General features: G+C 38.4%; 1 long non-coding RNA gene across 3 annotated transcripts; it reads left to right on the forward strand.

Moving 5' to 3' along the window:
* The first annotated feature begins 21,010 nt into the window (after positions 1 to 21,010).
* On the forward strand, positions 21,011 to 31,954 carry LOC309652375. Of its 3 annotated transcripts, none has more exons than XR_014258690.1 (3): positions 21,011 to 22,141; positions 23,032 to 23,261; positions 29,668 to 31,954. It is a non-coding gene; the product is annotated as an uncharacterized lncRNA (long non-coding RNA). The 3 variants fall into 3 exon arrangements; XR_014258691.1 differs by having other exon boundaries at positions 29,686 to 31,954; XR_014258692.1 differs by having other exon boundaries at positions 30,997 to 31,954.
* Positions 31,955 to 72,089: the final 40,135 nt, after the last annotated feature.

Consider the following 72,089-nt stretch of genomic DNA (forward strand, 5'->3'; position numbering starts at 1 on the left):
ACAATTAAGAAAATGGCAATAAGTACATACCTATCAATAGCTACTTTAAATGTAAATGGACTAAATGCAACAATCAAAAGACAGAGGGTGCCTGAATGGATACAAAAGCAAGACCCATCTATATGCCTACGAGAGACTCACTTCAGTTCTGTTAAAAAAAAAAAAAGTGGAGGGATATAAAATGATATTCCATGCAATTGGAAAGAAAAAGAAAGCTGGTGTAGCAGTACTTATTTCAGACAAAATAGACTTTAAAACAGAGACTGTAACAAGAGAAAAGGGGCATTACATAATGTTAAAGGGATGATAAAATACTGAGGAATAAAATTAACCAAGAAAGTGAAAGACCTGTGTTCTGAAAATTATAAGACACTGATGAAAGAAATTGAAGATGACACAAATTAATGGGAAGCTATACTGTGCTCATGGATTGGAAGAATTAATACTGTTAAAATGTCCATACTACCCAAAGAAATCTACAGATTCAGTGCAATCACTGTCAAAATACCAATGACATTTTTTACAGAAGTGGAACAAATAATCCTAAAGTTTGTATGGAACCACAAAAGAGCTCAAATAGCCAGAGCAATCTTAAGAAAGAAGAGCAAAGCTGGAGGTATCATACTCCCTGATTTCAAAGTGTACCCGGACTTCAAACTGTACTACAAAGCTATAGTAATCAAAACTGTATGGTAGTGGAACAAAAACAGACACATAGATCAAGGGACCAGAATAGAGAGCCCAGAAATAAACCCACACTCATACTGTGAATCTATGACAAAGGAGGCAAGAATATACAATGGGGGAAATGATAGCCTCTTCAATAGATGGTGTTGGGAAAACTGGACTGCTACATATAAAAGAATGAAACTGGACCACTTTCTTACACCATATACAAAAATAAACTCAAAATGGATTGAAAACTTAAATGTAGGACCTGAAACCATAAAACTCCGAGAAGAAAACGTAGTCAGTAGCTTCTTTGACATCAGTCTTAGCAATATTTTTTTGGGTATGTCTCCTCAGGCAAGGGCAAGAAAAGCAAAAATAAATGGGACTACATCAAACTAAAAAGCTTTAGTAATACAACATTGTAAATCAACTATACCCCAATAAAAATTAAAAAAAAAAAACTAAAAAGCTTTTGCACAGCAAAGGAAACCACCAACAAAACAAAAAGGCAACCTACTGAATGGGAGAAGATAATTTGCAAATGATATATTCAATGAGGGGTTAATATCCCAAATATTTAAGGAACACACACAACTCAATATCAAAAAAGGAACAGTCTTAAAAAAACTGGGCAGAGGACCCAAATAGACATTTTTCCAAGGAAGACATACAGATGGCCAATAATCACATGAAAAGATGCTCAACATCACTAATCATCAGAGAAATGCAAATCAAAACCTCAATGAGATATTACCTCACACCTGTCAGAATGGCTATCATCAAAAAGATAAGAAACAACAAGTGTTGGTGAGGATGTGGAGAAAAGGGAATCCTTGTGCACTGTTGGTGGGAATGGAAATTGGCGCAGCCACTGTGGAAAATAGTATGGAGATTCCTCAAAAAATTAAAAATAGAACTACCATTTGATCCAGCTATTCCACTCATGGGTATTTATCTGAAGAAAATGAAAACACTAGTTCAAAAAGATATATGCACCCCTATGTTCATTGCAGCATTATTTACAATAGCCCAGATATGGGAGCAACCTAAGTGTCCATCAATAATGAATGGGTAAAGAAGATGTGGTATATATATACATAAATACACACACACACACACACACACACACACACACACACAATGGACTATTACTCAGCCATAAAAAAGAATGAAATCTTGCCATTTGTAAGAACATGGATGGACATAAAGGGTATTATCCTTAGTGAAATAAGTCAGTGAAAGATAAATACCATGTGATTTCAAATTTTAATGTGGAATCTAAAAAACAAGTGAACAAACAGAACAGAAACAGGCTCATAAATACAGAAAATAAACTGGCGGTTGCCAGAGGGGAGTAGGGTTGGGTGCTTGGGCAAAATAGACGAAGAGGATTAAGAAGTACAAACTTCCAGTTGTAAAATAAATAAGTCATGGGATGTAATGTACAGCATAGGAAATGTAGTCAATAGTGTGTAATAACTTTGTATGTGACAGATGGTTAGTAGACTTATCACGGTGATCAATTCATAATGTATATAAATGTTGCATCACTATGTTGTAGGCCTGAAACTAGTAATATTGTATGTCAAGTATACTAGTATTAAAAAAAGAAAAGAAAAAAGTAATTCACAGGCGCTTTACAGAAGAAACACAAATGGCAAATAAAATCTGAAACCGCAAACTTGTCATTGCTGTACACGGGACAGCAAATTGGTTGAAAAATAATTTGCCATTATCTCAAAAAATTGAAGGTGCTCATCCCCTATGACCCAGCAAGACCTCTGACATTATTATCCCAGTCTCTTGTGCTGGTGAACAAGCAGTTGTATATAAGAATTTTCATAATTTCATTGTTTCTAATTGCAAAAACCTGGAAACAGTCCAAGACTTCTGTCAATAGAAGAATGAATAAATATATTCTGGTATAGTCACAAAATAAAATGTTAAATGGTAATGAAAACAATAAATTATAGCCACAAAACTACATGGTTGCATATCAGGAAGATAACTATGAGTTAAGAAAAGACAGAAAAAAAAGAACACATTCAGTGTGTGTCTCTATAAAACATTCACAAACAGACAAACAATATAATGTTAGGGATACAAATACATAAAATAAAACTATATGAAGAAAAGTAAGGGGCTGATAAGTGCATCTACTACCTAGTTAGGAAAAGTAACCCAAAAGGAAAAAAAAAGAATATATAGCAGTCAAAGATGAGTGCTAGCATCATCACTAGGGGATGCCAGAATGGGATGATTTTCCTCTTGGACTCCTCAGAGAGTACAGGGAATTGGTGGCCTGCGTATTTGAGACAACCCAGGATTGGATGTGCAGACAAGTGACTGGCAGGGGGAAGGGGAATTTTGCGCAGGAGGGGGCTCTGCAAGCTGATGCTCAGAAAGTCCAAAGACCCAAGAAAGCAGCATTTTACTTATGAGCTCACTTTTTGGCATAAAATCTGTCCCTCAAACAAAAGTCAGTGAAGCGTATTTAAATGTTAGCAAAGGCTATATTGAAGTGAGGATCGGGAACTGATGACAAAGGTTGAAAGAAATAAATAAGAAATAAATTTTTCTTAAAAATGATTTAATGATTGAAAAAGCCCTGTAAATCACATTATGTGTCCATGACCAACTTCCTCAGCACATTTTTATTTTTAGCTAAGGAGGAAAAGAACTTTGACTAAATGGATATTGTTACTGACTGCTAGTACTCACGCTAAGCTTGCTGCCCCAAATCCAGTGAGAAGAAACTGGATAACAGCCTGTTCACCAGTTAATGGCTGGGTTAGTGAAATCTTGATCTAGAATATTTCTAAGGTCCTTTATCATTCTGAGCCCCTGTATCTCTCTGTTTAACAGCAGTTAGTAGGAAACGGTCACTTTTACGCCAGTCTTGGCTTAGGAGAGATGCTCCTTCTGCAATCGAGTCAGGAAGGATCACGATTGATTTCTGTAAGGCCATCTGGAGAATCTCGGCTCTGAAATGACAAAAAGACACGTATGTCAGAGTTAAGATGTTAATCCTTCTCCATCCTATACCATGCCTGACATGACACTGACACTGCAACTACAGAGTTGGGCCTCTGAGATTTGGCCCAGAGAGAGGTCAGAATTATTACACCTTTTAGATGACATCTTCAAACCATCAAACCTTAAGTGTTTTCTGATTGTTACTCCATTGATCTGGTTGTCAGGAGATATGCCTTCTAGTCCTGCCTCTCACTTTAGCATACTATGTGCGTTTGGGCACGTTATTTTCAGGACCTCAGTTTCTCCATTGATAACATGAAAGATTTGGACCAGGTTATCTCTAAAGCCTTCTCAGAAGCCAGACATGCTAAACTCCTGTGATTCCAGCTGATTTCATCTACTCTTATGGTACCTTTCTGAGATATGTTGGTGAAGGACCCATTCTCCAGACAATTGAATGAATAAATAAAACAAAACAAAAACAAAAAATATGGCATATCAAAGCTGTGGCTTTCAAAAGCCCAAGCGAAAGCAAATAATACAGATGTATAGATGATCCTACCTCTCTATTGTCATTTGTTTTTCCATTTTTACCAGTAGTTTAGGATAAATATTTTAGAGTGAAATCTGGAAGAGTTGAATGAACACATTGTGATGTTACAGTTTAAGAGTATTGATAGTAATAATTCTGTAACTGGTAAAATTAAGCTGCAGAGCAAGATTTCTAGCATGGGATTTTAAAAAAAAACAAACTGTATTGTTCTTCTGCCCCCTTGTGGAAAGTTTCGTGTACTACAGCAATGTGTCATGCATCCCATGCAAAACAGGTACCCCCAGCCCTGAAGAGGTTAAAGTTTTCTCTGTAAGAGCCCAAAGCCCACTCTATATTGCAGAATATTTTGTTATAATTTTTAATTTTATTACTCTATTTAAAACAAGTGTTTTTTTCTGCACAACTTCGACTCAGGATTCTTCAGGGTTTTCTAAAATTTTTTCTGAGAGAGATCCAGTCTGAAAGATTGCTGTAAAATCTAAAATGTTTATAGTCTCCAACCCTGCCAATGCTTATTTAGACTGTGTATAATTTAAAAATCACTAGTTGAAAAACTATCCATTATCATGTTTTTGAGGAAATCAGTGTGTTCTGACTCTGAAATACAGGTTGATTAAAGAAAAAAAAATTAAATATAGAAAGGTACAAAGAAAAATCACCAATATTTCCAACAACCACTATTGAATCTTTCAGTTCTTTTATTACAAGTTATTTTTCTAAACATATTTACCATTGTTGTACAAAGTAAGCAATTAGTAAACAGTGCTGAATATATAGGAATATATATATAAGCATTTCCTCTTTGCATGAAATGTCCCTTGTAAATATAATTTTAGCCTCTTAAAATATTTATTCAAATTAATGTGTAGTTAAACATGTCTCATTATGTTTTTATGGTACATGATAAATCTTCTTAAGATAGCTTCCAGAAAGTTTATACTCTTTTATATCCCTACTAGTAGGATATAAAGTTATACATCTCACTGAACCCTCACCAAAACTGAATAATATTGTTTATGTTTTTACTAAATTGAAGGATGGAAATGTATTTCATTTAAATTTCCATCCTTTCAGTCATTCACATATGTGTTTATATATACATACACATATATGCATGTGACCTGCATACACACATATATAGGAAGGTGATGTGATTGGCATTTTAGTTTTGTTTATATTCTGCTCAAGTTTTAAGTTTTTTGTATAAGCAAACATCCATATTTTCATTTGTAATTTCTTCCATTGCTTTGAAGCTTTAAAAGTATCACCATCAGTAATTTGATAATCACTTGTATTTTTTTATGGTTTGATTTTTTAAAAAATCACTCATATAATATGAGCCATACTAGAAACTTCACATGAAGCATTCTTTAGGTATACAGTAAATATTCATTTAAATTTAACATGTTTCAGGGGAAACCCAATTTCTTCAGAGGGTCAAGTATTACCACAGCATATTTGAAAAATCAGGTTATTAAAAATATTTTTTTTTCTTAGAAAATATCAAGGTGCATAGGCTAATCATTTCAAAGTCCTACAACCCGATTAGCATTTCTTAAACATAGCTGGTACTATCTGGACTCTTCCTAAACTGGCACAAAATATGAAACTAAAAAAAGAACTTGAAACCTGCAGCCATTCAATTTTGGTGACTAAGAAACCAACAAGTTAGCCTCGAGAAACTTTTAAGACTATTCATTCATCTCCAGCTCTTTTAAAGTGTATGAGAATGTAGATAATGAATTGCAAATAAAATATTGCTCATAAAGGAAATTACTTGAGAGATTTCAAAATGACCAGCTAACTTGGTTGATAACTCCATAAATGCAGGGAAACATGATAGATTACCTGTTTCTGTGGAATTCAGTGTTTTTTAGGTGAGGTGTAAGGCCCAGTATTTCACAGATTTTTTCACATTGAATCTTGCTTTCATTAGACTGAAAGATAGATTCTAACAGATAAATTAATCAACAAGGAGAAAGTGCCTAAGGTATATTTTGCTGGGCATAGACGAGATAAAAGAGGATTATAAGATTTGCTCAAGCAGAATGCAATAACGCTGAGTGCTTATTATGTGCCAGGTTCTGTGGTAAATTTATATGTCAGCTTTTAATCCTCCTATAGCAACTGTACGAAATAGTTACTATTATTATCCATTTAACAGCTGGGGAAAATGATGCTTAAAGTTGTTAATTAACATGTCCAAGTTCATGCAGTTGATAAAAGCCAGAGCCAGTGTTCAAACCAAGGTCTCTGTGATGCCACCAGTTTTAAGCCTTTACTATCTGTGCTATATTTCTGGGGGGTAAACATCTGTGAGCCAGATTAAATCTATAGAAGAGAGGAAGTTTTCATTAAAGGTCTTGAAGGTAGAACTTGAATAGATAAAAAGAAGAGAGGACAGTATTTTTTTTTTTTTTTTTAGGGGGAACAGTGAGACCAAACGCAGGGAGGTATGAACGAACACATAAGGGAAGTAAAAAAAAAAGGCAAAGAACTTTTTTTTTAACTGTATGCCAAATATTTTACTGTTTTTAAGAAATCCTGTGCTTTTAAAACAATTTTTAAAACATACGAAAGCACAAAAGGAAATTAAAATCATCTATAACCCCACTTCTCAGAAATATATAAACATGGATTTTAATAGTATCATATTGCATATAGAAGTTTATAATGTGTTTTTATTTTAATATGTCACTCATGTTTTATATCCCTACTGTATTAATTATATACTTATTTTTGTTAGTAATCTAATTGACCTCTTATAGATATATAATGAAAACATACACCAGATTTGGTTTATTTTCATTTTTCCTTGCAATATTAACAAATGGTTAGTTACTCAGCATGGATTTTTGCCTTTTATCAACACAATGAGTCCCTGAAAGACTCTGAGTCACTGAAAGTGTTTTCCTTTGCATATGGTATTACATCTGGTATTCCTTTGTCAATTCTCTTTCAATCATTTGGATTAATTTTGTTTTAGGTAGGTTTTTCCATTAGCTCACTCTATTATTTTTCTTTTAATAGGTAGGTTTCGCCCATTTTCATACTGTCTTGCTTCTATTATCTTGTTTTAAGCTTGCTAATTTTAATGTTTCTTACAGTTTCTTTTCTATTCTAATTCTTTTTGTTGTCCTGATTGTTTTCTCCTCCTCACCCTCTTATTCTGCAGGTTCTTCCTCCTTCAGTGCTAAGTAACCAGTAATCCAAATAAAGTTCATCATAAAATTAAACAACAATAATTTTTAAGACAAACTTACAGCAACAAAATTTGCAGCGTGTGTTTAAGTCTATAAAAAGCCTAAGGCAATAGATCTGTTTTCAGAAATTGTTTTATTTTTTCATAAAGTCCAAATCAATGCAGTATTAGTCAAATCAAATTAATTGGTGGGAACAGATTCCAAATCTGTGAAAAATTATTTTACATGTATAAAAATGGCAAAAATTATCACCTTGAATATTTTCCAAATGTAAAATCAGAATTATTTACAAGTTCTACAGAGTTCGTAAGTATGTAAGTTAATTTTTAAAAAATTCTATAAGGATTTACACCCCACTGATAAATTGGGATGGGGAGGTCAAGAAATATGTTATCTCTTTTGTATGACATTTTTATAATTATGTCATAATGTACTGTGAAACTTAAAGATTGTGAAATAAGAGTGCACAAGGTTATACCTAACCTATTTCAAAGAAGCTTTATCATTTTCAGTGACTAAGTCATGGAAAAATCCAACAATAATTTTTCATGAGAAAAACAGAGGTCTCAAAGCATTTGGGAGTAGGCATTAATTAGGCTGGGTTCTAATCCTCTGATTTTCTCCAGGAAGCAGTATGATATCATCCACTATGCACTTAACCATCACGTGCCCAGTGAGAAGTACAGGCAGAGCAAGGTAACACTTCCAGTTTTTAGGATGGAAACAGTGAGGAGTCTTAAAATGACTTCCCTAGAATCATCATAGTATTTACTGGAAGTGATTATGTAACTGAATCCTAGGACACTTGACTCCTTAACCCTTATACATACAGAATGTGTTAGTTTAACCAAAGGAAAATGTGTCCATTCTTTTCTCCATAACACTGAGGTATTATTTTTATTGCTTAGATATTAAAGCTACAAACAGTTGAACGTAAGTTTTTTGAATGAAGTTATAAAAAAGTCTTTATATATATTGAATTCCCTCAGGTCTCTACAGAAAAGGCAATGTTTTATGTGCTCCAGTTTTTTTTTTTAATTTGAAATAGAAACCATTTAATTACAAAGAAAATGAGAATTTTCGAAAGCTAAGATGATCTCAGGCAGTGACAGCATGACAATACAAATCCTTTGAAAGATGTGTTTAAGAATGCAACCTGACAAGTCCTTGTACTCCTTTCTTACTGTTCTATTTCCCAAAAAGGGACTATTGCTAAGAAATAATTCACTGGGTTCTCCAGAAAACATTTCAAATACTCTACATTGGCTCTATCATCATTAGACCCAATACGCTTATGCAAACTAAGTAAATACCAATGTGAACCTCAGACTTCTGTGAATTGTCACTTTAACTTTAGGGTTTGACATGCTAAAGCATATATTTTCTTATTCTGGGATCCTAGCCTTGTATTTAGGACATTTTTGATACGGAAGCTGTTGGCAGGTCCTTTCTGTCATCATGTTTCCTACAAAGTAACTTGGAAAACTAGGCATCATGAAAAATTCTAAACAACAGTAGGAAGTCCTTCCATTTTGTGGGAGGACTTCTGTGCCTCTTGCCGCTTCAAAGGTCTTGGGAGACCCCACCTGGCTCTGGGCACCTGAAGCCATCAGAGGAGGTAGATGCCCGGCTTGCTGGGTTTGAGGCTTGTGTTTCCTTCTGCCTGAGAATATTTTCACATTTTTCCCTGGTTGATAGACTGTTATTGGAATCGCGTATTTATTTAACCTTGGGTTCTGCAAACTTTTTCCATAAAAGGCCAGGTAGCAAATATTTTAGACCTTGTGGGCCACACAGTCTGAGTCTGTTGCAGCCCCAGGCAGTAAGTGAATGGGTGTAGCTGTGTTCCAATAAATATTTATTTACATAAACCGGCAAATTAGAAAAGAACCATCGAGGGTGGAATTAAAGCATCTGTGATGTCTCCTTTTCCTATTCTTAATCTTCAATGGGTTGAGATCAAGCCAAAAAAACCCAAAAAACAAAAAGGTAAAGAAAATAGATTTTAGAAGGAATGAGAAGGGAAGTCTGGGATTTGTAAATAGGCCACACTCATTGCTCTTTGCAGGACTCTGTTTACTAGTGTGATACTCTGTGATCCAAATGCTGAATACCAAGTCCTAGTCTCCTATAACTCACCTTCATAAACACTGCTGATACAATTTTGTCTGCAGGTGTCACCTCCCTTCGGTCTATGTATTTATGTTCCTGTTAAAATATATAGTAAACAGGGGAATATTTCTCCATTAAGGAGTCTGTGTCATTTTTGTCTCCGCCACATGACTTTTCACTTACTTATCTGGCTTTTCTGCCAAACGCTAATAGCATTTGGACACATGACCACTGCCACATTAAAATGAGAGACAAACTAATGCTTTTTGCCTGTTTATTGCTTCTGTTTGCCTACAATTTCCTGTCCACCACAGTACATAAATAATAAGGTATATTTCCCCTTTAATGGCCCATAAATTTGATGACCATTTGCCTTGTTCTTTGCTTTTATGAAAGTGTTCTCATTTTCAAAATGTTTTGAATAATTTAAAAATTGTTTCAAAAGTGTAACATTTTTCCAAGTGGCATCTAAAAAATTTGGGTTGGTTTTATAACTTTTACTACTTATAAGTCTAGTGCCTTAATCAACCTCCATATTTTGAGTATTTACTGTGGCCAAGGCATTATATTAAGCACTGTACCAAACTAATATCTGCCATCCAACTGGAACTAGTAGATAGAAATTTGAGACAAATATGAAAGGTACATTTTTAACCTACCAACAAAATCAGTTAGACATAGGATATTGTCCACAGTTATCTGCATACCACGCTCTATTCTCTGCTTTACTTTGCAAATGGAGATTTAGATTTGATGTTCTCAGTAGCAGATATACTGGTATATTCTGAGAAAAACATCATCCAAACTAGTTATTTGTGTAGTGAAAATAGGAATACGAGCTTCTTTGGTACAGCATGAAGCATTCAGAACCTAATATTTCCTTAGCTCAGGATTGTGCCTAAGTGGAAAATTATTTATGTAGTTGAGACTACAGAGACTACATAATCTTATGCTCTTGATTGGTTTTACTTTAACCCTATAAAATTAGTATTTCTCATCTGATTATAAAATGATTTTGAATCATCTTTTTAATCACTGCTGGATATCTCAATGATAAATGAGATACCATTCCCCTTTTTTCAAAGTTTGGGTGTGTCTGTTTTTTAAAGACAATGTTTTTAGAGCAGTTATAGGTTCACAGAAAAATGAGAGGAAGGTAGAGAGATTTCATGTATACTCCCTGCCCCCACACAGCATAGCCTCGCCTGCTATCAATATCCCCCACAAGAGTGGTACACTTAATGAACCTGCATTGACACATCATTACCACCCGAAGTCTATAGTTTACATTAGAGTTCACTGTTGATGTTGTACATTCTATGCGTTTGGGCAAACGTATGATGACACATATTCATTATTACAGTATCATATAGAGTATTTTCACTGCCCTCAAAATCCTCTGTGCTCTACTTGGCAACCACTGATCTTTTTATTATCGCCATAGTTTTGCCTTGGCCAGAATGTCTTATAGGTGGAATCGTACAGTATTATATATCTATTTTTCACTGTGTACATTATGATACAATAAAATATTTACCCATATCAAGATTTTCCTACACTCAGGATTATTTTCTTAGGCTAGATTCATATTCATGCTGGAGGAAAGGGACATCACTAGTTATTTCATTTTAAAAATTGACTATTTTAGTCGGTAGAACGTAGAACCATATATTGTTACTTTGATGAGAAAAATGTGACTTTATTTTTAACATTTTTATTTCTTTGATTTCTACTAATGTTGAACCTTTTTTTTCTTCAAAATTATTAGCAATTTGATTTTCATAATTGTGCATTATTTGTTATATCAATTGCTCAATTTTATACAAAGGGTTTTAACATTTTTCTTAAACATTTATATTGAGCTTTTAAAATAAGTTGCCATCTTTATTACATTTCTAAATTTATTGTTTGCCTTTTAACTTTGCTAGTTATATTTTGAAATTCAGAAATTTTGTGATTTATTCCAGTCATTTATATCAACATTATTTAATTATTTTCTTCTGCTTTGAAACTTAGGAAGCCCCCCTCCCCATACTTGAAAAATTATTCATCTCTTTGTTCCTCTAAGAACTGAATTCTAGAATCAACCCTTTATCTAAGGAGTCCTGGGTCCTTTCATTGGAAAATGGTTTTAGAAATCAAGATCTGGGCACTAGGTGTGCTCATTGTTATGGAGATGTTAGGTTAAGTTGTACATAATTTCCTAGAAGCCGAATAGCTTTCTACTTTCTCTTCTTGTCAGGTGAGAGTTTCTTGATGTCGTATCTTCTTTTTTCCTAATCCATGATCTTTGATGCAACTCTTCCCTTATCTAGGTAATAAGCCTCATGGCCTAGGCCTAGTGACTTCAGGGTAGCAGAAGAAGGATTGATATTAACAAGCTCTACTTACCCTCATGCATACATATGTGTCTCATCCTTGTTTGCCATTTTTCCAATCATATAAGAGGGATTTTTCTGAATGCCAGCAACTATGTTATTTAACCTCCCTTCTCAACAGATAGGCACCAAAAGCTATTTTATTATTTGCAATTTTATAACCTATACCATAATACAGATCTCTTAGAAACCAATTTTGAAAATACCATACTAATTTGTTCAACTTGCCTATTTTCCTTTTAGAAATACATTTTAACTCAGCAGTCCCCAACCTTTTTGGCACCAGGGACCAGTTTTGTGGAAGACAATTTTTTCCATGAACCGGCTGGGGGGATGGTTTCGGGATGATACAAGGGCATTACATTTATTGTACACTTTATTTCTATTATTATTACATTGTAATATATAATGAAAAAATTATACAACTCACCATAATGCAGAATCAGTGGGAGCCCTGAACTTGTTTTCACTTGCCACTCACTGGTAGGGTTTTGATATAAGTCTGCAAGCAGTTGATTTATTATGGTCTCTGTGCAGTCAGACCTCTCTGCTAATGATAATCTGAAATTGCAGCCACTCCCCAGCACTAGTATCACCGTCTCAGCTCCACATCAGATCATCAAGCATTAGATTCTCATAAGGAGCACGGAACCTAGATCGCTCCCACGTGCAGTTCACAGTAGGTTCGCGCTCCTATGAGAATCTAACGCCGCCCCTGAACTGACAGGAGGCGGAGCTCAGGCCTTAATGCAAGTGATAGGGAGTGGATGTAAATACAGATGAAGCTTCGCTCCCTCGCCCAACACTCACCGCCAGTCCTGAGGCCCAGTTCCTAACAGGCCATGGGCCAGTGCTGGGCTGTGGCCTGGGCATTGGGGACCATGTTTTAACTGACCATCAGGCATAGTGGATTTCCTATAGATTCAGAATAACTCCTCTCTGCACTGTTGGTGAGAATGTAAATTGGTGCAGCCATTATGGAAAATACTATGGAGGTTCCTTAAAAAACTAAAAATAAAACTGCCTTATGAGCCAGCAATTTCACTCCTGGGTATATATCTGGAAAAAATAAAAGCATTAAGCAAAAAGATACATGTACCCCAATGACCATAGCAACATTATTTTCAATAGCCAATACATAGAAGCACCCAAATATCCATCAACATATGAATGGATAGAGAAGTTGTGGTGTATATATATATATATATATATATATATATATATATATATATACACAGAAGGTGATAAAGGAGAAGGGGCACCTAGTGTGCAATCATGATCTAATAGTGTGCTTTACTGAAATGATAAATTCAGGGAAAGAACTTTACTGCGTAAATAAAAAATGATAAGCATCAACTCTGAGAAAATAGTGTTATAAGGACAAACATACCCCATTCAAACGTTTTCAACATGACTAGTGTCAGGGAAATCATTTAAAAGCACAATCGAGGACCCAAAAACAGCAAAGGAATAATTAAAGCAAAATGTCCAACAAAAAATACATATCCAAGATGGAAGAAACTAAAGTTACTAATCTGACTGGTTCAGATTAATCTTAGGTGGTTTCTAAACCCAAGAGTGAATTCTCCTGTTTTTTTTTTTTTTTAAATAATTATTTACTTATTTATTTATTTTTGGCTGTGTTGGGTCTTCGTTTCTGTGCGAGGGCTTTCTCTAGTTGCGGCAAGCGGGGGCCACTCTTCATCGCGGTGCGCGGGCCTCTCACTATCGCGGCCTCTCTTGTTGCGGAGCACAGGCTCCAGACGCACAGGCTCAGCAGTTGTGGCTCACGGGCCCAGCTGCTCCGCGGCATGTGGGATCTTCCCAGACCAGGGCTCGAACCCGTGTCCCCTGCATTGGCAGGCAGATTCTCAACCACTGCGCCACCAGGGAAGCCCAATTCTCCTGTTTTTGAAAACAGAAACTTTCTTGACATGTACCTTGGCATCTTGGGGGGGGGATGCTGGAAGCATCCAATCAGAGCAGCCGAAGCACCACTCTGGATCGGCTCAGCCAATGAAAAGCCTGCAACTCCTGAGGCATGGCCATCAACTCAAAGTGTGAAGAGTTGTCCTGGGCTTGAAGCAAAAAGAGTCTTCCCGGCACGTGCAGCTTTTGACATTGAGGGGGGAAAGGGATGTGATTAATTGACAATGGGCCAAAATATTAAACTGTGACACAGTGTAAACCAATAAGGGCCTTCTTGGGAGATGCGGCCTTTAGAGATTATGGAGTATATTAGAACGTTTCATTCACTGTGGTTCCTTTGCTGGCTGATGTTTAATCACGGTGATTTAATGATATGCTTTCAGAGACTGTACCGGATATGTTTTTGGCCCTTGCATCAAAAATATGGCAAGAAATTCATTACGAGTATTTCAAGTAAGATTTTTTTATACCCTCATTTGTAAAATGAACTCTTCTGAAATTTGAAATAGTAAGATATTTTCACTGGTTGTATCATTCCATTCCATTTTCTAGTAATAAATATTAGCTTTTTCCCCTTCATGATGGACGCCATTTTCTTAGCGGTAGGATTAGCTGTCCCTTAAAAGTCCAAGAGGAAACACTATTGGAAGCCTAGTCATTTGGGGAGGAAACCGCACTGATGACCCACATTTCTTCAATTCTTCTCAAGTCCCTTTTTGGTTCAATTTCTGTAACTTATTTCTCCATGAATACATTTAAATACACTTTTGATTGTATTATCTTAGGCTCTTGAAAGTAATTTGATCTTAATTTTTAAGTATTTCCAATTTATTGATTCCTTGTCTCTCCTCTGGTGGTTTCTTAAAGAACAGGGACATTGTTGAGTGTTTTTTTTTTTTTTTCCCCAACCAACCTCTCTTATATTTATCCTCCATGCGAGGTATTTTAGGAAACCAAATAATGTTAAGAAAAAAGAATTTTAAATGTGTTAACGATGAATTATTTTTAATCATTTTATGAGTAACCGTTTTTCATTTGTGTTCTCGGTGTGAGGACTGTGATATTGCCATTTCTTCCACCTGTATATAGCAGTATCATCCAGAGATTCTTATGTGGGATATAGTAGCCGATAAAATGCAGTAACAGATATAAAAACCACACCTACCCGTTTATTCTCCCTCAACATATCTCAAATCCTAATTCAGTTAAATACATAAAATAGGACCCCAGAGCAGTGTAAACTGAGAGAAAACTAATTTTCTAGAGTCAAGCACCATAATTTGCGAAATTTCTTTGTACCTAATTCAGATTTCTCTGAATCTTTTTCTTGCATTTTTACTTTTTGCAGTCTTTCCCTTTTCGGTTTTCATCCAAAAATCTTGACTGAACTGCAGTTGTGCACGGATGAAGGGATCATCCACTGACAGCAGGTGTAAGCAGCATCTCCAGAGCAGCAGCCCACGAGGGGCTGACAGCCCGCGAGCCAAAGCAGTTGGCCCAGAGTGTGGTGGGGTGTCCAGAGCTGAACTAATAACAGCCTTCCTGTGATACTCAGCCCGGAGATCAAGTTGGAAAGAGGTGTGATAGCTCACTTGTTGTTTTTCCCTTCACGTAGTTGCTGGGACATGTCTCTATCTCCTTGCATGAAAATAACAGGAGGGTATTCAGCCATTAAGATAACTAAGATGACTCCTTCCTCTACCTCAAGTAATTTGAATGTTAATGCTTCTAATAATATTTATGGAATTTAATATCCATTGTGTTTTCTTCTTGGTGCATTGACTTTTCTTCTTTTCTTTTTCTATAAACATGTTGCTGAATTTCCAAGGATTTGTTGATTTTCCTATTCCTTTTCTCAAAAAATGTATTTCTGGCTTCCCACAACGCTGGAGAGAGAGAAGGCACTCCATGATTGCAATCCTTTGTAACGTACTATGGTTTTCATTAGAGATTAATATTTCACATATTTAAAATTATTCATTTGGCATTTTAAAATAAGCAACAAGGATATGCTGTACAGCAGAGGGAAATATAGCAGTTCTTTAATAATCACTTTAAAAAGAGTATAATATATAAAACTTTTGAATCACTTGTTATAAACCTGAACTGATATAATATTGTAACTCCCCTATACTTTGAGAAAAAATTGAAAAATGAAAAAGAAATTCTCAGTGCCCCTGGAGTAGGATGTACCAACCTGTGAAGGCTGTCACTCTCAGCCACACAAAGAGAGAAAAGCTAGATAAACTACAATATTCCAACCTTTTCTTGAACCCAGTTTCAGTGCTTTCTCTATGTCGGGCTTTATAGAGTTTTATGAGGTCTAAGTTATTTTCCTATGAATTTCATTTCCCAATTTATTCCTATCCTCCCGTGAGCATATTATGGAATTTTTCAGAAGTATTTTATGTGTGACATGCAATAGAAAATGTGGAGGAGCAGTTATATGCATCAACTACCCCTATTATACAGTTTCAACATATCCCAGTGTAAGCATACGTCTAAATATATAAATGGGGACGGATAATAGCTTACAGAAGTGGCAAAACAAAATTTTCACAAACATTTCACTTTTCTGATTACCTGGTTTTTGAAACTGTTGAAAGAATTCCCACAGATGCATCTAATCAATTCTTCCCTAGCAGAGAATCTTTCCATCTTTAAAAGGAAAACTTTCATGACCTGCAATTTTACAGCCTTTGGAGAATGTCCAGGGAGAGCAGCTCGTGCTCCGGTCTCCACTGGGGGTCTGGCAGCCTGTGAGCTACAGCCATTGGCTCGAAATGGTGTCCAGTGACCAGGGCTGAACAGATAATAGCTTTTGTGTGATCATCCACCTGGAGATTAAGGGGAAAGGAACTGTGATAATTTACCTTATTTTATTTATTTTTTGGTTCCTTACTTATGTTTAATCATGGGGATTTAAGGAGTTAAATCCAGAGGAAGTCATTTCTTCAGCCCTTTGCATCCATTTAGAGGAGGTTTATCAGCAATAGAAGACCTATTATATCTGCTTTTACCTCAAGTGGTTTGAATGTTAAGGTTCATATCTGTTCTTTTCCCTTGTTTTATCTTCGTGGCCCAGGAGGCTTTTTATCTGTGTCATTTTTCTCTAAGTGTATTGCCAAATTACAAAGAGGTTACCGATTTACTATTTTTTTTAAACAGATTTCTAGCTTCCTACGACTGTTGAGAGAGGACGATCTGTGGGATTTCAGTCTTGTGCAATATATTCCGATTTGCTTTAAAGCCCAATACTTTATCATGATTGTGCAGTGTTTCATTTGAACATGTAAAGTAAGTTGTAAATAACCCTTTTGACTAGGATGTAGAAGCTGGTAAAGGATGTCTCTCTCAGGCAAACAATGAGACAAAAGGCATATCAACTACAAAATTCAAAAAAAATTTGGAGTCATTCTGTGGAGAGACCAGAAACCAAATATTCCAGCTAGGACAGAGCACCACTTGCTGAAGAGTTAAATGGGGGGCAGGACAGGACACTAGAGAGAGTTCACGCACAATTGCAAGTAAGAAGGGGGCCCATCTTGCCTCCAGCGATCTCTTTGAGATCTCTAGAAATAGGATTTAGGCAAATAAGCCCCCTCATGAAGTTCATTACTTACTATTATTCGGGAAAGGTGAAACTTAAATTTAAGGTTTGACAAAAGGAGCGCTTGCTGCACAACTTGCCATTAAAATCTACCATGAAATCAAGTGCATACCTTCCTCTGTGTAGGAACTACAAATTGTTGTACACACTGGGAAAAAAAAAAATTCAGAACTCAAAACTCTTGGTAGGGCCAGGTGCCTTTTCTGAGAAACAAGTGTGGACCACTTTGAAAAGAGCTGACTACAGAAAATCCCTTAATGTCTATCATGTTAATGGTTGCTGCATCAAAATGCCAGTTTCTCTCCATATGAAACAGAGATGCATTACCTAGGTTATTTTAGCGTGCTGGTCTCAAGGCTATGGTCTCTGTAAAAACATTCTAAGAGATCTAGTACACCAGGACACTGCTATTGTGCTTTGTGTGTTTTGCATCTGTGGATTCAGAAATGAAATAGGATCATTTTTGTAGCATATTACAAATTCAGCACAATAGAGCTGGAGCGTGAAGACTGGGCGTGCAAGGGTGAGCAACACGTGGGAAATCGAGAAAGAAACAAAGATAATGGGAATTTAGTTATTTATGCCGTTGAATTTGGGAAGGGGGAGTGAGCGATTGTGATTATCCACTTCAGTGGGTGCTTGAGGAAAGAAGGGCACCTAGATTGCTCAATCGCGATCTAACGGTGTGATTTACTGTAAAGACAAACTGAGGGAGAGCCTTCACGGCCTAATCAACTTATGAGAACTGTCACCGCGTGGATAATAGTATTGCTAGGACAATTATATCGCATTCAAACAATTTTCTCCACTACCCGTATTATGGAATTCATTTAAAGTGTGGATCCAAACATGGTAAACGAATAACTAAATGTGAAAGTTCCAGGAGAAAAATCGATCGCAGAGTCTAATCTACCGAGAAAAAATTTAATGTTGGAACTGAAGGGTCTGCTCGAACTTGTTCCGGTAATCTGCTTCTATCCTTTTCAGTCTTTACTCTTTTCCAAAACCACCTTGTGGGGCTTCCCTGGTGGCGCAGTGGTTGAGAATCTGCCTGCCAATGCAGGGGACACGGGTTCGAGCCCTGGTCTGGGAGGATCCCACATGCCGCAGAGCGACTAGGCCCATGAGCCACAATTGCTGAGCCTGTGTGTCTGGAGCCTGTGCTCCGCAACAAGAGAGACCGCGACAGTGAGAGGCCCGCGCACCGCGATGAAGAGTGGCCCCCACTTGCCGCAACTAGAGAAAGCCCTCGCACAGAAACGAAGACCCAACACAGCCATAAATAAATAAATAAATAAATAAATAAATAAATAAAATTTAAAAAACAAAACAAAACAAACCACCTTGTTGCTACAGGCCTCGGAGGATGGGAGATCCAATCAGAGAAGCTGAAGCACCACTCGCCTCTGAGTCAGCCAATGAGAGGCCAGCAACGGTGAGCCACAACCGTGGGTCCAAAGTTCAAGCTGGATTTGTGGGCTGAAGGGGTAAGTGCCTTCGTGGATGTTCAGCCTTGGTAACAAAGAGGGTATCAGGTGTGATTATTTGCTTGCTCTTTGCTTGCTTCATTGTATGTTTCTAATCGTGCTGGTTACCTGGGGCTGATGTACAAAATGCCAGAGATTGGTTTCCTTGAAGGACACGTACATAATGTCTCACACTTCTGGAGGTCAGAAGTCGATATCAGGATGTCAGCGGGTTTGGTTCCTTCAGACTGGTGTGAAGGAAGCCTGTGTTCCAGGCCTCTCTCCTTGGCTTGTGGAGATGGCAGAGACACCCCTCCGTCTGTTCCCAGTTTTCTCCCTCTATGAGGGTGTCTACGCCCATATTTCCCCTTTGAATATGGATACAGGTCATTTTGTATTCGGGGTCATCCTAATGAAGGCAGTTTAAGTTGATTTGTTCTGTAGAGATCCTATCTCTGTATAGAATCACTTGTTAGGTGCAGCGGTTTAGGACATCAACATAGGAGCTTTAGGGAGAAAGAATTCAACCCACAAAGACATGAATTTTGAGATATAGGTGGGCATATCTCCTGACTCTTCTATTAAGAGAACACTGGTTCTGTTCACACATAAACACTGGTTTGATGCTTACGAGGTGGTATAGTAACAGATTTGAGTTCTTCCAACACATGTAAGCATAGAATACTGATGGAAAGTCTTACTTAAGCAGATGTGTTTGGTGAATTAATGCATTCAATCCCTGAGCTATCTGGAAAATATTGAATTTTTTCATAATAGTGCATCATTTACCAATTTCTGCATTGTAAATGACTTCAAGCTTAGTGGGCTAAAGCAGCAATTATTTATTATTTCTCATGTATCTACGGGCCAGCTGAATGCTTCTGCCGTTATGGGTGGTACTTGTCAGGATTCTCGTGTAGCCCTCCTTTCTTTTTTCATCATCCCTGGTACAGTTCATATCCCATTGCTTCAAATTTAATAGTGTATAGAAAGGACTTTTGTCTGTGTGCTAAAATTGATGTTTGATTGTAAGCAATGTTTTGTCGATACTCCTATAACCATAATAATAAAAAAGAGAACACTGCTGACTGTGTATGGGAAAATAAGGTGACACATTCCATGTAATTTTCCTCAAGAATTTGAAGAGTGAATAGTTTTTATCACTCTTACAAAGTTTCTGACTTTCCACCACTGTGAAGAGGGAAGATATTCTATCATTTCAGTCCTTATAAGTGCTTTAAGATGTGAATTGTGATTTGTTTTAGACACCAATGTTTCTTCAGTTACGTTTGGCCTTCGTTTTGTACTCTGAAAATAATTTGTAAAATTCCCTGTTGATTAGGATGTGAAAACATGAAAAGTACGTCACACACCCAGTGAGACATATTATGGACAACCTACTGAAATCAGGCCCTGAGAAAAGGGACAGCACCGTCGTGGGAGACAAAACAGAAAATGTTTTCTTAATGTTTTCAGAAACCCACAAACTCAGGAGAAAGAATTTGACAGGGCAGGATACTAGAGAGAGCGTGACCACTCTGAGGTGTGTGGCTATGCAGGGGGCCATTGCCTGATCGAGGAGAGCTCTAAAATTCTTTTTTCTCTGGTCCAGTGGAGAACTCTGTCGGACCATTAGCCCTGAGAAACTGTTCTTGGGGCCATCAGACGAAGGATTTATGATAAATGAGCCACCGGTATGGGAATGTTATGTATTTAGATTGTTGAATATGATAAGAATCGTAGGAAAATATTTCAAAGACAAAAAAGGATTAGACACCCAAGGAGACCAGAACAAACTACCACCAAAGGACCTTCAGGTAAATCCCTCTCTCCGGTATCTCAGGATGATCTCACACACCGGAAACAAAATTTTGGATGAGAAGAGCTCTAGGAGAAGCTCAAGGACGACTGACACACAGGAAATGGAAGAAAGAGAGGAATACAGTGGTATGATGTTGAAGAGGGTAAGACCAAAGAAGTACGTGTGATTACTGATTTCAAAAGGTGATTAAGGAGACAGGGCACCCCGTGAGTAAACATGATCTAACAGTGCGGTTTACTCAAATGATAAACTAAGGGAAAGAGCTTTACTGCTTAAACAACTAATGATAAGGACAAACATAACCCATTCAAAGTTTTTCAACATGACCAGTGTCAGGGAAATCATTTAAAAGCAGAATCGAGGACCCAAACACAGCACGGAAATAATGAAAGCAAAATGTCCAAGAAAAAGATACCTATCCAAGGTGGAAGAAACTGAAGTTACTAATCTGACTGGTTCAGGTTAATCTTAGGTGGTCCCCCCCCCCCAAGAGTGCATTTTCCTGTTTTTGAAAACAGAAACCTTTTTGACATGCACAGTGGCATCCTGGGGAGGATGCTGGAAGCATCCAATCAGAGAAGCTCAAGGGCCACTCAGGATCGGCTCAGCCAATGAAAGTCCTGCAGCTCCTGAGGCCTAGCCATGGACTCAAAGTGTGAAGAGTTGTCCTGGGCTTGAAGCAAAAAAGAGTCTTCCCGGCACGTGCAGCTTTTGAGATTGAGGGGAGAAAGGGATGTGATTCCTTGCCATTGGGCCAAAATATTAGACTGTGGCACAGCGTAAAGCAATAAGAGCCTTCTTGGGAAATTCGGCCTTTAGAGATTATAGAGTATACCGGAACGTTTCGTTCACTGTGGTTTCTTTGCTGGTTGGCTGTTAATCACGGTGATTTAATGATATGAATTCAGAGACTGTACCGGACCTGTCTTTTGTCCCGTGCATCAAATTGTGGCAAGAGCGCCCTCTAGCGGCGCCGGGCGGTGCGGACGGCCTCTCCTGCCGCCTGCACGCGCGCGCACGCACGCCCGCGGCGGCACCGCGCACTCCGCCGCTTCGCCCGTCGCGCCGCGCAGGCGGTCGCTCGCCGAGCCCGCGGCCGGGACCCTGGCGTGCAGCGCGGGCCTCGGCGGGGCCCAACGCCCCGGCCCGGAAGGATGCGGCCCTGGGCGGCCCGGGAGCTGAGCAGGGCCCCCGCGCCGACCCCCGCGGGCCCCGGCCTCCGGAGCCGCAGCTGCCGCCCGGCCCCCGAGAGACATGACTTGCAAGCCGCGTTCCGACTGGATTCCCTACAGTGTCTTAGATGATGAGGGCAGCAACCTGAGGCAGCAGAAGCTTGACCGGCAGCGGGCCCAATTTTAAAGAAAAGGAAGACAAACCAAAAAACAGCAATATGGCAAGAAGTTAATGACGAGTATTTCAAGTAAGATTTTTTTATAAACTCATTTGTAAAAAGAACTCTTCGGAAATTTGGTGTAGTAAGCTATTTTCACTGGTTGTATCATTCCATTCCATTTTCTAGTAATAAAAATTAGCTTTTTCCCCTTCATGATTGACGCCATTTTCTTAGCGGTAGGATTAGCTGTCCCTTAAAAGTCCAAGAGGAAACACTATTGGAAGCCTAGTCATTTGGGGAGGAAACCGCACTGATGACCCACATTTCTTCAATTCTTCTCAAGTCCCTTTTTGGTTCAACTTCTGTAACTTATTTCTCCATGCATACATTTACATACGCTTTTGATTGTATTATCTTAGGCTCTTGAAAGTAATTTGATCTTAATTTTTAAGTATTTCCAATTGATTCCTTTTCTCTCCTCTGGTGGTTTCTTAAAGAACAGGGACATTGTTGAGTGTTTTTTTTTTTTTTTCCCCAACCAACCTCTCTTATATTTATCCTCCATGCGAGGTATTTTAGGAAACCAAATCATGCTAAATAAAAGAAATTTAAATTTGTTAACGATGAATTATTTTTAATCATTTTATGAGTAACCATTTTTCATTTGTGTTCTCGGTGTGAGGACTGTGATATTGCCATTTCTTCCACCTGTATATAGCAGTATCATCCAGAGATTCTTATGTGGGATATAGTAGCCGATAAAATGCAGTAACAGATATAAAAACCACACCTACCCGTTTATTCTCCTTCAACATATCTCAAATCCTAATTCAGTTAAATACATAAAATAGGACCCCAGAGCAGTGTAAACTGAGGAAAACTAATTTTCTAGAGTCAAGCACCATAACTTGTGAAATTTCTTTGTACCTAATTCATATTTCTCCAAATCTTTTTTTTTTTATTTTTACTTTTTGCAGTCTTTCCCTTTTCGGTTTTCATCCAAAAATCTCGACTGAACTGCAGTTGTGCACGGATGAAGGGATCATCCACTGACAGCAGGTGTAAGCAGCATCTCCAGAGCAGCAGCCCACGAGGGGCTGGCAGCCCGCGAGCCAAAGCAGTTGGCTCAGAGTGTGGTGCGGCGTCCAGAGCTGAACTAATAACAGCCTTCCTGTGATACTCAGCCCGGAGATCAAGTTGGAAAGAGGTGTGATAGCTCACTTGTTGTTTTTCCCTTCACGTAGTTTTAGATTCTACATATAGATGATATCATATTATATTTGTCTTTGTCTGACTTATGTCACTTAGTATGATAATCTCTAGGTCTATCCATATTGTTGCAAAAGGCATTATTTCATTCTTTTTATGGCTGAGTCATATTCCATTGTATATATGTACCACATCTTCTTTATCCATTCATCTGTTGATGGACATTTAGGTTGATTCCATGTCTTGGCCACTGTAAATAGTGCTGCTATGAACATTGGTGTGCATGTATCTTTTTGAATTAGAGTTTTCTCTGGATATATGCTCAGGTGTGGGTTTGCTGGATCATATGATAGATCTATTTTTAGTTTTTTAGGAATCTCCATACTGTTCTCCACAATGTATGTACAAACTTACATTCCCACCAACAGTGCAGGAGAGTTCCGTATTCTCCTTTTAAAATTTCTTTTTCTTTTTGGCCACGCCACGTGGCCTGTGGGATCTTAGTTCCCCTACCAGGCATTGAACCCACATCCTCAGCAGTGAAAGCACAGAGTCCTAATCACTGGACTGCCAGGGAATTTCCAGGTTCCCTCTTCTCCACAACCTCTCCAGCATTTATTGTGTGTAGACTTTTTGATGATGGCCATTCTCACCCGTGTGAGGTGGTACCTCACTGTAGTTTTGATTTGCATTTTCTAATAATTAGCAATGTTGAGCGTCTTTTCATGTGCCTATTGACCATCTGTATTTCTTCTTTGGAGAAATGTCTATTTAAGTCTTCTGCCCATTGTTTGATTTGTGTTTTTGGTGGTGGTGTTGATTTGTATGAGCTGTTTGTATATTTTGGAAATTAAGCCCTTGTAGGTCATTTGCAAAAATTTCTCCCATTCCATAAGTTGTCTTTTCATGTTGTTTATGGTTTCCTTTGCTGTGCAAAAGCTTGTAGGTTTCATTAGGTCCCATTTGTTTATTTTTTATTTAATTTCTATTGCCTAGGGAGACTGACCTAAGAAAACATTTGTATGATTTATGTCAGAGAACGTTTTGCCTATGATCTCTTGTAGAAATTTTATGGTGTCATGTCTTCTGTTTAAGTCTTTAAGCCATTTTGAGTTTATTTTTCTGTATGGTGTGAGCGTGTGTTCTAACTTCATTGATTTACATGCAGCTGTCCAACTTTCCCAACACCACTTGCAGAAGAGCCTGTCTTTTTCCCATTGTATACTTTTGCCTCGTTTGTTGAAGTTTAATTGACTGTAGGTGTGTGGGTTTATTTCTGGGCTCTCTATTCTCTTCCATTGATCCATATATGTTTTTTTGTGCCAAAACCATGCCATTTTGATTACTGTAGCTTTGTAGTATTGTCTGAGGTCTGGGAGGGTTGTGCCACCTGCTTTGTTCTTTTTCTTCAGGATTTCTTTGGCAGTTCTGGGTCTTTTATGGTTCCATATAAATTTTAGGTTTATTTGTTCTAGTACTGTGAAATATGTCATGGGTAATTTGATTGGGATCACATTAAATCTGTAGATTGCTTTGGGTAGTATGGCCATTTTTACAATATTGATTCTTCCACTCCAAGAGCATGGGATATCTTTTCATATTTTTAATTATTTTCAATTTCCTTTATTAATGTTTTATAGTTCTCAGTGTATAAGTCTTTCACCTCCTTGCTCAGGTTTATTCCTGAGTATTTTATTTTTGGGGGTGCAATTTTAAAAGGTATTTTTTTTTTTACATTCCCTTTCTGATATTTCATTGTTAGTGTAAAGAAATGCAGTCAATTTCTGTATGTTAATCTTGCATCCTGCTACCTTGCTGACTTCGTTTATCAGCTCTAGTAGTTTTTGTGTGGAGTCTTTAGGGTTTTCTCTATATAGTATCATGTCGTCTGCATATAATGACAATTTTACTTCTTCACTTCCAATTTGGATACTTTTTATTTCTTTTTCTTCTCTGATTGCTGTGGCTAGGACTTCCAATACTATGCTGAATAGAAGAGGTGAGAGTGGGCATCCTTGCCTTGTTCCAGATTTTAGCTGGAAGGCTTTCAGCTTTTCACTGTTGAGTGTTATATTGGCTGTGGGTTTGTCATAAACGAATGGCTTTTATTATGTTGAGATATGATCCCTTTATACCCACTTTGGTAAGAGTTTTTTTCATGAATGGATGTTGAATTTTTCAAATGCTTTTTCTGCATCTATTTAGATGATCATGTGGTATTTGTCTTTTCTTTTGTTGATGTGGTGTATCACATTGATTGATTTGTGTATGTTGAACCATCCTTGTGAACTTGGGATGAATCCCACTAGGCTGTGGTGTATGATCTTTTGTGTGTGTGTTGTTGGATTCAGTTTGTTAATATTTTGTTGATAATTTTTTCATCTATATTCATCAAAGATATTGACCTGTAATTTTCTTTTTTGGTGATGTCTTTGTCTGGTTTTGGTATCAGGGTGATTTGTTTTTTTTTTTTTTTTACAGATTCTATTCCACTTCTAGTGATCAGTCTGTTCAAATCATCTGTTTCTTAGTAATTCAGTTTTGGTGGGCTGTATGTTTCTAGAAACTTGTCCATTTCTTCTAGGTTGTCAAATTTGTTGGCATATAATTGTTCATAGTATTCCCTTATGTTTTTTGTATTTCTGTGGTATCAGTTGTTATGTCTCCTTTTTCATTTCTTATTTTGTTTGTTTGGGTTCTCTCTCTTTTCTTCTTGGTGAGCCTGGCCAGAGGTTTGTCAATTTTGTTTACCTTTTCCAAGAACGAGCTCTTGGTGTTATTGTTTTTTTCCCTATTTTTTTAATACCTGTTTTATTTATTTCCTCTGTGATCTTTATTATTTCCTTCCTTCTGCTGACTTTAGGTTTTATTTATTCTTCTTTTTCTAATTTTTTAAAGTGCTTAGTTAAGTTGTCTATTTGAGATTTTTCTTGTTTTCTGAGGAAGGCCTGTATCGCTATGAAATTCCCTCTCAGACCTGCTTTTGCTGCATCCCATAGATTTTGTATGGTTGTGTTTTCATTGTCATTTGTCTCAAGGTATTTTTTAATTCCTTTAATTCCTTCTTTGATTTCCTTGTTGACCCACAGTTTTTTAGTAGCATGTTGTTTAGGCTCCGTGTAGTCGTTTTTTTCCTCATTTCTTTTCCCGTGTTTGATTTCTAGTTTCCTGTCCTTGTGGTCAGAGAAGATGCTTGAAATAATTTCTATACTCTTAAATTTTTGAGGTTTTGATTTGTGCCCTAGCATGTGGTCAGTCCTAGAGAATGTTCCATGTGCACTTGACAAGAATGTTCATTCTGGTTTTTTTAATGTAATGTCCTGAAAATATCAATTAAGTTTAACTGTTCTATTGTATCATTTAGGATCTCTCTTGCCTTATGGATTTTCTGTATAGAAGATATCTCCATTGCTGTGAGAAGGGTGTTAAATTCTCCTTCTCTTATTGTATTCCTGTTGATTTCTCCCTTTATGTCTGTTAGTAGTTGTTTTCTGTATTCAGGTGTTCCTATATTCGGTGCATATATGTTGACGAGTGTAAAATCCTCCTCATGTATTGATCCTTTCACCATTATATAGTGTCCCTCTTTATCTTTCTTTATGGCCTTTGTTTTAAAGTCTATTTTGTCTGACATGACTATGCAACCCCCACTTTCTTGTCATTTCCATTTGCATGAAATATCTTTCTCGATCCCCTCACTTTCAATCTATGTGTGTCCTTTACCCTGAAGTGGGTCTCTTGTAGGCAGTATGTTATAGGCTCTTGTTTGTTTTGTTTTTTTTTAATCCAGTCTGCCACTCTATGTCTTTTGACTGGAGCATTTAGTCCATTGACATTTAAGGTAATTATTGATATATATATATATATATATATATATATATATATATATATATATATATATATATATGAATTTATTGCTATTTTAAACCTTGTTTTCCAGTTGATTCTGTGCTTCTTCTCTGTTCCTTTCTTTGTCTTTTTGTAGTGTGATAATTTCCTTTTATTTTATGCTTGTGTTTTTTTCTTTTTGGTTTTAGTGAATCTATTGGATGGTTTTGATTTGTGGTTACCCTGTTTTTCGAGTCTAACCCCCTTCCTATATCTACTTGCTTTAGAGTGAGAGTCATATAGGCTCAAACACATTCTAATAAAAGAAAAAACTCTACATTTTCTTACTCTTCTCCCCAACCTTTTATGATTTTGATGTCCTCTTTTGCATCTTCTTGTTTATCCTTTTGTTGTTCATTGTGGTTATCATCCTTTTCCCAAAAGTGTTTTGATTTTTAAAAATCTGTGTATGGGCTTATTTAAGTGGTTTATTTTCCAATTGTGATTTTCTCTTTCCTATAGATTCTTGCTTCTTTTCTGTGTAGAGAAGACCTTTTAATATTTCTTTTAGAATAGATTTAGGATTGCTGTATTCTTTGAGATTTTGCTTGTCTGAGAAATCTTTCCTTCTATTCTATATGATTATCCTGATGGGTAGAGTATCCTAGGTTGCAGATTTTTCCCTTTTAGGATTTTGAATATATCTTGCCACTCCCTTCTGGCCTGCAACTTTTCTGTAGAGAAATCAACTTATAGCCTTATGGGGGTACCCTTGTAATTAAGTCTTTGTTTTTTTCTTGCTGCTTTTAGAATCCTCTCTTTACCTTTAGATTTTGCCATTTAATTATAATATGTCTTGGTGTAGGTCTGTTTGAGTTCATCTTGTTTGGAACCCTCTGTGCTTCCTGTACCTGGATTTCTGTTTCCTTCTTTAGTTTTGGGAAGTTTTCAGCCATAATATCTTGAAATACGTTTTCGATCCCCTTTTCTCTTTCGTTGCCATGTGGAATCCCTATTATGTGTAGATTGGCACGCTTTATGTGAGCCCATAGATCTCTGATATTGCTTTCATTTCTTTTTTCATTTGGCTTTCTGTCTGCTCTTCTGATTTTGTGATTTCCATTCTTCTGTCTTCCAGATGACTTATTTGTTCCTCTGCATTATTCATTCTGCTATTCATTGCCTTTAGCTCAGCTTTCATCTCAGCTAATGAGTTTTCAAATTTTTCTTGGCTCCGCCTTATAGTTTCTAGCTCCTTTTGATAGTACTCTGCATTTCTGTCAATAGCCTTTCTTAATTCCTTTAGTATTTTCATTATCTCCTATTTGAAATCTGTATCTATTAAACTGAGGAGGTCTGTTGCATTGTTTGTTCTTTCAGGAAAATTCTCTTGGTCTTTTAACTGGGAGTGGTTCTGCTTCTTCATTTTACTTATATTTCTCTTATCCTATGAGTTTAGGGGAAACAGTTTTCTTCTGTGTTCTTGGAGGGCTATTTATATGTGGGAGCATCCCTGTGTAGCTGGTGTGGGTTTGATATTTTTGTTGCGAGGGCTGTTTTTAGCATGGATGCCTGCTGCCTCTTTCCTCAGCACGTGCTGGCCATTATCCCCTTGATACGGGGTGGGCAGATACGGCAGCTGGTGCCAGATCCTGGGGCTCTTGGCAGTGGTGGCTGCTCATGTGTGCCCCCGGAGCCTGCAATGGTAGAGGAGGCGGCTCACAACTGCTCCTGGAGCTTCTGTAGGTGGTGTTCTGTCACCTGAGAGCACACGCAGGGGAAAAGGCTGCAAAGGTGGGTCCTTTCCCTCTCCTCGCACACCCCCAGACAATGGTGCCTGGCCTCTAAGGTGAGCCCAGGTTTCCTCCAGGTACATGCTCAGCAGCGGTTGCAGCAGACTCCAGCCCCTTCAGACTGTTTCTGCACAGCCAACCCCAGTTGTCTCCCCGGGTCTGATCTCCAAAGCCCAAGTTTCTGCACCCAGCTCCTGCCCACACTGGTGGATGCACATCTCAGGCAGGCAAGTGCAGGGTTGTGGCATTGACCATCTGTGCAGTTCTCTCTCTGTTCTGGCTGCCACAAACCAGTTGCTGTGCTCTGCTCCGAACCTCCAAGCTTCCTATTAGTCCCAGCCGATCTCCCCGCTGGTGAGGGGACTTCCCATGGTATAGGAACCTTTCCTCTTTCACAGGTCCCTCCCGGGGCACAGGTCCCGTCCTGATTCCTTTCTTTTTTTCTTTTGTCCTACCCATTTATGTAGAGATTTTCTTGAACTTTCAGAAGCTTGAGGTCTTCTGCCAGTGTTCAGTAGATATTCTGTGAGAGTCATTCCACAAGTAGATGTATTTTTGGTGTACTTGTGGGAGGAGTGACTTTCACATCCTACTACTCCACCATCTTGATCACTCTCTCCTGTCTTCACTTTCTTTCATCAGTGTCTTATACTTTTCCGAGTATATGTCTTTTACCTCCTTAGATAGGTTTATTCCTGGGTATTTCAGTGTTTTTTGCTGCAGTCGTAAATGGGATTATTTCCTTATTTCTTAATTCATACAATTTATTCTTTCCCAATCCAGAATTTTTTTGATTTTTAGAACACAGACCTTCAGGACCTGCAATTTTGCATCACTGGATGATGAGAGTATCCAGTGAGAGCAGCTCAGGCCCCACCCTTATGCAGCCACTGAGGTACTGGCAGCCAGTGAGCCACAGCTATTGGTCCAAAGAGTGGTGGAGTGACCAGGCCTGAACCAATCACAGCCGTCCTGTGATATTCAGCCAGAAAATTGAGGCTGAAAGTGTAGGATTCTCTGTCAGCTGGTCTTGTTACTTTACTTGTTTTTCATCTTGGTGATTTAAGGATATAAACCCAGAGCACATAGTGCCCCGTGTCTCTGGACAATTGCATCGAATAAGAAGATGATGGTCAGCAAATAAAGATTTTTCTTTTTCTTCTAGAATTTGAATGGTAATATTCAAGTGAATGTTAATATATTAATATTATCATTGTGTTTTTCTTGGCACAGTGCCTCTTTACTTGTATAATTTTTCTAAAAATATATTGCTGATTTTTGACAAAGTTGATGATTTTCTAATTGTTTCTTTTAAAAACATTGATTTCTAGCTTCATACTTTGTGAAGCAGGAACATATTGTGGGATTCAGTCCTTTGAAATGTTTTATAATTTGCTTTAAAGTTCAGTATTTTATCATCAGTGTTAAGAGTTTTATTTGAACATATATGATAGGTTAAAATAACAATTGATTTGGATGTAAAAACCTTGGAAGGATATCACCCTTAGCCAAACAATGAGTCTAAAGCTGAATAAACTACAAAAATTTCATGGACTCATCAAAAGAGAGATAAGACTCTCACAGAAGAGACCCCACATGTAGAATTCTGCATTTGACAGAGAACCACTTGCTGTAGAGAAAGATGAGGGCAGGTCAGGAAACTAGAACGAGCTTCATTGAGAATTGCACGCATGCCAGGGTCAGTTTTACTTCCAGAGCTCTCTTTGATAGCAATAGATCAGGAATTAGGACAAATAATCCTCCTTATCAAGATTTTAGCTTATTATTAGTATGGAATATTTTTAAAAGCTTATACAGCATTTAGGAAAACTGAGTTAGCTGCGCAGTAAATCTAGAAAAGTTATCATATGATGAAACCAAATTTATATTTTAAAGCAGGACAAGAAAATTTCAAGACAAAATTCTCTCACTGTGTCCATCTGGGCCTCCACCTTCCCTCCCTAATGTGTAGTGTACATATGCATTTCACATTTACTAGATCTCCTTAAAGATGGGAATGTCTGCTCAACCATAAAAATTGTTTTGTTACCTTTCTTCTGACACTAGCAATGTAACTTCTTAAAAGCATGGCGTTCTTTCCCATCTCTGTAGGTGGTCATCATGACTGGCTGTGTGTTCTCTCTTGACTGATGGAGGAAACTGGAGGTCAATTCAAAGAAAAAGAATTGGAACATTATTAACTATCTTGAAATTCAGCAATATACCTATAGAAAAACCAAATCTAAAAAAGTCAATGCACCAAGAAGAGAACACAACAGATGTTAAATGAAATAAATATTATCATAAGCATTAACACTCAAATGACTTGAGGTAGGAGAAGGAGTCATCTTACTTCTCTTCACTGCTGAACATCCTCCTCTTATTTTGATGCAAGGAGATGGAGACATGTCCCACTACCAAATCTGGATGCCTGTACTTAAATCACCATGGTGCAAAGCAAGTACTTGAACAGAGAAACAACAGGGAAGCTATCACACCTCCTTCCTACTCTCTCTCGGGGTTGAGTATCACAGGAAGGCTGTTATTGGTTCAGGCCTGGTCACTCCACCACTCTTTGGACCAATAGCTGTGGCTCACGGGCTGCCAGTCCCTCCTCGGCTGCATCAGTGGAGGGTGGGGCCTGAGCTCCTCTCACTGGACACTCTCATCATCCAGTGATGCAAAATTGCAGGTCCTGAAGGTCTGAAGGTTCCTGCAAGGTCCTGAAGGTTCTGAAAATCAAAAAATTCTCGATTGGGAAACAATAAATTGTATGAATCTGAACGAATTCCAGTAGTAATTTCAGAAACCAGTGACTTAAAAAAGTGAATTGTTTCTTGGAAGTTTCAGGTAGCTATTTTGTAATATGTTTGAGCACTCATGTGTGCATTTAAATGACTTAATATTATGGGACATGTCGAAAAAGGTTGAAGAGGGATGTATTGGTGGGCTTATTTGCTTCCTCACTTTATCTCTGGCTATATCACACATAAAGTATCTCTAGTAAATTCCACAACATCCTCCCAGGGAATGAGAATTAAAATGCAAAATAAAATTAATACAAAAATAATTTAGACCTTAAGGAACTCTATAAAGGCTGACCTAGAACTAAAATGACTGTTCAAGTAAGTTATGAAATGCAGTATGGTTAAGGAATAGTCACAATTTTTGTTGGAACAAACTGCACTACAGACATATATTCAAGTAGAACTGATAATGTTTGATGTTTACTTCAACTTCAAAATGTTTTAGTGATGGGCAGTAGTATGGCACAGGTCGAAAAACTAGAGTCAATCTGACTCTTCAGTGCTACAGGTCTTTTCCTGACAAGTGAGTGGCTCTGAATAGACCCTTTGGTTTGCGAGGCTCAGGTGGTTCTGAAGCAGCTCATTTGAGGATGGTGTACCTGATGACTGCCTTGGTGGCCTAGGACATGGCGTGCTTGCCAATCTCCCTGGGCAGCAGCAGGGGCACGGAGGTCTGGATCTCTCTGAAGGTGATGGTGGAGCGCTTGGTGGAGCTGGCCAGGGGTGCAGCCTCCTCGGCGATGGGCTCGAAGATGTCCAGGCCCTCGTGAAAACCTGCTTCAGCACCCTGGGGAAACAGGTGATGAAACTGTCTGGGCAGCAGTGGCGACAACGCCTTGGCATCTTCTGCTTTGGGCTCTTTGGTTCGGCCTCTGTGGGCTCTTTGGTGCCCAGGCTTTCCTCAGAAGAAGTCTCACGGCAAGGCTCGGCCATGTCGGAGCCACCTTCCCCACAGCTCAGAGGGAAGGACGATGAGGCTGCTGAGGGCCAGTGGCCGGGTTTATAATCCCTGCGTTCTCTGATGTCACAGGCAACGTCCATATCTGACTGGACAAAATGCAAGGCAGGGAGGCCTGTCACTAAGGCACCCCATGTCACGTGTCATTGGATGCCACCCTGCTTGGCCTCCCGTCAACCAATCCCAGTGGAAATCTGGTGACCTTTAAACTTTCCGTGACCTCCACTAGAAAAATCTTTGAACTATGCCCCATGGAGGAGAAGGTCATCCGTTCACTTCAGCTGATTTATGCCTACTATTTATGCATGAGAACTTTGAAAAGATGTCACCCAAGTCACCTACATTGAAGAAAAATCAGTTTGAGTTCCCTGAGAGAGTCTCTATAACTCAAACCTTTGCCACCATCAAAATGGCTCTGGCCACTTGGGGGCCATTTTTCTCAACACAGAATTTTCTCTTTCCATGGCTGAGCCACCGTGGCTTGAGCAGGAACTCTCTGACTTGGTCAGCACAGTGCTCCTCAAAATCAGTCATAGGACATAACTGACCAGCCCTTACCTCCAATTCTTATCAAACTTACAGGGAATCAGAAAGAACAGTAAAACCACATTCTCCAAAGACAGGCCACAAACAGAAATCAGATACTTGTACATAAATACTAAAAATATTTAACATTTAGCAAATTTTAATTTTTTTTAACATTACTTAGGTACCCCAAATACCACACATACTGGAACTGATGAAAAAATATGTGTTAGTTGAAAGAAATTATTTTTCTAATTCCCTAGAAACCTTCCGAGTGAGAAGAAACTAATCAGTAAAGGGGAAATATTTAAAAATTAGAAACACATTCCTTTCAAAAACCTACGTAACTCAAGCAAAGTATATCTTTAATGTATTTATGTAAAAATAAATTACAGACATTGAACCGAGAAGGACTTAGGAAGACTTGAAGAAATGGAGGTCTTCAATGAGCTAAGATCCTAATGGTCAGGTTTCCAAGTGTGTTTCCTGTGAGGGCTTCAAGGAGCGGCTAATTCTACTGCTAACAAAATAGTTCCAATCATGAAAGGATAAATGCTATTTTTTATTACTGGTAAATACAATATGATGATCAAACCATGGAAGAAAGTTTACAACAGGGAATTCTTTGGACCATAATGATAGTGTTAACATGAACCCCAAAGCTACAGGAGGACACCTTTGTGATTACAAATTCTCAAGGAGACTTTTCCTGACCCCAAATCTAGGGCATGGTGTAGAATTCTTTTTTTCTGGCATCTTCCCTTTCCATTAGAAAAAGTCCAGTTTTTCATTAAGGGTGCAGCCATTCAAGCAACCACAATTATTAAAGATCTCAATGAAGTATTAATTTCTGTCACTTTTCACACAGAGGTGAGCATTTTCAATAATGTATATAAATAATTTTGTCAAGTTGTTTTTCATGTCTTGAATGGAAAGTTCCCCCATTTTCTATTCCATTTATTGACCAAAACAGAAGTGTAACTGACCCTTTAAACTACTCTGCAACGTAAAAGACAACTAACACTCATACTGGTGCCACGGAGGTACCTCTCCAAGGGGTTGTCCAGCAGGATAGGCAGATGTTTACTTGTCGGCTCAGAACTCTCAAACAGCAAAGCAGAAGCTATGTGTCCTCTTAAAGATTAGCTCTGTAATGGGCATAACATCACTTCTTTCATACTCCATTGGTCAAAGCAATTATAGGCCTGCCAGAGTCAAGAGGCAGGGGAACAGACGTGCTTAATCCATCCGAGCAGTGTCTGGGAATGAGCAGCTTTCACAAATCTAACAAATAGTGCCACACAACACATGCTTTTTGAGATGCTGCTGGGTGCCACACACATGATATGTCCGTAGCACAAGGTCCTGGGTTCCTTGGGCCACAGTGTTGTTAAACTATGGAATACTTTCCCACTTGACTCACTCTTATCTGGGTGAACTCCTGCATGCAGTGAATCCCTATAATCCAGGGCAAACCTTTCCCTCTGGTGGCATGAAGTTTCTGACCATTGTAGACATACCATCCCCCTACTCCTGGGCCCCTGGACATAGAAATACAGACACACAGATTGACAGAAAGGAGAATGTTTCGAGTGAGTACATGCTTCAAAGAACTCTACCAGAATCTGGTCTGGATATCAGATTTTAATTTGATTGCCTCATTCATGACCCTAACTCCAAGTAAGATTACATTTGAGGTACTGGGGTTTAGGACTTCAATATAAGAATTTCAGGGGACGCAATTCAAAGTATATGTGATATGAAACCTGAGCTGTAGATTGGCACATGTGCTGACTCTTCCATCATATTGATTATTTAGTTTCCCATTAAGAGAAAAAAGGTGACTTCATTCATCCTCTTTTCACTCCGACTATTCATTGCTTAGTTTAATTTTTTTATTTTTAGCTTCTTACTTCTGTGACGGGAGAAGATACTCAGTGATTTCAACCCTTAGGAATTGTTTATGACTTTCTTTAAACTCCATTATTAGTTCAATATTTTACAGGACTGTATTTGTACTTTTAAAATAATTTGTAATTTCTTCTGTGAAGAATATCACTTTGAGCCAAACAAAGAGGCAAAAGGCTGGATAATCTGCAAAAATCAAAACTTTCCTTGATGACTAATAAGAACCTGCAGTATAAACAAACAAACAAGCAAAACAACGAATACTAAACTTTCATTGGGTTACTTGTATGGAAATATGTTAATATAAATGTTTCAGACATTACATGAAATTTCTAAAAACCTTATATGTTCTGGTATAATGTTATAGGTCATAATCCTAGTTATTACTTTAAAATGTATATCTCAGAAATAACTAATTTTCTTGTCAACTGCATTATTATGAACTTTCATCAAATCTTTAACCGTGGTCATTTTTAAGTCTTTTGTCATTTACAGACAGTTCTGGGTGTACTCTGATGCTTTTGCAAATATGTTCCTATAAAAGGGTTTCACCTTCAAGAAATTCATGGAAAAGACTCTGACAAGTACAGGTTTCTGGTAACTGACTGTACTGCTGAACTGAATGAATAAGCATTTTCAGAACTCTAATGGAAAACTGATGAATTCATAAAAGTGCTAACAAAAGATCAAGATGAAAAAAAAATATACAAATCAATTTTTACTGCAAAGTAAAGGAGCTGTTACAGTGGAGGATTACTGGACTGAATGTCAATATTATGACACAGTATGAGTGTGTTTCGTGTTTGGTAATTGCAATCATTGTTGCTTTTGTTGTGGTCAGCCATGTACAATGCTTGGTGTCAGTCTATTTATCTCTTGTAAAAATAAAATACAGTGTGTGTGTGTGAAAAAAAAAAAAAACTTTCCTTGAACCCATCAGAAGAGGGACAGGAACCTCCCGGAGAGACAAATCTATGTAGCTTTAGCAGAACTGTATGAACTCAAGAGAAAGGTTGTGGGCAGGGCAAGAAACTAGAAATTGTTTTCCTAAGTAGTGCAGCACGAAGGGAGGAAACGCCTGATCCAGGACTGGGTTCAAATTTCTTTGTTTGTTTTTCAGCCCATTGTGGAAGATCTCTGATGAGTCATTATACTTCCAGAGTTCTCCTTGGGAAATTAGAGTAAGGATTTAGGATAATTGGACCCCCTTCATGAGGGTCATTAGTTAAAATTATTCGGGAATATTAGAAAAATCTCATTAAAGAACTTGAAAAAAAAGAATTTTCTTTCCAAGGTGATCAGGAAAATTGTCAGGAGATCAACTACAAGTAAATCCCTCTGAATAGTGCCTTGAGATCGTCATACACATAGGGGACAAAACTTTGGGAGCCAAAGCCTCTTTTGAAACCATGCTCATTTCAAAGATAGAACTGTAAACCAGTTGGAATGCACAGCGTAAGTCATTTTATTTCCATCATGCTCACTACCGCTGCTTCAAAATCCTAGTGTTTGTCCATATGACATACAAATGTTTTGCCAATGTTGATCTTGCATACTAGTCTCATACATATTGTATTATGTGAGAAGTTATTTTAAGAAAATGAATCTGTTGGGATATTTTTATAGCTCTTTGGGTGTTTTGCACCTAAAATTTCAGAAATAGAATAGAAGGATTAGTGAAATGCCATTGAAAATATACCATATAGACAGTGAAGACTGGGAGTGCAAAGGTGAATGACAGATATGAAATCTAGGATAGAGAGAGGAAAAATGGGTTTTGATGTTGAAGACTGGAAGATAAAATGAGTACATCTGATCATTCACTTCAGAAGGTGATTGAAGAAAAGGGGCAATTATGATCTAATGGTATGGTTAACAGTAAAGATTGAAGTAAGGTCCAAACTTCCAATTTTAATTAAATAATTCACAGACATGTAATATACAGCATGGTGGCTATAGTTAAATACTGTATTGTATATTTGAATGTTGCTAAGAAAGTAGACCTTAAAAGTTCTTATCACAAGAAAAAAAATGTGTCACTGTGTGTGGTGGTGGCTGTAACTAGAATTATTGGGGTGATCATTTCATAATATATACATATATCGAATCATTATGAAACTAATGTTTTATGTCCATTATATCTCAATACAAAAGACTAATTGAGGGAAACAGGTTTACTACTTCAATAAGAAATTATAAGCAACCCTGGAAAATAGTATTAATATAGCAAACATATCCCAATCAAACTTATTCAACATTATCTTTGTTACAGAATTCATTGAAAACCTAAGAGAAAAGCCAAAAATGGTACAGAAATATCAAAATCAAAAAGTTCAAGAAAAAAACCTATTCCCCGTTCCCTAATATCTGGAGATGCTACTCTAAGTCATTCAGATGAATCTGATTCTATTCCTTCCAAGTTTGTAATGTATTCTTTGTGAAAATGCAAACATTCATTATATGAACAAAAGATTAAAGAAATTTTACATAACCAATGAGATATAGCTGGACAGAGGATTGGTGAACTAGAAGACAGATAAAATAATAGAAATAATATAGAATACTTCACAGAAAGGAAAAGAAAAAAAAAAGGATAAAGGTGAGGCAAAGAGACTCAAGGAATGGAGTAAGTAGGTGATAAGTATCACATAGGCATTCCAGAAGCATAAAACTGGGTGAATATTGGAAAAATACTATTCAAAGGAAAATGGCTGGTATTTCCCAGAGTTAGGGGAAGCCATAAGTTCCTCCATGCAGGAAGCAGACCTGACAAATCATAGTAAACCTTCAAGGTAACCCTAGAGATCAAAATAGCAGACAAAAAGACGCAGTGCCTAAAAAAGGAATACCAAATAGTGTGACTGCAGACCTCTTTGTCTTAATAAATTGAAGCCAAAAGCAAGTGCTGAGAGAAAGTAACTGTCACCCTAGAGTTGCATATCTAGCCAAGGTATCATTTAATAGTGAAGTTATGCTACACATGAAGATGGGCCTCCCCAAACCACACTCAAATGTAGACTTGCTCCACCGGCTGCTGAGAGTACAGTCAGGTGCTAATCCTCAGCCACTGACCCTTTCAGGTATTTCCTCAGCTTCAGAGAGCTAATTTGCCCAAAGTTAGGGACTTCCTGAGACGGTCACATCCAATGTCTGAACAAGGGGAGGGTATAAATATATGTCTCATCCCATCCTCAGATGGTAATCCTGATGAACATTCCCACATAATTAACCCCATCTCAGTGCTGGCTTCCTTCTAGAGCTTAACTGAGAAATAAAGACTTTTGAGAAAAATGAAATCTTATCGTGTTTACATCAACTGACACCATGTTAAAGGAACTTCTAAAGAATGTAATTTAGGAAGATGGAAAAAGATCACAGCAGATGATCTGAGATGCAGGTAGGAATGTTAATAGAATAAATTAGCAAGTAGAGGTAAATGTAAAACAATGACTGTACACACAAGTTGCAATAATGATTACAGTTCCTTTGAAGAATCAAGTAAACAAGACATAGCTAAATACTGCAGTTATGCAACACTTGGATGATAAGAGTGTCCAATGAGAGCAGCTCACGTCCTGTTCACTGGTTCGGCCAGTGATGGACTGGAAGCTTGTGAGCCACAGCCTTTGGCCCAGTGTGGGAAAGTGGCCAGGGAAAAACAAATAAAAGCATTCTTGGGAGGTTCAGACTTGGAGATTGTGGAGGAAACTGGAGGGGTTCCTTCCCTGTTGTTTGCTTGCTAGCTTGTTTTCAATCACTGTAAGTTAATGATTTGAATTCAGAGATTGTACTGTGTGTGTCTCTTGTCCCTTGTATACAAGTAAGGGAAGGATTTGACTACTAACACATCAAGTGGGATTTTTGTATTTTCATTGGTAAATGGGATTCTTTAGAAATAAGGAACGGCAAGCTTCCTTCACTGGTTTTATCACCATATTACATTTTCTGGTAATAGAGATGAGCTTTCCGCTTTCATAATTGGAAACATTTCATGAGCAGTAGAAATAGCAGTTCTTTAAAAGTGCAAATGGACACAGCTTTGGAATCTTGACCATTTCAGATGAAACCACATTGATGAACCCCCCCCCCTTTTCTCAATTCTTCTTAAGTCATTTTTTGATTCCAATTCTGCAATTTATTGGTAAGGAAACACATTAAAGAAATGCCTTTGTCTGTATTGTCATGTATTCTTGCAAGAAATACGCTTTTATTTTAAAGAACTTCCCATTTATTCCTTCCATTCTTCCTAAGGTGTTTTCTTAGAGAATTAATCATTGTTTTCAATCAACAACTCTTACGTTTGTTCACAAATTCAAGCATGTGGGGTATTTTGAGGACCTAAGGAATGTTAAGAAAATTTTGTATTTGAGAAATGTTTAAGTATTTTTACTAATTTTAAAAGTATTCCCATTTCTGTTTGTGTTCCAACTTTGGACAATGTGGCTTTGAGATTCCAATGTTTTCTAATTCACTGGGGGTTTTGATCGTAATTGGAGGCAGTAGATGGTCAATTATGTCCCATGATTTCGAGGAGCACTCTGCAGACCATGTCAGAGACTTCCGGCTCAAGCCACGGAGGCTCAGCCATGGAAAGACAAGATACTATGTGGGAGTAAAATGGCCCGCCAAGTGGCTAAAGTCATTCTGATGGCGGCGACGACTTGAGTTAGGGAGGTCAGACTCGCTCAGGAAGCTCAAACTGATTTTTCTTCAGTGTAGGTGACTTGGGTGACATCTTTTCAGAGTTCTCATGCATAAATAGTAGGCATAAATCAGCTGAGGTGAACTTTGCCTACATGGGGCATAGTTGAAAGATTTTCTGGTAGAGGTCACGGAAAGTTTAAAGTCACCAGATTTCCACTGTGATTGGCTGACTGGAGGCCAAGCAGGGGGCCATCCAATCACAGGTGACATGGGGTTCCTTAGTGACAGACCTCCCTGCTTTGCATTTTATCCAATCAGATGTGAGCATTGCCCGTGACGTCATAGAAGGCAGGGAGTAGAAACCGGGCCAAGGGACCTCGACGGCCGCACTGTCCTTCCCTCTGAGCTGCGGGGAAGACGATTCCGACATGCTTGAGCCTTCGTCTGAGGCGTCTGAAGAAAGCCCGGGCACCAAGGAGACGTCTGAAGAAAGCCCGGGCACCAAGGAGACGTCTGAAGAAAGCCCGGGCACCAAGGAAGCCGAGCCGAAGAACCCGAAGCGCCGCTGCAGCCGCCGTCGCCGCTGCAGCCGCCGCCGCCGCCGCTGCAGCCGCCGTCGCCGCTGCAGCCGCCGCCGCCGCCTCTCTGACGGCTTCGACAGCTTTGCCACCTATTTCGGAAGGGTGCTGCAGCGGGTCCAGGAGGGCCTGAGCCTCTCGCAGGAGGCCGTGAACGTCATGGATTCGTTCGTGAAGGACATCTTTGAGCGAATCGTCGACGAGGCGGCGCGCCTGGTCCGCTCCAGCAAGCGCTCCACCCTCACCTCCAGAGACATGCAGACCTCCGTGCGCCTGCTGCTGCCTGGGAAGAGGGGCAACCACGCCATATCCAGCGCCACCAAGGCACTCATTCGGTACATAACCGGCAAATGAGCTGCCTCCGGACCACCTGAGCATCGCAAACCAAAGGATCTTTTCAGAGCCACCTCAGTTTTCTTAATAAGAACTGTATTCTAACAAACTTTGATCGACTTTATTTTTTAAAGTGTGTCATCCTGCTAATTTTTAAACATCTTTTTTACAAAGAACTAAATATTATCAACTACATTTTAATATATCTATGGTTTAATTTGCTCAAAATGAAATAGTGAGTTTTGTTCAATAATGTTGCGTTATACCACTTTACTAAAGAGTGAGTTCTTTTATTTTTCTAGGTCAACCTTTCACAGGGTCTGTAAGATAAAGTTATTTACCTTTTTCACTCTCATTTTCTCATGAATGTATGGCAAAATTTTCCAGAGATTCATTATGTACCGTAATGACAACAAATTAAGTGCAGGAACATGTATAAGAATTCAACAGACATATTAGAAGAGATATTAAGGAGGTTTTCTTTTTCTTTTTTTTTAATTGAAGTATAGTTGATTTACAACGTTGTATTAGTTTCTGGTGTACAGCAAAGTGATTCAGTTATACATATATATAATCTTTTTCATATTCTTTTTCATTACAGGTTATTACAAGATATTGAATATAGTTCCCTGTGCTATATTGTAGGACCTTGTTGTTTATCTGTTCTATATATAGTAGTTTGTGTCTGCTAATCCCAAACTCTTAATTTACCCCTCCCCCCTCCTTTCCCCTTTGGTAACCATAAGTGTGTTTTCTATGTTTGTGAGTCTGTTTGTTTTGTAAATAAGTTCATTTGTATCATATTTTAGATACCACGTGTAAGTGATATCATATGGTATTTGTCTTTCTTTGACTTACTTCACTTAGTATGATGATCTCTAGGTCCATCCATGTTGCTGTAAATGGCATTATTTTATTCTTTTTCATGGCTGAGTAGTATTCCATTGTATATATTCCACATCTTTATCCATTCGTGTCAATGGACATTTAGGTTGCTTCCATGTCTTGGCTATCGTAAATAGTGCTGCTATGAACATTGGGGTGCATGTATCTTTTCACATTAGAGTTTTCTCCAGTTATATGCCAAGGAGTGGGATTGCTGGATCACATGGTAACTTTATTTTTACTTTTTTAAGGAACTTCCATACTGTTTTCCATAGTGCACCAATTTACATTCCCACCAACAGTGTAGGAGGGTTCCCTTTTCTCCACACCCTTTCCAGCATTTATTATTTGTAGACTTTTTGATAATAGCCATTCTGACTAGTGTGAGGTGATACCTCATTGTAGTTTTTGAAACCGTGCACCTCAGATTGGGACTTGAACCTAATCTCACCTCCGATGAGACTCGAACCCACCTGACTTGCACCTCAGATGGGACTTGAACCCAAAATCTCTGGCTTAGGAAGGTACTCAAATCCACAATCTCCCAGGTAAAACTGCACACCTGGTCTCAGGACTTAATGAAGTTCAGGTTCTTTATGTCTCACTGCAGAAGGAATTCAGTGAGAGGAAAAGTGATAGGTAAGAAGTAGATTTATTGAGAGAGCTACACACTCCACAGACAGAGTGTGGGCCATCTCAGATGGTGAGAACGGGCCCCCACATATGGAGTGGTTAGTTTTTTATGGGCTGGGTAATTTCATAGGCTAATAAGTAGGAGGATTATTCCAACTATTTTGGAGAAGGGGTGGGGATTCCAGGACTTGGGCCACTGCCCACTTTTTGGCCTTTTATGGCCTGGGAACTGTCATGGTGCAGGTGGCTGTGTCATTTGGCGTATGCTAATATATTACAATGAGCATATAATGAGGCTTGGGCCTAGCCTAGTAGGTTCTAACTGGGCCTATCTTGGGCCTAGCCTAGTAGGTTCTAACTGAGACAGGATCTTAGTTCCCGGACCAGAGATTGAACCCACGCCCTTGGCAGTGGAAGCATGGAGTCCTAACCACTGGACTGCCAGGGAATTCCCCACACTGTTTGGATTATTGTAGCTTTGTAGTAAGCTTTGAAATCAGGGAGTAGGGCCTAGCCTAGTAGGTTCTAACTGAGACAGGAAGGAAGGAGGCAGGGCACAACCATTAAAAGAATGACAGCCATTGGGAAGAACAGGATACCAAAAAAAAGCGGTTAGAACCTACCTGGAAATTGTTCATGACAAGAGGTCCATATTCCCCTATAACATTTTCCCTATTATAATCATACCCAGTCACAGTTCCTGATCATTTGATGTTCTTAAAAGATACCATTATTATTCACCAAGGGCATAACATCTTCCCTTAATGAACTATAATTCTGAAGGAACATAGTTCACATTTATTTAAATTTTTAGCTGTATCCACTGAACTTGATTTTATTTTTTGCATTTTTAGATCATAAACCATATGGAGTTAATTATCGTTCCTGAATTAATTTTAGTGGAAGGGCGAGTTAGACAAATGTGTTTTAAGTATATAATGAATATTATTTTTATTCTCCTCAGTACCCTCACTGTCTATCAGAATATCTCCCATATATATTGTTTCATAATGGGTTATAAATATAAATAATTTATGTGTGGTTTAAAATGCCTCACAGCCGGACAAAGTGAAAGTCTCTTTTCTAATCAATATTCCTGCATCCCACTCCCCAAAGGTAACCACTGCTATAGTTTGATTTGTATTTGGCATGCATTTTTCTGTGCATATTGAAATACACATACGTAAAGAGATACAATGGTTTACACATTAACTGATTTGTTTGTTAGATATGAAATTGGAATCACAGAATAACACTGATCTGCTACTTATGTTCTTCATTTAACAAGATGTGTGCTTTTTAAATTGTTTTCATTAAGGTATGATTTAGAGAAAACAAAATTCACTCCTTTCAGTGTCCAGGTCTATGTCTTGAAAAGTACATACACTTGTATATGTACACTTGTATACAGTTGTATAACCACACCACAATCAGGATATACGAGTTCCATTATGCCAAAAAATTCTCCTGTGCCTTTTTGTAGTCAACCCATTCTCCCCACCTCAACCCTGACAACGACCTATTTGTTTTCTGACTCCCAAATTTTGATAGCTGTAGGTTTTCACTTTTATTTTCATTTTAATTCTGTTCTATGTATTTTTAATTGATGTATAGTTGATTTCTGTTCTACATATTTTTGAATTACCTTGAGACTTCCTCTTTGACCCGTGAATTAACTTGATATGTGTTGCTCAGTTTGCAAGTTCTCAGAGATTTTCCTGTTATCTTTCTATTATTAATTTCTAGAATTTTATTCCATTATTGTCAGATAACACATTCTGTTTGGTTTCAATTTTTTTAAGCTGTTAAGGTTTGTTTTATGACTCAGGATATAGTCTATCTTGCTGAATGTTCCATGTGCATTTGAAAAGAGTGTGTATTCTGCTGTTTTGGGGTGGACTGTTCTATAAATGTCAGTTAGATCTAGTTGGTTGATGGTGGTGTTCAGTTCATCTATAACCTTGCTAATTTTTTGTCTACTAATTCTATTACTGAGAGAGGAGTATTGAAGACCCAAATTATAATTGTGGATTTGTCTATTCCCCTTTCAGTTCTGTCAGTTTTGCCTCTTGTATTTTAAGACTCCGTTGTTAGATATAATACATATTTAAAATTGTTGTATCTTCCGGGTGAATTGACTGACTCTATTTATCCCTGGTAACTGTGTTTGCTTTCAAGTCGACATTGTCTGATAATGTAAAGAATCTATAGATTCTCCTGCTTTCTTCTGATCAGTGTTTGCATGGTGTATTTTTATTCATTGTTTTACTCTTAAGCTACCTATATCATTATATTTGAAGGGAGTTTCTTGTAGACAACATATAGTTGGGCCATTTTTGTTTTTTGTTGTTTTATAAATCCATTCTGACGATCTAAGTCATTTAGTTATGTATTTAGACCATTGACAATTAATTATTGATATGTTTCTATTTAGGTCTACCACTTTATTTTGCATGTTTTGTTTATCCCCTCTGTTTTTCATTACCCTGTTTCCCCTTTCTTTGGCTTATCTGAATGCCTTTTAGTATTTCATTTTAATTTTCTATTCTGAATTTGAATATATCTCTTTGTATAATATTTTTGTGGTTGCTCTGTGGATTACAAACTCCCTACTTAACTTTCCACAGTCTATTCAGAATCAATACTCAGAATCATTATGTTACCACTTCAGTTGATATGTAGGAACCTCACCTTAATAGATCCCCTTACCCTCCCCCCTTTACATTACATTTGCCTGATGTATTATAACTACACTGAAATCTACATAGATACCTACTATAGCTACTTTATTGAAAACTCCATCTGTTAATGTTATATTTTGCTGTGATTTTCCACTATTTACCATGATTTTGGAAACCCATTCAGCTGCATCTTCATATTCACTTTCTCCCTAGATCTCCATGAATTCTAAATTGGTGGAAATGTAAATTGGTACAGCCACTATGAAAAACAGTACAGAGGTTCCTTAAAAAACTAAAAATAGAGTTGCCATATGATCTAGCAACCCCACTCTCTGAGCATATATCCAGAGAAAACTCTAATTCAAGATACATGCACCCCACTGTTCATAACAACGTTCTTTACAATAGCCAAGACATGGAAACAATCTAAATGTCCATCGACAGATGAGTGGATAAAGAAGAGGTGGTATGTATATACAATGGAATACTACTCAGCCACAAAAAAGAATGAAATAATGCCATTTGCAGCAACATGGATGGACCTAGAGATTATCATACTACGTGAAGTCAGAAAGAGAAAGACAAATGCCATATGATATCACTTATATGTGGAATCTGAAATATGATACAAATGAACTTATTTACAAAACAGAAACAGACTCACAGATATAGAAAACAAACTTATGGTAACCAAAGGGGAAGCGGGGGAGGGAGTGATAAATTAGGAGTTTGGGATTAACATAGACACACTACCATATGTAAAATAAACAACAAGGACCTACTGTATAGCACAGGGAACTATATTCAATATCCTGTAATAAACTATAATGGAAAAGAACATGAAAAAGAATATATGTGTATATATCTATAACTGAATCACTTTGCTGTACGCCAGAAATTAATACAACATTGGAAATCAACTATACTTCAGTAAAAAAAAAAAAGTAATATAGGTCAGTATTAATAAATTAAGCAATACCTTGGACAGCATTGAATGCCAGTGTCCAGAGAAATTAGAGCATTTAGAGCCCTGGTGGCTTCAGGATACAAGGGGAAAAGCTTTAGAGTAATTTCAAGCTCACGTACTGAGCAGGTATCCATAGCAGTTCCCCTGATTTACTTCACCTCTCCTGACTTCTTACCCTTATCTAAATTATAGGATTAAATAGGGACTTCCCTGGTGGTGCAGTGGTTAGGAATCCGCCTGATAGTGCAGTGGACATGGGTTCGAGCCCTGGCCCAGGAAGATCCCACATGCCTTGGAGCAGCTAAGCCCATGAGCCACAACTACTGAGCCTGCACTCTAGAGCCCATGAGCCACAACTACTGAGCCTGCATGCCACAACTACTGAAGCCCACATGCTTAGAGCCAGTGCTCCACAATAAGAGAAGCCACTGCAATGAGAAGCCTACACACCACAACGAAGAGTAGCCCCCACTCTCTGCAACTAGAGAAAGCCCACGCGCAGCAACGAAGACCCAATACAGCCAAAAATTAAGTAAATAAATACATAAATAAATAAATTAAAAGAAATGTTTAAATTATAGGATTACATAGGTAACTGAGTAAGTGTTAAGAGTAAAGGAGATACAATTTAGAGTACCATTTGTTTACATTCATTTCCTACCCTCCATATCATCTTTCTCAGAGGAGACGTCTGTTCTGACTGATCCCTTTCTACCCACCATCCTAGAAAGCAGTCATTCACATAATCCCCATACTTAATTCTCATCATCATCAATCATCATCACCAACACCAACATCTGCCTAAGAGGTCACTGTGTATATGAAGCGTTTGTCAGTCTTCTTTCATTATCACCCTCCAGGAGCCCTTTCAGACATGTTTTGCCTAATTACCCCCAACCCCACTCCCCAGCGGAACGTGAAATTTTTAATACTCCAGATGTAGTTTATCTGTTTATGTACTGTGGTCCTTTGGAAGCTCACAGACCGTTGTAATATCTATGAAAACCCTAACCTCAAGAACCAATCTTTGACCTCTTGGGGGTGATGTCATCTGTTGAGAATGCATGGTATATTGTGATTAGGGCAAAAGCTGGAATCCCATTCCTGCTCCATACACCCCTCGATCCACACTAGAAAATCTGTCATGATTAGATGCCCAGCCTTGACAGACCATCCATGGAGCCACCCTCATCCCTCTCTGGGAGAAATTTCACTTTCCTCTCTGTGTCCTCAGATGCCCTTTCCTCCCTAGCAGGTACAAGCAGCCTAATCATTTCCATAAGTTTTCACAAAGGACAGAAGAAACACTGGCTTCAGATGGCTTCTGCTTCCAGCCTGGTCACAAACTCCCCATGCAGCAGGGGGAAGGAACACCAGGCCTGGCTTCCTGCTGCCGGGAGGGTTAACACAGGGAGAACAGAGATTAACCACCTCAGCAGTACATGTCCTGATACCTTTGCTAAAGATCTGCCACCAGCAACTCAAGGTGACCAGGCTGCCAGGTCCCAGCCCTGGCTCTGGCTGTTGGCGTGGGGAACAACCTCTTTGCCATTTGTCTCTGTGCTCAAGAGCACTTGCTTTGTAGTCACACACATCCATGAAGAGAGGATAGTGATACGTCACTAGTGGGGCTGTTGTGAGATTAAATCCAGTCACTAACATGAAGAACCTAGATCTGGGCCCCGCTAAACAGCCTGCTGCATCAATAGTAGCCCTCTCCTCCGTCAATCAGAGAGCTCATGTGGTCCTCACCCACCCCTTCAGTTGGGGCCCCTTAACCAGATGGCAGGTCAGAATCACCTTGGGGATCTTTTTCTAAACCCTCCTATGAATTTCCCTTGTTGGTGGAAAGAGGGCTTCTGTGTCAAGAGCCATTCAAGTTATTCAGCCATGATAATATGGGCCTTAAAAAACAGATATGCCCATTTGGCACCCGTAGTGTGTGGCAGTGTCCATTTCCCCTTCATTCCACCAGCATCAGTTATGAACAGCTTTTGTCTTTATTGCTAAATATGATCTCTTCCTTTTTCCAGACCAGTCCCAGTGGAAGAGTCACCTCAGAAGGTCTGTCCTTAATGTTATAAATTCACACGCTCCTCCCCTAGGGTTGCCAGATTTAGCAACTAAACATACTGGATGCCCAGCTGAACTTGAATTTCAGGTGAACAAAGTAATATGGCATGTGACAAATTTACACAAAAAAGGATTTTTTGTTTATTTTAAGTTCAAATGTAAATGGTTTAAATATAATCTGGTAACCCTACACATGGAGGGGTCTGGAGGGGAACCAAGGTGCTCCAGTCAACAACCGCAGCTGAGCCCCTAGCAGAAGCCAGAAGCCATGCTCATCCCTGTGAGTGAGCTCTCTCAGATGTACCAGCCTAACGGAGCCTCCAGCTGATGGCAGCCCCAGGTGAGACACCACATGGAGCAGAAAACTATCCAGCTGAACCCAGTCAACCCACATTATCCCGAGAAATTAAAAAATGGCTATTGTTTTGGTGGTGTTTGTTAAACAGAAATGGATATCTGAACCATGTAGTTTTGGTGAACTCTCTTTTTCTATAGTCTGTAATCTTTGGATAAGACAGGGACTTGCTGATCTTTGAAGGTTCGATAGGACGTCGTGATAATTTTGGCTATAGTCTCTGTGTGGGTTTATATGTGGGTATAGATCTTGAAATTTCCTCAGTTCCTTCTGGGATTCCCAAGATACATTTTCACGACGTATGATTTTCATCATACTCTTGGAATTTTAGAAATTTATTCCTGAATTCCCTTCCACAGACGAGGCTCCACTGCAGTCCTGCTTGTGAAGGGAAGGAGAGGGTATTGCTACAAACTGCTCCCTGAGGCACATGGAAAGCCGTATCCTCAGAAGGTGCCTTGGTGTGTACGTTGTCAGAACAAGAGGTGTTTCCTCATTTCAAGAAGGGTTTCTCAAAGAAGGTGTCCTGAAACACTTTCTCCTGCTACAAGGATAGCCTGCAAGGAAGCCACTCTTCTCGAGTACACATAGGATGCCGTCACCAGACCTCGGAGACATGTGCATTGCAGTCCTGGGCCTTTCGGACTGTCCCAGCGCAGCACTGCTGGGTGGATACGTCTGTGCAGTTCTGGGGTTCATTAATACGAAGACCACTGCCCTTGTGGAAATCTGAGCCACATTCTACAATATCACCTTTATAAGGACTAAAGTTGATGTATTTTCACCTTATTTTTCATACTTCTTAGTTGGTTTAGAGTCAAGATATGGAGAAGGGTGTATTTTCAAGGCCCCTTAAAGACTCAGCCATTTTAGAGCAAGACCATAGGAATAGTTTGGGAGCCGGCGAGACACAGAAAAGGGAAAGGAGCTGTGGATCTATTTGTAGACCCACTCCTGAGGGCAGAGTAAACATGTGCTCCATAAGGGCAGGTTGGTTCAAGAACTTTGAAGGGAGAGGGCCTGGGCTGTGCAACCTGTTTGTTCATCCAGCCTCACTAATCAGGTACGTGATTCTCTAGATAGAGGAGTGAGTGTATAGAGAGGTTACATGGGTTTGGCCGTGGCTGTCCCTCCACGTGGAAGAAAATATCGGGAATGGAGGCCAGGAATTCCCCAGGAAAAAACAATGTATCGTTCAATTGACTCAGGTTTCTGCCTATTAAGTGACTATGATGTTTAAGGCCTGCCTCCCTGGAATAACTCTGAGATTTGTAAATGACATTTTTGTATATGTATCAAGATCATTGGGTTACATGATTATAGAGAGTTCTTAGTTCTCTGCCACAGATGGCTAACTGCTTAGCATGGGCTGTGAGAGTACACGTTCACCCTCAGAGGGAGGGCTAACTCATCTGCAGGAACCCTACATACTTCCCTGGGTCTCTGTGTTCTGATAACACACCCCTACTGTCTCTTTAAAGCAAACACAATTCCTGACGACAAGCACATGTTTTGTCCCACGAAACTGGACAGATTTTTTTGCCAGTTGCCGGGGTCCCAGTCTAGTGCTTCAAATTAGTATGTTTTCCAAGTGGCAGCCTGAAGAGCTACGGTGTTTTGCTTTAAGCTAAAGACAAGGGGGTGAAGGAGGGTGGGGAGGTATTTAAGGTGGTGGAGGACCTGCCTGAGCCAGGCGGTTACTAGACTATAGAAACGTGACGTCAATAAGGTGACCTTGACCACTTTTTAATGGAGACAGAAGGGGCCTGGCAAGGAGAGCAGGTTTCTCCTTTAGGTGTTTGGAACTGAGTTGGGAGAGTGGGTACCCGCGACGGGGGCTGGACCACCCTGCAGTGTGGGGAGACAAAGGGATCCACATCCAGGTCACTTCTCTCCCGCTTTGGGGGCTCGGTGCCCGGGCTGTCTCGTAGGCAAAGCCATTGGGGTCCTGCCCGGCCCCAGTGGGTGCGGTGTCCTGCTCCAGGGGTGTCCTCGAGCCACTTTCCTTCTAAAGGCAGGGGCGTGGGAGGTGAGACAGGTAACGACTCTCTCTGAGCCTCAGCTTTCCCCTCTGTAAAATGGGGATAAGGATGCTTTCCCTAAAGGGTCTCTGTGAACATTTAGCGATAACACGTGAATAAGCCGAAGGCCCTGTGGTTATCGCAGGATCATGGATGTTTGTATGAATTCAGGCCACTTCTTATTCCATTTCCACTTTCTTCTCAGGGGACATATGAGGAAAGGAGAAGAAAAAGGCCCTGGTGGGAAGCTCATTGTACCTTCTGGTGGTTAGGATCACTACCCAGTTGTTTCAGTGTCCTTGTCTCTAACGCAGTGCCTAGCACGGTGCGGGGCACACAGTTACACCAGTAAAGCATGGTGATTGCTGGATCTGTCTCTCCCTGTGCAGCTCCTCATGCCAATGGCCTTGCTCATATCAGGTGTCTGAAGGAGGCAGCTTCTAAGGATCTGTGTCCTGATGGCTGCTGGAGCTTCTACTCCAGGTTCAAGGGCAGCAGCTTCCAGGAGACCACAACACTTTGCGTCTTCAGCTGGAGATGACACCTGACTCAAGTGAGTTCATTGATCTGAACAAAAGCATGTTGTGGAATAGCTCCTTGAGGTTCATAAACTAACCTAAAAGTAGACAAGCTACTTTGATCTCATCATGGAAGAAGAGGTTTAGCAGGTGGAATGTCATTCCATCAGCAGCTACATGCTTTGTAGTAGCCCTTGAGGCCCATCTTAAAGAAGACTTTTTTGCCAAAAAGCAATGACTAGTCCAGTTGGAGAAGGAAACTGGGCTTTAACATGCATTTGCAATAAATATACCTAATTTGTTCTCACTGTATAAATAATAATCAGTGATTCCCATGTATCTTTCAGATGAGGATGCAAATATGCAGTTGGTTATTCTTTTAGCAATCTGGCATTGTAATGTCGTTCTTCCCTGGTGACCACATTTTCTTTTCCATTATATAAGGTAATTTTAAAGAGCTAGTTTCCAAGTTTCCAAGTGTTAGGTAAAAATGTCAGTTACCAGATCTTAATATTTTAAATATCTTAATATTTAAAAAAATGTTTTTTACCCTAGAGTTTACCCTATAATAATGGTACTCAGCCATGTTCCCTTAAAAAACCACTTACTCTTAATATCATTATGATTATTTCTCTAGGATATAATATTTTTATTCATGTACTTCAGATGGAAATAGAAATCAACTTTCTCTAAATATTTGGATATATTTCTTTGCAAGTGATTATTTCTATTTTGGGTATATGTCGTATGGACCAATTTGATAAGACCATGTGGATCTGTCAGTGTTACAAAGGCATAATCTTGGGAATCTTTCAAATGATTAACTGCATTGAAGAATTATGAATATATAAATATATTTCAAACTCTTTCTTGAGGTTTGTTAACATACAATACAGTGCATACTTGAACTGTGTGCTCTAAAAAGTTTTGATACATGTATGCACCTGTGAATCCAATACTACCATCAAGATAATGAACATACCGTCAAGATAATGAACAAAAAGCTCCTTTGTGCCCCTCTGTAATGCCCCCTTGTGCCTCCTTCTCCATGTCACCCTACCCCTTTCCCAGGCAACCAGTGATCTTCTGTCACTGTAGATTAGTTTTCCTTTCCTATAATTTTATGTGCATAGAATCATACTATATTCTCTTTTGTCTTGTTTTCTTCAACCTAATTATTTCTACATTTACCTATTTGTTGCATGTATGACTAGTTCCTTCTGTTTTATTGTTGACTACTATTTTATCAAATGGATATACCACACTTTGTTTTCTCCATGCACCTGGTAAAGGATATTTGTTTCCAATTTGAGGCTCTTGTAAAAAAAAGCCGCTATGAATATTTACGTGTTAAGCCTTTGCTTGGATATACGCTTTCTTTCTCTTGGGTGAATACTTAGGACTGCAATGGCTGGGTTGCATGGTAGTTGTAAGATTAACATATATGAAACTGCTAAACTGTTTTCCAAAGTGTTCTCACCATTCTTCACTGCCACCAGCAGTGTATGAGCGTTCCACCCTCCAAAACCTTGCCAAGACTTGGAATGGTCAGCCCTTTTAATTTTGGCCCTTCTCAGAGGGGTGTAGTGGGATTACATTTACCTTATGATTAATGACGTTGAGCAACTTTTCATGTGCTTATTTGGCATTTGTATATCTTCTTTGGTGATCTGTTCAAATTGTTTGCCTACTTATTTATTGCCATGTCTGTTGTATCTTACTGACCCTTGTGAGTCTTTTAAATTCTGGATACAAATCCTTTATCAGATAGCTGATTTGCAAATATTTTCTCCCAGTCCATGGCTTGTCTTTTAATTCCCTCAACTGTGTTTTTGGGAGAATAGAAGTGTTGAATTTTGAGGAAGTCTGGTGTATCAATTTGTTCATTTATGTTTTTGATTTTGCTTTTGATGTTATAACTAAGAAATCTTCTCCTAACCTAGAGTCACAAGAATTTTATCCTGTGTTTTCTTCTGGAAGTTTCATAGTCTAGGTTTAATATGTAGGTCTGTGATTCATTTTGAGTGGACTTTTGTATCTGGTACATTATATGGATACAGTTTACTTTTGTGCATATGGATACCCACTTGTCCCAATACCACTTGTTGAAAAGATATCATTTCTCCACTGAACTGCCTTTGTAGATTTGTCAAAAATAAGTTGCCTATATATGTGTGGATCTATTTCTAGACTCTTTGATATACATTTGATATACATTTCTACCTTCATCCCAATACTACACTGAGTCTTGATTACTGTAGATTTAAAATGACTCTTTACTCACAGACTTCAAAAACAAACAGTTACCAAAGGGGAAAGGTGGGGGTGTTGGTAAATTAGGAATTAGGGATTAACATACACACTACTAAAGATAAAATAAAGTTATAAGGAAGAAGAAAAAACATACACACTACTATATATAAAATAGGTAATCAACAAGGATCTACTGTATAGCACAGGGAACTCTACTCAATATTCTGTAATAACCTATATGGGAAGAGAATCTGAAAAAGGATGGATATATATATATATGTATAACTGGATCACTCTGCTATCCACCTGAAACTAACACAACATCGTAAATCAACTATACTCCAATATAAAATAAACATTAAACAAAAAATACTTGCACAAAAAATAAATAATAAATAAAATGAGTCTTGAAATAAGATAGTGCTTATCCTCCAATGTTGTTCTTCTTTTCAGAGTTGTTTTCGTAGTCTAGGTCCTTTGCGTTTCCACATGACATTTAGAATAAACCTGTCAATTTCTTTTTTTAAAAAGCATACTAGGTTGTTTCCATGTCCTGGCTATTGTAAATAGAGCTGCAATGAACATTGTGGTACATGACTCTTTTTGAATTATGGTTTTCTCAGGGTATATGCCCAGTAGTGGGATTGCTGGGTTGTATGGTACTTCTATTTTTAGTTTTTTAAGGAACCTCCATACTGTTCTCCATAGTGGCTGTATCAATTTACATTCCCACCCACAGTGCAAGAGGGTTCCCTTTCCTCCACAGCCTCTCCAGCATTTATTGTTTGTAGATTTTTTGATGATGGCCATTCTGACCAGTGTGAGGTGATACCTCATTGTAGTTTTTTTTTTTTTTAAGACACTAATGAAAGAGGAGAGGACTTTTTAAAAAATTATTTATTTATTTATGGCTGTGTTGGGCCTTCGTTTCTGTGCGAGGGCTTTCTCTAGTTGTGGCAAGCGGGGGCCACTCTTCATCGCGGTGCGTGGGCCTCTACTATCGCGGCCTCTCTTGTTGCGGAGCACAGGCTCCAGACGCACAGGCTCAGTAATTGTGGCTCACGGGCCCAGCTGTTCCACGACATGTGGGATCTTCCCAGACCAGGGCTCGAACCCGTGTCCCCTGCATTAGCAGGCAGATGCTCAACCACTGCGCCACCAGGGAAGCCCCCTCATTGTAGTTTTGATTTGCATTTCTCTAATGATTAGTGATGTTGAGCATCCTTTCATGTGTTTGTTGGCAATCTGTATATCTTCTTTGGAGAAATGTCTATTTAGATCTTCTGCCCATTTTTTGATTGGGTTGTTTGGTTTGTTGATATTGAGCTGCATGAACTGCTTGTATATTTTGGAAATTATCCCTTGTTGGTCGCATCATTTGCAAATATTTTCTCCTAGTCCATAGGTTCTTTTCGACTTGTTTGTGGTTTCATTTGCTGTGCAAAAGCTTTTAAGTTTATTAGATTCCATTTGTTTATTTTTGCTTTTCTTTCCATTGCTTTAAGAGACAGATCCAAAAACCTATTGCTGCGATTTATGTCAAAGAGTGTTCTACCTATGTTTTCCTCTAGGAATTTTATAGTATCCAGTCTTACATTTAGGCCTTTAATCCCTTTTGAGTTGATTTTTGTATATGGTGTTAGAGAATGTTCGAATATTCTTTTACATGTATCTGTCCAGTTTTTCCAGCACCATTTATTGAACAGACTGTCTTTTCTCCATTGTATTTTTTATACAATTTCCAGGTGTTATATTTTCACTGAACTTTCAGTAGCCATATATTTTCACTGAACTTTCAGTAGCCAGATGTTGCTGGGGAATCTTTTTGGCTGAAAGCACAGGCTTACTGTAGGACAGAAAAGATACTTGATGCTTAACACCTGTATTAGTCAAGGTTCGCCAGAGAAACAGAACCAATAGGATGTTTATATATAGATATTTATTTTATAGAATTGACTCATGAGGCTATGGAGGCTCGACACGTCAAAAATCTGATGAGGAAGGCCAACAGGCTGGAGACTCAGGAAAGACTTACACACAGTTGGAATCTGAAGGCAGTCTGCTGATCAGCCACAAAGAGTCGATCTTATAGATGAAGTCCAAAGGCAGTCTCCTGGCAGAATTCCCTCTTGCTTAGGGGAGATCAGCCCTTTGGTCTATTCAGGCCTTCAACTCATTAGATGAGGCCCACCCACATTATGGAGGTCTAACTGATTTACTCAGAGTCTACATATTTAAATGTAACATCTCGGAAATTCCCTGGCGGTCCAGTGGTTAGGACTCAGTGTTTTCACTGCTGGGGCCCGGGTTCAATCCCTGTTTGGGGAATTAAGATCCCATAAGCCACGCAGCCAGAAAAAAAAACCCAAAAAACCCCATACAATTAAAAAACAAGTAACATCTCATCCCAAAACACTCTCACAAAAACATCCAGAATAATGTGTGATCAAAATCCGGAGACTGTGACCCTGGTCAATTAGACACGTAAAATTTACAACCACAATATTAATGCCTATATTTCCATATCCGCTGTTGGATGTTACTGACAATGTATTTAAACTAGGGAGGAAAATGTCTGAGAGAAAATTCTACAGGTCATCTCCAGAAAATCAGTCACTAAAATGAAATCGTTTAGTAGCTTTCAACTTTACTGTGTGGTTAGAATTGAATTGTGGAGTTTTCTTCTTTATCCTCAAGCAAATCCATCTCGATGAATTCTTGGGTTGTTGGGTGGTAAGAAAAAGTGGGAGAGAGCATTATGAATGTGGGTACACATGTATGTGCGTGTGTGTGTTTGTGAGTATGTGTGTGTATATTGGTGAAGCTGTGAGGAATATTTACTGTGAGGAATATTTGAGGTGAATTACTGTGTGTTATGTCAGTCCTGCTCAGTTCTGGGCACATGTTAGGAAACAAATCAGGATGGTTGCTGTTTGTTTTACCCCAGCTTTCCTTGGTCAGCATGGTTACCATGGTGACTCAGTGACTGCTATAGGATTTGGTACAGACTGAAAATACATTCCTGATTCTTACCTGAATCCATCATGACTATGTTAGTTGTTAAGTGTTGCTTTTATAATTCTGTCATCCCTTCTAGATTAATAGACATTCAAATGTACGGTGGAGTTTCTCTTCACCCCATCATTATTTATTTACTCATGTATTTATTTTATGAGTATGGCTCACAGGTTCCTATTTTCCTCAAAGAGTTACCATCTATCATTATAATTACGTATTTCGATGCTAAATTGTCCCAGAACTGGCCAGTGTTAGACCCGTCAAGTTGGCTTCTGTGTCCATTTAATGCCTCTCTAGTATTCTTTAGCATGTACTGGGCTCTCTGAGCCTAGTGTATCCCAACCTGTAAAAAGGAGGTAATGATGTCCACTTCAGAGCGTTACCTTGAGGATTTAGAGAGAAAAAGGCGGAAAAGAACAACCTACACTGTGTGGCATTTAGTAGTCCCTCAAAATTTTAAGCTTCCCTTTCCAACTTTACCTCCTTCATCCTGTTTAGTGTGATGCCTCTGACATTACGATAATAGCATGACCTCCAGAGAGAATACTTAGACATGTAACACAGCAGGGATAAGCCCGCATGTCCATGATGTGAGAGCCTCAGTGTCACTGCTGTGTGTGGAGGGGGCTGTGTGATGGAGCTGGGGAAGAGGAAAAGCATCACTGCACAGCTTCCAGTGAATTGAGCGGGGACAGGCAAGTACATCCTCACTCCTGCCCCCTGTGTTTCATGTGCTTTCCCTTCCTTTCACTTTCCTCTCTATTCCATGTGCTGTCTTTCCCCCTTACTCTTCCCTGCAGTGGAACATCAGAGAAGGATGTGGACACTGAGCCCCAGAAACAAGAGCCGATAGAGAAGAACCAAGTGTGATGTTGAATCTGCTAGACGGGTCCCTGGAGCAAGAGTGAAGAGATCGGGCCCCGTCATTGGGACGCTTCAGGTACCTCACTACCTTTTCCCATGCCTCATCTATACAACAGGCTAACAGTACCCAATGCTCCCAACCACCCAGGAATATTGTGGATTTACGTGTGATCCCATGAGGGAAAGCAATCTGTGGTTGTAGGTGGGTTGAAGAACCAGTGCACTTTCCAGTAATTACATTAACAGCCACACTGTGGATATCATAGAACTCTGCATGGTAGGCATTAAATTAATGTTAATCAAACATCACCATGTTTAAGTCGGGATTTTTCCAAGTGGTCCATGAACTACCTCATCAAAATCATCAGAGGGTACTTGTTAAAATAGCAGATTCCTGGGCTCACTCTAGGTCTGCTGAATCCAAAAGAGGGAGGTGCATTCGGAGGAGTCTACATGTTGGAACAATTTCTCCTGTTGGTTGTGGTATCATCCAAGTTTGAAAGGCACTGCTGTGAATTTGCAAGAAGGTGTTCTTTTTTTTTTTCTTTATCTTTTTCTTTTGGCCATGTCACGTGGCATGCGGGATCTTAGTTCCCTGACCAAGGATTGAACCCATGCCCCCTGCAGTGGAAGCATGGAGTCTTAACCACTGGACTGCCAGGGAAGTCCCTGCAAGAAGGTGTTCTTACAATTTTGAATCCTTTTGTAAAAAAATTTTTATTGGAGTATAGTTGATTTACAGTGTTGTGTTTGTTAGTTTCTGGTGTACGGCAAACTGAATCAATTATACGTATACCCACTCTTTTTTAGATTCTTTTCCCATATAGGCCATTACAGAGTAATGAGTAGAGTTCCCTGTGCTACACGGTAGGTCCTTATTAGTTATCTATGTGTATATATAGTAGTATGTATATAATTTTGAATCCTTTAATGTCTATCTTTGGTGTCAATTTTATCTGCAACTTGGCTTTAAATATCTGTGTCTCCTCTCAGTGGGTCACAAAGGGAACAATTCTTTCTTTTCAGTAATACTCAGTGTTTTATATGGGAGGGACTGCAATAGTTTCCTAAGGCTGCCATGACAAAGTACCACAAGCTGAGTGGCATAAACAATCGAAATGTATTGTCTCACAGTTCTGGAGGCAAGAAGCCTGAAATCAAGGTATTACCAGGGCCGTGCTTCCTCTGAAACCAGTTGGGGAATCTATTTGCACTTCTTTGTAGCTTCTGGTGGATTGCTGGCAATTTTTGCATTTCTTAGCTTGGTTCTGTGTAACTCCAACCTCTGCCTACATCGTCACATGGTGTTATCCCTGTTCTTCTATCTCATGTGGCTGTCTTTTCTCCATTGTATATTCTTGCCTCCTTTGTCATAGGTTATTGACCATAGGTGAGTGGGTTTATATCTGGGCTCTCTATTCTGTTTCGTTGATCTTTGTGTCTGTATTTGTGCCAGTACCATACTGTTTTCATTTACTGTAGCTTTGTGGTATAGTCTGAAGTCAGGAAGTGTGATTCCTCTAGCTCCATTCTTCTTTCTCAAGATTGTTTTGGCTATTCAGTGTCTTTTGTGTTTCCATACAAATTTTAAAATTATTTGTTTTAGGTCTGTGAAAAATGCCACAGTATTTTGATAGGGACTGCATTGAATCTGTAGATTGCCTTGGGTAGTATGGACATTTTTCACAATTTTCTTTCAATCCATGAACATGGAATATCTTTCCATTTATTTGTATTATCTTCAGTTTTCTTCATCAATATCTTATATAGTAGAATTTTTTAAATGATGTGATTCCTGACCATTCATCCTTGTAAAAACCAAAACACTAGGCAAGATTTTTCTTCTAACCTTTTTTCTTCTATGGTCAGTACTGTATTGTATAACTGCATTTTGCAGATGAGACAATTTAAGTGACTGTAAAGTGAAGTAAAAGTATTCAAACTCACACAGTTTGTAAGTGGCAGAAATAGGGTTTGGACCTATCTGTCTTCAGAGCCCTCACTTCTAAATGGTACACCTAGGAAGATGAAAGAGACATTTGCTGAGCTGTGTCAGCCCATGGACAGTGATGTTAAGTTAGGGCCCTATCTCTTTTAGTGGAAACTATGTATCAGTAGGCATTTTCCCACACACATGGGGGTATTTATTTAAGAAAAATGAAAAGATAAGAATTATAAAGCAAAAAGGTATTAACTGTTATAATTTCTATGCATTAGATAATTTTCTCATTAAAAAATTGTCTTGGACTCCCCTGGTGAATTCTTTTTGTCATGAACTCAGAGTGCTTTTCAGATGGGATCTCATTGCTCTGTGTCTGAGGCCTCCCTTCTTGGGCATCAGGGATGGTCTGACCCCCTTTGATAGGTGAGGGCAGAAGAGGTGTGGTGACTTACTCAAGGTCACCTAGAGTTAGTGGGTGTGGGAGGCATGCAGTCTTAGCCGGAGGTAGCTCCTGGTGGAGACAGTATGCCTCTCACAAAAAGCAAAGTCACTTAAGGGCTTTGCCCCCTTGACTTGGAATGCACTCTTTGTTCCAGGCCTGAGGGCTGTAAAAGAGATTAGCGAAGCTATCTCAAGCCAGGAGACCTCAGGGAACTGAGAGTCCTGGTTGTTCCTTATGGCTGGGGGCTGTGCGTGCCTGGTTAAGGGAAGTTATTGTTTAGGAATGATCGTTGTAAACTTGCTGACATCCGTGGTGGTGATTGAACTGAGACGATAAGCTATTTTATGGGTTCATTGTCGGATAATGGGTTCCTCTTCTGTCTATATAAGATTCAGTAGATTCTAAATAAAGTGCCTTGCAACCATCAGTTGTCTTGGTCCTTCTGATCCCATACTCGCGGTGCTATTCAGTCCCTTGCCCCTCTCCGTCGGGACCTGGAAGACCCTCTGCGGTGGCTGGACCATCGCAGTGGGTTAGGTCTGGCCCTTGGGCCAGGTGTGTCTCCTGTCTACTACCCAGTCTTCTGTCCATTATACATGGCACTAGCCTATGTTCCTATGTGTAGTGAATCACTTTTCAAGGGCTCAGAGGATACACGCTTCTCTGAGGTTAACCAGCAGGTAATATAAGAAGACACTAAGTACCTTCAAATAAAAGGAAGTGAGGTATTAATTTTCCTCTCTTTCCCTAAACTCTTCTGGTAGATTAGAAGAAAAATTCTTGGAATCATGCAGCATATAATCTTCAGTATGGCTCCTTTCCTGAACATAATGTGTGTTTTATATCACTGTTGTCCACAGCTGTAGATTGTTCATTCTCATTGGTATACAGTATTACATCATGTGGGTGTTTTGTAATATATCCATCCATTATGAGTATTTGGGTTTTTTACAGCTTTGACTAATTATGAATAATGTTCCTATGAATGATCTTGTATATACCTTTTGAATGGACATTTAATTTCCTTTCTCTTGGGCCTGTACCTAAGAATGGCTTTTCTAAGTCATAGGGTTTTTGTATGTTGAGCTCAGTAGATCCTGCCAAATGGTTTCTCACAGTGATTGATTCCCATCAATATTCCAACCAGCAGTGTGTGAGAGTTCTTCTGCTCCATATCCTTGCCAACACTTGCTATTTTCCATCTTTCTCATATTTTTTTTGTTCTTGTAGGCACGTGGTGGAATATTTTGTGGTTTAAAGTTTAATTTCTCTGAAATCTTAAGTCTCTTTACATCCAAATACCCTCCTCTTCTTTTAATTTCCATTTATTTACTTCAACTGGATCTTTTTCATGTGAAAGTTTGCATTCTGGATTATGCTGATTGTATCTCTACTGTGCTGTTTGTTCTGTTCCTGTGGCCCATCCTACTTCCTTTAAATTGGTACTTACTGTACATATAGAGGCTTGCTCAGATTCAGATTTGTGGAAAGAGTACCTGAGAAGTGGTGTTGTACTTCCTATAGCCCTACGTCAGGAGCCTCATCATGTCAGGCTGTCTTTCCTCCTGTGCCCTTGAGACTGATCACTGGGTCCAGGTGTTATCATCCTGGTCCACCCATTATGAAATTTCCCATCTGCCTTTTTTTTTTTTTTTTTAATTGTTTTTTGTGTTTTTTTAAATTAATTAATTTATTTATTTATTTTTGGCTGTGTTGGGTCTTCCTTTCTGTGCGAGGGCTTTCTCTAGTTGTGGCAAGCGGGGGCCGCTCTTCATCGCGGTGCGCGGGCCTTTCACTGTCGCGGCCTCTCTTATTGCGGGGCACAGGCTCCAGACGCGCAGGCTCAGTAGCTGTGGCTCACGGGCCTAGTTGCTCCGCGGCATGTGGGATCTTCCCAGACCAGGACTCGAAGCCATGTTCCCTGCATTGGCAGGCAGATTCTTAACCACTGCACCACCAGGGAAGCCCCCCACCTGCCTTTTGACTCATGGCTTTTGTAGCCCCTTAAAGATTATGGCCTAGATCTACATTTCATTAGTGGTTGTAAAGGATGATGTTTTAATTTAATAATTTATTAGCTAGAATTCTTCTGTAAAACAAAAGTAGTAAAATAAAGAAAAGAAAGAAAGAAAGAAGAGAGCGAGCAAACCAAATTCACCAATGATAACAAGTGATAAAAACTATAGAAAAAAAAATGGACAGACATAACCCTAGGACAAATTGTAAAAGCAAAGCTATACAGAGAAAATCACACAAAGAAGCATACACTTACACACTCACAAAAAGTGAAAAAGGGAAGAAATATATATATATAAAAAAGGAAGAGAGCAACCAAATCAATAAACAAATCTACCAATAATAATAAGCTCTAAATACTAAACTAAGATAAACATAAAACCAGAAACAAGTTAGATGCAGAAAGGAAACCTCAAGTCTACAGTTGCTCCCAAAGTCCACCACCTCAATTTTGGGATGATTCGTTGTCTATTCAGGTATTCCACAGATGCAGGGCACATCAAGTTGATTGTGGAGATTTAATCCGCTGCTTCTGAGGCTGTTGGGAGAGATTTCCCTTTCTCTTCTTTGTTTGCACAGCTCCTGGGGTTCAGCTTTGGATTTGGCCCCGCCTCTGCGTGTAGGTTGCCTGAGGGCATCTGTTCCCTGCCCAGACAGGACAGGGTTAAAGTAGCAGCTGATTAGGAGACTCTGGCTCACTCAAGCCAGGGGGAAGGAGTGGTACAGTATGTGGGGCGAGCCTCTGACAGCAGAGGCTCGGGTGACTTTGCACCAGCCTGAGGCACGCAGTGTGTTCTCCAGTGGAAGTTGTCCCTGGATCATGGGACCCTGGCAGTAGCGGGCTGCACCGGCTCCCGGAAGGGGAGGTGTGGATGGTGACCTGTGCTTGCACACAGCCTTCTTAGTGGCTGCAGCAGCAGCATTAGCATTTCATGCCTGTCTCTGCTGTCCGCGCTGATAGCCGTGACTCGTGCCCATCTCTTGAGCTTGTTTAGGCGGTGCTCTGAATCCCCTCTCCTCGCACACCCGGAAACAATGGTCTCTTGCCTCTTAGGCAGGTCCAGACTTTTTCCTGAACTCCCTCCCAGCTAGCTGTGGTGCACTAGCCCCCTTCAGGCTGTGTTCACGCTGCCAACCCCAGTCCTCTCCCTGGGATCTGACCTCCATATCCCGAGCCTCAGCTCCCAGCCCCCGCCCGCCCTGGTGGGTGAGCAGGCAACCCTCTCAGTCTGGGAGTGCTGGTTGGCACTGATCCTCTGTACGGGAATCTCTCCACTTTGCCCTCTGCACCTCTGTTGCTGTGCTCTTCTCCATGGCTCCGAAGCTTCCCCCCCCGCCCACCCCCCATCTCCACCATTGAAGGGGCTTCCTAGTATGTGGAAACTTTTCCTCCTTCACAGCTCCCTCCCAGAGGTGCAAGTCCTGTCCCTATTCCTTTGTCTCTGTTTTTCCTTTTTTCTGTTGCCCTACCCAGGTACGTGGGGATTTTCTTGCCTTTTGGGAAGTCTGAGGTCTTCTGCCTGCGTTCAGTAGGTGTTCTGTCGGAGTTGTTCCACATGTAGATGTATTTTTTTATGCATTTGTCAGGAGGAATGTGATCTCTATGTGTTCTCCACAATCTTGAAGGTCCCCCCTGAGTTCTTTATATATTTTAATATTAGTCCCTTATCAGATATATAATCTGCAAATATTTTCTCCCATTCTGTATGTTGACTTTTAATTTTGTTGATGGTTTCTTTGCTGTGCAGAAGCTTTTTAATTTGATGTATTCCTACGTGTTTATTTTTGCTTTTGTTGTCAAAGCCAAAAATCTTTGATAACAACATTGTTAAGGATATTATTCCCTATGTTTTCTTCCAGGAGTCTTACAGTTTCAGGTCTCACATTCAAGTACTTAATCCATTTTGAGTTGATTTTTGTGTATGGTGTAAGACAGAGGTCCAGTTTCATTATATTGCCTGAGGTTATCCAGTTTTCCCAACACCAGTTACAGAAGAGACTTTCCTTTCCTCATTGTACATTATTGGTTCCTTTGTCATAAATTAATTGACATATATACATGGGTTTATTTCTGGGGTCTCTAGTCTGTTCCATTGATCTATGTGTCAGTTTTTAATGCCAATACCTTACTATTTTTATTACTATAGATTTGTAATGGTGTTTGAAATCAGGAAATGTGATGCCTCCAGCTCTATTCTTTCTCAAGATTGCTTTGGCTATTTGGGGTCTTTTGTGGTTTCATACAAATTTTAGGGTTGTTTTTTCTATTTCTGTAAAAAATGCCATTGGAATTTTGGTAGGGATTGTATTGAATCTGTGGGTCATTTTGTATAGTGTGGACATTTTAACAAAGTTAATTCTTCCTATCCTTGAGCACAGAATATATTTTCAGTTATTTGTGTCTTCAAATTCTTTCAACAAATTTTTATAGTTTTGGTGTCCTGATCTTTCACCTTCTTGGTTAAATTTATTCCTATATATTTTATTCTTTTTGATGCTATTATAAAGAGAATTGTTTTCTTAATTTCTTTTTCTGATAGTTTTTTGTTAGTGTATAGAAATGTAAGTGATTTTTGTATTTTAATTTTGTATCCTGAGGTTTTACTGAATTTTTTTATTAGGTCCAACAGTGTTTTGGTGGAGTCTTATGGTTTTCTGTATAAAATATCATGTTTTCTGCAAATAGAGACAATTAAAATTTTACTTTCCAATTTGGATGCCTTTTATTTCTTTTTCTTGCCTAATCACCCTGGCTAGGGCTTCAAGTACTATGTTGAATAAAGTGGTGATACTGGGCATCCTTGTCTTATTTCTGATCTTAGAAGGAAAAGTTTCATCTTTTTACCATTCAGTATGATGTGAGCTATGGGCTTATAAGATAGAGCCTTTATTATGTTGAGGTATGTATCCTCTATACTAAGTTTCTTGAGAGCTTTTATCATGAAAGGGTTTTGAATTTTGTCAAATGCTTTTCTGTATCATTGAGATAATCATATGATTTTTTTCCTTCCTTTTGTTAATGTGGTATGTCACCTTTGATTGATTTGCAGATGTTGAACTATCTTTGCATCCCTGTAATAAATCCCATTTCATCTTGGTGTATGACCCTTTAATGTATTGTTGAATTCAGTTTGTTAATATTTTGTTGAGGATTTTTGCGTCTATGTTCATCAGTGATATTGGCCTATAATTTTTTTCTTGCAGTGTCTTATCTGGCTTTGGTGTCAAGGTAATGCTTGCCTTATAAAATGAGTTTGGAAGTGTTCATTACTCTTCTATTTTTTTGGAAGAGTTTGAGGATTGGTATTAATTCTTCTGTAAGTCTTTGGAAGAACTCACCAGTGAAGTCTTCTGGTCCTGGATTTTCCTTGTTGGGAGGTTTTTGATAAATTATTTAATCTCCTTACTAGTAATTGGTCTGCTCAGATATTCTATTTCTTCATGATTCGGTCTTGGTAGGTTGTATGTTTCTGGAATGTATCTCTTTTTTCTCGGCTATCCAGTTTGTTGGCATGTAACTGTTTATAGTAATCTCATGATCCTTTGTATTTCTGTGGTATCATGTGTTGCATCTCCTATCTGATTTCTGATTTTATTTATTTCAGTCCTTGATACTAACATAAAATTGTGGAATTCCAACTTACACCAACCCTAATAAAAATGTGATATGTCATGTACTAGCATCATTGCAATTTTATGTGTGACGAAGGGCAATTTATATGAAACTTATGAGCTTATTTCCTCATATACCTCAGCAGTGGTTAATTCATCCAGGGAGTTGTAGCCGAGGACTCAGACCCTCCTGGGTCAGCCTTGATTATATGCATAGCTGCATTCCTAGCCCAGGTGCCACTATTCAGAGATTTTATTAGGGGCCTTAACCGAGGCACTTTCCAGGTGCCTTAGAAAAGACCTAATGATTTTGGGGCCTTGGCTGAGGCACTTTTCTCCATCTTGACTCAGTAGTTTTCCATTTTCAGTCCTTCCCTTTTCTCCAAGGCCCTGGGTTCGTAAAGAGGCAGGAACCCTTAATTTGCAGCGCCTGAGCAGTGAGACAATCCCCCTGTGTACCCCTCATGTCATCTGACCCTCACCTGGTGCCATTCTGTGGGGGGAAATTGGAAAACTGAGGAGCTGGTGCCTCTTTCTACTTCTTGCTTGTACTGTCATGGTAAGTGAACAGAGATTTGGTTGTTTCTTTCAGTTTGGCTCATTGTCCTAATTGAATACCTTGATATGTGGCAACTTAACAATATTTTTGTGTGCATGTATGTGTATAAAACTGTTGTAGTCATCATTCATAATGGTAAAATCTTGGAATCTTTCCATTTAAGATAAATAATAAGACAAAGATCTGTGCTACCAACACTTCTATCAAAGGAATTACTGGTGCAATTAGGTAAGAAATTAAAATAAAACATATGAAAGTGGAAATGGAAGATGATATGATTGTATATTTAGAAAATGCAAAAAACTTGCATAAGAACTATTAGAATTAATAAGTGAATTTATCATATTTACTGTATATAAAGTCAGTATGTGAAAGTTTGTCTTGGTTCTATATACTTACAACAAATGATTTAAAAATGAATTTAAAAGAAATATAATTTATGATAGCATCAAAAATATCAAACACTTAGAAATAACTCTAATGAAAGATGCATAAGACCTCTAGATAGGATGCTGTAAAACATGACTGCAGTAAATGAAAGACCTAAATAAATGGAGGAAGAAACTTTGTTCATGGTTTTAAATTCTCAATATTGTAAAGATATTCTTTCTATATTGATATATAGAGCTAATGCAATTCGAAGTATAATCTGAACGTGTTTCTTTGTGGATATTGACAAACTAATTCTAAAACATACATGGCAATGCAGATGCTAAGAACAGGCAAGACAATCATGGAGATCAAATTTAGAGAACTTCTACTACCAGATATAAGACTTACACAACTAAAGTAATACAATTTTTGATTTTGGTGTAAAGATAAACTTATAGACCAATGGAAAAGAATAGATGTACCAAACGGAGATCCATACACAAAAATCACCTGATTTATGACAAAAGTGCCACTGCAATGCAGTGAAGATTAGATGATCTTTTCAGTAAGTGGTACCAGATCAATTGAACACACATATGGAAAGCAGTGAAGCTTGAGCCCTTCCTCATAGGATACACAAAATCAAATCTATATGATTCATAAGCCTAAATGTAAAAGGTGAAAAAATGATCTTTCTTTAAGGAAAATATAGGAAAGCATACTTTTGATCTTTGAGTAGGCAAAGATTTTTTAAAGTGGTCCCAAAAAGAACTAACTATACAATAAAATTTAAATTGAACTGTGGTAAAATTATGAATTGTTTATCAAACGACATCAAGAGCAAGAAGTAAGTGACAGAGTGAGAGAAGATGTTTGCAATACATATATTGGACAAGGGCCTCATATCCAGAATATATAAAACATTTGTGCACAGCATTAAGACAGATACAACACCATGAGCCAAATACTTGAACAGGTACTTGAGTCAAAAGAATATACAAATGGACAATAAATATATGAAAAAGTGCTCAACCACATTTGTCAAAAAAGAAATGCAAATTAAGCACTTGATATAGTACCACTATACAGATACCAGACAGGTTAAACAAAATAACAGTACTGAATGTTGATGAAGATACACAGCAACAAGACAATTCATGAGTTATATGACTATGTATCATTACAATAAATATGTAAATTTACTTTGAAATATCTATGAATGCTGAACATATGCATTCCTCATGACTCAATAATTCTAGTGTTATGTATATATCCTAAAGAAATGTGTACATATGCACTTAAAGACATGTTCAAGAATGCAGAAGCATTATTTATAACAGTCAAAGATTGGAAACAACTCATATATATGCAACAATAGTAGAATGAATACATAAATTGTAAGATAGTCATATAATGGAATATAACATAACTAAGAGAAAAGAACTGCTACATGCAGCAACATGGGTAAATATCAAAATCGTGTGATGTAGAACAAACGAAGCTAGACAAAAAAGAGTACAAGAATAGAGGAAGGTGTTGAATTTATTCAAAATGCAGACTACTATACAACAGTTAAAATGAACTAACAAGAGCAACATCAGGGATAGAAACATTTACAAACATTATATTATCTAACCCTTACAATACTCTTACAAATTAGATATGTTACCCAGTGTACAGGCGAGGAAACTAAAACTTAAAAACTTTAAGTTGCCTGGAGTTGTAACCTGAAGCCAGGATTTGAATTCTGATCCAGAGCTATATGAATTTCAAGTTCATATTCTCTACACTACTGTATAGGACTTTCAGGATTTGTCCTCAGTCACGATGGAGCAAGTGGAATGATGAAATATTTTTCCTTCTTACCAGTCCCTAATTCCATTTGTCATTGAAAGGCTATTCTGTTCTGAAGGTCTAGCATGACTAAAATGGAAGATAGATTTCTAGTTTGTGATATATAATGTAGACATCAATATTTTTTTCCGCAGACTTGGGTCTAGTTTTAATTATACTGATACACCTAAAGATGCATACTTTATTCTTCAGTGTAGATCAATACTAAGAATGATATTGATTCTTTCCATAATCTCATCCCCAAACTTTTGAACACAGCAGTTCCATATCGTATTGATTGATGAATGTCTGCTCCAACCTGCAATGATGGCAATATCATCAGTACATTCTATGCTTTTCCGATTGAACTTTTTTCCAAAGCTCTAAATGTAGGCATTTAAATAAATAATAATAATCTTTCTTATTTATAGATGCTCCATAATTAACATTGATAAAAATTTAGCCTTGTGTATGTAAAATGTGTAGATTCAGTTGCATAACAATACCAATACTTGCCAGAGTTTGGATTGGTTGTCTTACCAAGAAACCCTCTCTATTTTGTAAGTCAGTAGTCCACTCCCCTGCATTTCCTTTGTTAAAATTATTTCTCTGAGATAGGGTCCTCCTGAAAGAGCAAAACAAGTAGAATATTTTCCATGGATGTATCCTGTACATAGGATGTATGCTATGTATACTATTATGACTTACACACACAGAGATACTTATAAATTTATATATTGGCATATTTGTGGAAAACCAAACATACATCGAAAAATGTAAAAATATCACATATTTCTAGAACAAAGCCATAAGAAAACTAATATTTCTCAAATTTGAACTATGGACTAAATTCATTTTATCTGAATGCCTAAACATAAAATAATTTTACATGTGCAAAACCCAAATACATATAATTGTATGGAAACTAAGTGGGAAGGAAAAACACTTATGAAGAACTCTACAAAATCAGCAAGTAAAGACAAAGACACTCCAATTAGAAAATGGTCAAGAGCACTGAAAGACTTGAACAAAAACTTGGCCAAAGAGGTTACAGCAATGGCAAATAAGCACATGAAAAGATGATGAGCGTCATTAGCCATTAGGGAAATGCAAATTAAAACTACACCGAGTTCTAATCTCTCCACATCTATCAGAATGGCTAAATTTTTTAAAAAAGTGACAACACAATAAGCTGGCAAGGATGCACAGAAACTGGATCATTCATACATTGCTGGTGAGAATATAAAATGGTACAGTTATCCTGGCAAACAGTTTGGCACTTTCTTATACAACATGCTCTAAACATGCAACTACAATTTGACAAGTTGTACTCTTGGGTATTTATTCTAGAGAAATGAAAGTTTATGCACATAAAAACTTTTACATGAATTTTCATAGAAACTTTATTTGTAATAACCAAAATGTAAACAAGCTAGATGTCCTTCAATGGGTGAATGAATGGTTAAACTGTGGTATATCCATACCAGTAACACTACTCATCAATAAAATGGAAGCAAATATTAATACACATAACAACGTGGATGAATCTCAAGTGCATGCCAAAGTTAAAAAAAAAAGGCCAATCTCAAAAAGGTTCATACTTTATGATTCCATGTATATATCATTCTCAAAATGACAAAATTATAAACATAGAAAACAAATCAGTAGTTGTAAAGGGATGGGGGAAAGGAATGCAATTACAAGGTTGTGGTGTTAGGGAATTCCTTTATGGTTATAGAATAGTTCTATATCTTGATGTGGTTATGCAAATATATGTGCTATATAGGTCACATATATGATAAAGTACTATATCCAGAATATATATGAGAACTCTCAAAAGTCATTAATAAGAGAACAAATAACCAATAAAAATGTGGCAAAATATTTGAATAGCAATTGATTGACATAAGATATACAGACGACTAGTAAACACATAAAATGGATTAAAATAATGTCATTAGGAATATGCAAGTTAAGTACACAATTGTATCTTCACATTTTTTAAGAAAGGTTAAAACAAACAAAGTGACAACACTAACTACACTCAAGAAAAGAAAGAAACTTGAACTCTCATAAATTGCTCATGAGAATGCAAAATGGTAAAGTCACTTTGGGAAACTTTTTCATTGCTTATAAATATCTACATACCATAAAACTCTGTAATCCCATTCCTAAATAATTCCCAAGTAAAATGTAAATTTCTGTTCACACAAAACCATGCATGCCAATGTTTATGGTGGCTCTACTAATAAAAGCCCCAAACTGGAAACAGCCCAAATGTCATTCACCTGGTAAACCAATATACAAATGGTACATCCATACAGTGTAATACTACTCAGCAATAAAAGGGAACAGACTATTGGTGAATACAAGAACTTGGATGTTTTCCAAATTAAGTAAACGAACCAGATCAGAAAGGCTACTTACAGTATCAGTCCATTTATATGACACTCTAGAAAAGGCAAAATTATAAGGACAGAAGACCGACTGGTGGTTGCAAGTGACTAGGAAAGAAAGGGAATGGTCAACCACAAAGGGACAGGGGAAGGTTGGAGAGTAATAGAGCTGTTCTTTATCTTGACTGTGGTGTGGTGATGGTTACATAATTATATGCATTAGTTACAACCCACAGCACTGTACTCAAAAAAGGGTGAATTTTACTCTATGTAAATTATATCTTAGTAAAACATTCAAAATAAAATTAACACCTTAAAACAAAAATTAATAATGTTTTGAAGGCTTTCTATACATGTCTTAGTAAAAGATATGAAAAGAATAGCACAATGAATGGAGAGAATGAAAGTATATTTTGTAAGCTTGTTACAATATAGGAAAAAGATATTAGTTGCATCTAGAATTAATAATTTTTAAATGCGTAAATGTTTTGCTAATTCTTATACTTATATCAATAACCAATAAATATTATCACTCACCATGCCTTGGTGGCTCTGTAAGAGCTTTTATGAAATGAGCTGTGTCCTATTAGGGCACCAGAGCTGAATCATTGCCTGATTGTGCCCTTGAACACCTGAGGAATAGTTACAAAAACTACTTAATCCTTTTAAGTCTCAGACACTTAATTTAATGAAGACCCATGAAAATAGTATGTTGTGTAATAAAAGATATTTACAAGTGAAAGCATAAACCCACATCAATTTTATTGAGTTAGGAAGCCATGTCTGATTTGTTAATCTTTGTTTTTCAGATAATATTTAGCATAAAAGAGCCAGTAGTCTTTATTTTATTCCTCTTAAGAGGTATTTGCTGAGAGTTTAATGTCAGTGGAGTTTAGCAGCTTTAGACATTTCAGAAACATGATACCATGATATCCTGAACTCATTGGCTCACTTTCTTAATCTGTTCTGGCTGCTCTAACAAGGTACCATAGACTGAGTGACTTATAAACAACAGAAATTTATTTCTTACAGTTCTGAAGGCTGAAAGTCCAAGGTCAGGGTGTTAGCATAGTCAGCTTCTTTTTTTTTTAATTTAAAAAATTTTATTAAAGTATAGTTGATTTACATTGCTGTGTTAATTTCTGCTGTACAGCAAAGTCACTCAGTTATACATATATATATATTCTTTTTCATATTCTTTTCCATGCTGGTTTATCACAGGACATTGAATATAGTTCCCTGTGCTCTACAGTAGGACCTTGTTGTTTATCCATTCTATACATAATAGTTTGCATCTGCTAATCCCAAACTCCCAATCCATCCCTCCTCCAACCCCTCTCCCTTGGCAACCACAAGTCTGTCTCTATGTCTGTGAGTCTGTTTCTGTTTTGTAGTTATATTCATTTGTGTCTTATTTTATTTGATTTTATTTCATTTCATTTAACATGGTCAGCTTCCGGTGAGGGCCCTCTTCCAGGTTGCAAACTGCTGTCTTCTCATTGTGTCCTCACATGGTGGAAAGAGGGTGAAAGTGCTCTCCTTTATAAGGGCACTAATCCCATTCATGAAGGATTCATGACCTAATTAGCTCACAGAGGCCCCACTTCCTAATACCATCACATTGGAGGATAGGATTTCAATATATGGATTTGGGTGGGGGGCTGAAACATCCACTCCATAACACTCACTGTAGCCACAAAATGATGTCCATACTCATTATCAAGTCCATGGGACCTGTTACAAGTTCATTTCAACCTCCTCCTGCAGTGTCATCTCCTGTCACCCCATCCATGTACTATACTCCAGCCACACTCACCTCTTAAGAAATCAAAGCTCTCTCAAACTACATTCATTGCATATGTTGTTCCCTTGGCTAACACTACTCAGTTTATCCTTCCAGGAACAACTAAAATAGCACATCTTCTATGAAGGCTTCCTCAAACATCCTCATCCCATTTTTCTCTCTCCTCCAGCTCACATGGCTCTTTATACTTACTTCTTTTGGTGTATTT

Source organism: Balaenoptera physalus, assembly GCF_965194825.1.
Source record: "Balaenoptera physalus genome assembly, chromosome: X".
Classification (NCBI taxonomy): domain Eukaryota; kingdom Metazoa; phylum Chordata; class Mammalia; order Artiodactyla; family Balaenopteridae; genus Balaenoptera; species Balaenoptera physalus.